The sequence below is a fragment of the Diplotaxodon limnothrissa genome, linkage group LG19 (assembly GCF_057381915.1).
Source record: "Diplotaxodon limnothrissa isolate DT_005_m linkage group LG19, D_limnothrissa_male_GT1.1, whole genome shotgun sequence".
Lineage (NCBI taxonomy): Eukaryota > Metazoa > Chordata > Actinopteri > Cichliformes > Cichlidae > Diplotaxodon > Diplotaxodon limnothrissa.
This window is the reverse complement of record NC_140614.1, coordinates 27,720,012-27,792,100: the sequence shown is the minus strand read 5'-3', so window position 1 is coordinate 27,792,100 and position 72,089 is coordinate 27,720,012. Positions and strand designations below refer to the sequence as shown.

Here is a 72,089-nt window from a genome sequence, read left to right as displayed (position 1 = left end):
TAAACAAAGTGTATCACTCTTTCAAGAACACCCAAGGCTCCCAAGAATGTGCTTTTCTTCCATTTTAAATGAACCTCAAATATACTTGGTGGGTTTTTTGTAAATAGCAAAGTTTAGTAGCAAAATAGTTTTGTTCAGGTACAGTACAAAATAATTTTATATGATGTTATATGACAAAGCATGTAAAAAGTGAATTCAAACTTACAGTGAGGGTTATATTTTTATTGTAAATTGGGAGGCCAACGCATGCTGCATCAGTCTTGCACAGAGCTTTAAAAATCATCCAATTTTGATTAAGGCAATACATGCAACTGGAATGCCAGCATATAAGAATGCTCTTACAATTTTAGTCCTTAAAGAGCTTGGTGGAAATGTGAGTCTTTAATTTAGCCCATATGTGGATTTTCTCTTTATTTTCTCCAAAGTAATATTGTTTACTCTGTGATGCCGTCTTGGACCCTACACCCGGTCTGGAGCACCTCTAGCCAATACTGTAACACTAACGGGGCGGACCGTCTAATGAATTACTTGGAAACGCGCCTGTGCTTGCAGCGGGTAAATTCGCTCTCAGTGCAGCCATGCAGCCAGTATCAACTAAACCTTCTTAAAACGCAGGTTTGAATGCAACTTGTTGACGTTTCTCTAATCTTCCCGGTGGAGAATCGTTCGCATCAGATCCAGGAAGTCCCCGTGTCTTCCACCGGGAGGGTTAATAATTACTGGAGACACCCCACAACGATCTGCATCCTTGCGCATACAACGAAGGTTCGCCGGTACAGCAGTTTTCACACTTTTCAGACATAGTGGGGATTTAACTCTGGTAATAAAAAAAGAGAGCAGCTTTGCCAGTGACTGTGAAGAAGTCGTTGAAAGTGTGAGAAAGTGTCAAATATCAGATTTGAACGCTGACCACACGACCGCCTTAACTGTGTTTATACCCACACGAAGGATCTGCCTTTCAGATAAGAGTTGAAGGACCCTCAGCGCGCACAGCAGCAACATCTACAGAAGCAGATGCACTTTTAGTATAACCAGTCTGAGTTCCGACTGTTTGTACTGGACGTGCGTAAATAAAGGACGCCTCCAAAGACATTCCGGGATAGCTTTTATTCTTTTCTCCAAAAACGAAAGACTGAATATCAACAGACGAAGAACATCCACGGTACGTTTTGTTGTCTTTCTTTCTTTCTTTCTTTCTTTCTTTCTTTCTTTCTTTCTTTCTTTCTTTCTTAACCTCTGGGTAGACCGGTGACTGTTTGTTACCAATACGCATGGATCTGAGTGCGCAGAGCCGATGATTCAAAGACATCTAGTAAAGTTTATGTTTCTAAGTACAAAAAGAACTAACACAAAGACACAAGTAAAAGGGGGTACGCAATAAAAATTAAACCGCTCAGCGGAGAATTCTAAAATAATATATACAAAAGATACGACGAAGTGTGATAAGGTCACTGGCGCAGTTTACGTCCCTTTAGGATTATTTTAAGCGACACGGTAGGAAATGAAGAAATTTAAAGTAGGCTACAATAAGGCAACAATATGCTATAGACTAAATATAGAAGTCCCTTTGAGAAACCAATGCGATCTTAACATGAGCGATAAGACGTAAGAGATGTGAGATGAGAAAAGAACAAAAAACAAAACGCACATGTAGAAAACCTGCATGAACCTGCATGAACCTGCATGAAGCTCCAGTGTGCCAAAAACGGATTCACAGGGCGAGTAAGCCTGATCTTGTCGGTCTCAGCTGAAGGTTGTTGCAGCGTTTAAAGGCAAAAAACACAGTTTTGTTCAGGGAAATCAAGAAAACCCCAAAGACCTTTTAGCTCCCTAATAAATATCATTGATGTTGCAGAGTTATTCTTTTTAAACAATGGTAGCATTTATTTGCTGGACCTGACTTCATTTATTTATTTATGTAGAACGCTCTTTAAAGCTTCTTAAGTACGAGGCTCAAACCTACAGATCTCATGTATTACAGAGCATACGCTGCAGTGGGGGGACACATTTGAAAACATGTTGTACTTTGGTATCTGTAGAAGGTTTGAGCACGACATTTAAATTAATTTCCGCCTCAACAACTGTTAAGGTGGATTAGTGAGCAGCAAAGTCAATTAGTCAATTTGAAGTTGGAAAAATAGACCTGTGTGCTCTGTTGCAGTCCCCCCCCTTTATTAGAACACTGATGTGAGAGATGATAAACAAAATGAAAGAGATTCACCACCACAGCGTTCTGATGAAATGTGTCTTTCAGCACAGAATGTAGCCCCATTTCACCACAGAGAGACACTCTCACACATGTGGAGTTTCCACTCTCACGTTCACCCTCACACCATTTTCTCCCCCATCCCCTCACAGTCAAGCAGAAATGTGACACACACACACACACCAGGAGACACACACAGACTCATCGGTGCACATACACCTTAACTATCAGGGTGTGACTGAAGATGAAGAACTGAATCCACCATCTATTTATAACCAGGCATTGCTTAATAACACTGAATAGAAAAACAGAAAAAATTGAAGATTATTATATTTTTAAATGAGTAGCTTTACCGTATTGTGATAAAAGATTTTTCTCCTATTATTTCAGGCAGGAGACGAGCACAGACGGGCACAGACAACTCATTTGCAGTTTTTTAGGCATTATATAAAATTCTGGTTTATCAGTTCATGTTGCACGAGTGCAGATGTTTAATCTCCTCTTAAATTTAGAGAATATAGAAATTCAAGAATCACTGGCTGCTTTATGCCTCACTTGTTGGAGTCACATTAATTTTTCACCTATAAAATATTGAGCTATAATATATTGTGAGGTATGAGGACTTAAGTGAACGTTGTTTGTTTTGTGTGTCAGTTTCAGGTTGAATATTTATTGTGGGAAGTAAATATGCCCCCTTTTTTTAGCTTATAGTGGCATTTTGATGAATATTGTCTTTTCATGTATAACACAGGATAGAAGAGCGGGATGGGCATCTGCTTTGGCTTTAAACTTTAGCAAAACATCTCATATGCAGCCATCCGTGTTACTGTATAATTATGTGTTAGCTTAAAAATCATCCATGCACATTTTTATCAAGCTCTTGGAGCATCACTAGCTAAAGCTAGAGCTGATGAAACCAGTACATGTCATTTGATATGGCCACTGGATACAAATGAGAACTCTGTCTTTGTCTACCTCTGAGATCACGAGGTGAATGGTCCACCACTTTCAGTGTTAACTTTATATTTGCTGTGAAAGAATGTAAAGGTGTAGTAATGGTAACTAAGAGAGACAAGCCTTATTAAATGTTTAACTGTAAAATCTAGGATTATATAATGAAATGAAAGTCAGTAGAGAGGAACCCAGTGAGACGCCAACAGCTTATTTCTCTCAGCTTCTTCTTTCTGGCACAGGGATTACCAAAAGATATGGACAGCAAAGCACAGTAATGAAGTAAATGACTGAGTCTTCCAGTGCATGTGAGTAACCACCTGAAGGTAACTACTTCAGCTGCTTCCCAGAGCTGAACATTTGAGAACTATAGAGCTATGGTTCACACTTTTAGTATGTAATATAATGCAAACTTTATTGTCCCAACATGTACTTTTCCAAGACACAAAAACACTGGAAGCATAGTGTCATCCTTACATAGTTTGTTCTGCAGTCCACTGTACTGTGCAGCACAAGTGCTGGCTGACTAGCAGGATTACAGCTAAGCAGATGGTGCAGCAAGCAGTGTCTGTGAAGAAGAGTTCACCATTTGGCTCTAAAGCACTCCATCCTGAGAACATATTTTTGCTAAAACTCCTGCAAATGTCAGGGGAAGCTATGTTCATTTGATTATTGCTTCTCTACCAAAGAACTGTCAGTGCCAATGTAATGACTGCTACTGACTGTCTGTGCTATCACTCATCCATCTCATCTCAGGATGAGCCCTCATGCCTTAGTCATTAAGTAGCTCAACTTCTGACATAAAGGAGAGCTAACTACTGGCAGATAGAATGTATTTCCCAAGCACTGTGAGACACGATCAGTCAGTCTGATAGCAGGTCTCAGTGGAGCATAACTTACAGACCAATGCATTAATGCTCTAAGCATAATGAATTTGTCACTGTGTGAGTCCATCGACTGTATATAAAAGGAGAGCGGAGTACCTTACTGCGAATGTAGCAACTTGTCAATCACAAGGCTGCACAGTGCTTTATTGTCTTTGATTATCAAAAGCCGACAATAGCAGAAATAAAAACTATAGTAACACAATGATAAAGCTTTAATTGTATAGCACTTTTCAAAAAATAGTTACAAAGGTGTTTTACAGAACACATTAACTGACTCAGGGCTGTGGGGTGACACTATGACACCTGTCATAGTGTGAGAGACTGGATACGTACTACACGTGTCACCAATTTGTTACATGGTTAACACAGAGATAGACAACCTTTCATAATCACATTTACACCTACAGCCAATCTAACCCCACATGCATTGGGGTTAGATTACCCAGAGAGAGCCCACTCAGACAGTGGGAGAACATGTAAGCACTACACTGGGCAGCTGTGGCTACAATGTAGCTTGCCATCACCAGTGTGTGAATGTGTGTGTGAATGGGTGAATGACTGAATGTAGTGTAAAGCACTTTGGGGTCCTTAGGGACTGAGTAAAGCGCTATACAAATGCAGGCCATTTTACACAGAAGGCCCCGGACTGGATTCAAACTGGTATGCAGTTTGGTACTGGGTGACTGTACTAACCACCACACCATCATGGTGCCTGTTAAAAAAAGAAAACAACAAGAAAAATAAATAATACAAGGCTGGATAAAATATGTGAGTAATATGACAGGTATAAGACTTGAGACAAACAAAACTTATGGGGAGAGATTTTAGTGAAGCATTAAATCTCGTAATAATAAAATTAAATTTCAGCTGTGATCGGTGGAAAGGCCATCACAGCAGTCTTGATGACAGAAACGGGCCCCCCCACACCCTCTAGCAGATTATTACATGAAGGAACCTTTTAAAAAACAAAAAACAAGCGCGTCCATGCTCACAGGTGTACACACGGGTGATCACACCCACAAACTACACCCTTTTTGGCTCCTACCTCAAAGCACACTGTGTTCTGTTGATCTTATGTGCTGCACAATAATGTTTAACATTTAGTATTTACTGTCATATTCCCATATATCATTGTGATGTTGTTTATTCTATTACTCTTGTTCTCTTCTGCTTGCTTTCTTTTTTCTTTCTCAGCAGGTGATCCAGGTGATTGATATATGCATTTTTTTTTCTCTGCCCGTTCTGTTGGTTTTTGTCTTTTGCCCTTCTCCCCCGTCCCTCTTCTCAGCTGTTTCTCTTTCCCTCTTTCTTTCTCCCCTTCTTTCCCCCAGTCAAGTCTGTCCCGTATTCAGTAAGTGAAAATAAAATAAACAATAAAAGGTGAATCAAATGGACCATTACGGCAAGGCTGGGATGGTCAGTTTGGTAAAGTAAATCCGTTGGGCATCTTTCTTTGCCTTTAGACAACAATTCTGATGGCAAAAGAGCCAAACGGGACAGGCCAAAAAAAAAAAAAAAAAAAAAAAAAAGATGACAGAAACGGGGAGTGCTGCTTGTCAAAGAGGGCTCCATTACATTAGGGTGGAAATGTTATTAAAAAACACACGCATGCACACACATGCACAAATATAGGCTATATTTAGCAGATATTTAATATCAGCTATATATTATTGCTGAATTACCAGCGAACCACTCAAAAGTGAAATATTACATATAATTAAACTACTAGTTTAATTATATTTTATTAGTAACACAAAACAGAGAACAGATCAGTTGGGAAAGCTGTAGGAACTGTCATCAGATACATAAATATGCAAAGTGAGTCAGCATGTTGTAAGCACAGTAATCTAAGTGTCATAGAGGTGTTATAGGAAACATTTTTATCTGATGGAAAAAATTACTCAGACAAACTGACTGATTTAGCAAAGCAGCTGATTGGTTTGAGAGATCACATTGTCTGATTGTTTTGCAGTAAATAAGACAACAATGTAAGGTGGTGAGTTAGCTGCTGCAGTATTTTAACTACAGACTATGTTTTTAAAAGCTGTGAAAAGTTTAAAGAAACAGACCCACAAGTCAAAATCAGGTGTTGATCTCTAAGAAGAAAAATGAGCAGACTTTGTTAGATAAAACGTGCCAGCTCACAGTCGCCATTCAAGCTAAAGAGTAGAATTGAATCATTTCATATTTGAGTTCTGTGATTTGCCAGGAAGGTATATAGTATTAATTCAATTCAATTTTATTTATATAGCGCCAAATCACAACAAAAGTCGCCTCAAGGCGCTTCATAGATACAGAGAAAAACCCAACAATCATATGACCCCCTATGAGCAAGCACTTTGGCGACAGTGGGAAGGAAAAACTCCCTTTTAACAGGAAGAAACCTCCGGCAGAACCAGACTCAGGGAGGGGCGGGGCCATCTGCTGCAACCGGTTGGGGTGAGAGAAGGAAGACAGGATAAAAGACATGCTGTGGAAGAGAGACAGAGGTTAATAACAGATATGATTCAATGCAGAGAGGTCTATTAACACATAGTGAGTGAGAAAGGTGACTGGAAAGGAAAAACTCAATGCATCATGGGAATCCCCGGCAGCCTACGTCTATTGCAGCATAACTAAGGGAGGATTCAGGGTCACCTGGTCCAGCCCTAACTGTATGCTTTAGCAAAGAGGAAAGTTTTAAGCCTAATCTTGAAAGTAGAGATAGTGTCTGTCTCCCGAATCCAAACTGGAAGCTGGTTCCACAGAAGAGGGGCCTGAAAACTGAAGGCTCTCCCTCCCATTCTACTTTTAAATACTCTAGGAACAACAAGTAGGCCTGCAGAGTGAGAGTGAAGTGCTCTAATAGGGTGATATGGTACTACAAGGTCATTAAGATGGGGCCTGATTATTTAAGACCTTATTAGAAACCTTGAATTGTAAGAACTCTTGGAAAAAAACAAGGTCCTAGGACTCTTATGCCATCATTAAAAGACCCTTACTCTTATAATACCTTTATTAATACTACTGCAGTAATAGTTTAAAAAAAAGCGAGGCTGAAGTGCAGAGCTAGTGTTGCATGTTATTGCATGAGCACCGAAACAGCTTCACATTCTTATACTGAGTTTAGTTAAACAAAAATGGCGGTCACACAATGAAGGTTACATACATTACACTTCTGTTCGTGCTTCCGCTCATTAAGTCCAGAAGAAGTGAACAAGTCACTGATCGCAGCGTGCAGCAAAAGGTTGAATGAACTGCACTCAGACAGTTTCAGGCTGAAATGGACTGCTGATGGCCTATAATGAAAACAGTTGTGAACACGCTGTCAGCAGTCCAGAAGACAGTGGTCCGTTGAGGATGTCATTTATGAAAATATGCAGTTTTCGATATTCGAATATATCAGGACCGCTCACCCAAATATTTTGTGAGAAAAAAAAAACGTTTTCATAGGACTCTATACAGTCCTGTCATAAGCTAAGTACATCTCATTAATCAGTAGCTTGCAGAACCACCTTTAGCACCAATAACTTTTTCTGTATGACTTTCTCAGTCTTTTGAAATTGCTTCAGTTCATTGAGGTTTGCAGTCATTCAATTATGCACACTCTCTTGAGATCCCATCACAGCATCGTAATTATCCTGAACTCTGAACTTTAACTCGAACATTGTAGCACCTTAATTGTTTTGTTTGTGCATGGCATTGTCCTGTTGTGTGACCCAGTTTTGGCTAAGCTTTAGCTGTTGGACAGATTTCCTCATATTTGACTCTAGAATATTTTGCTGTACAGATGAGTTCTTTTTTGATTTAGGCACTGCAAAGAATCTGGGTCCTGTGGCTGCAAAACAAGCCCAAATCATCACCCCTCCGCCGCCGTGCTTGAGAATCGTTATACGGTATAAGGTGTGTTTATTTTTTGCTAAACATGGTGCAGTATATTATGACCAAACATCTCCACTTTAGTCTAACCTGTCCATACTGCCATGTTCTTTTTAGAGAGGCGAGGCTTTCGTTTGGAAACAAGCCATGCTTTTTTAGTGTCTTTCCAATTGTGCCGTCATGACCTTTAACATTTAACATACTAACTGGGGCCTGTAGAGTCTCAAACGTAACATTTGTTTTGTTTTAGTTTCTCTGAGTATTACACAGTCTGACCTTTGGATAAATTTGCTTTGATATCCACTCCTGTGAAGATTGTGGCACAAACCTGAATGGTCCAAACTACCAAGCTGCAAAAAACTTGTGCCTTTAGAGAGGTGGTCACACTTGCTGATGATTAAAAAATACAGTGCATGTTACTAGCAGCACAATGCTACTACTTAACCTCTTAATTCCTAATTCCGAAGCACGAGTGGTGCACTTAGTGTTTCCAATTACTGCACAGAGAGCTGTGAAAACTTTCTTTTTCACATATTGGCTGACCTAACAGACACGTGTCCACATTTATTCAGATATTCTTCCTTACTACTTTGATTTATCAACTCCAGGATCCAATATGAGTCTTGTTTTGAGTTTACGTGCCGTGTTAGCTTTCTATTTCAGTTCCTCAAGTGTCAAAACATGAAAACAGCCAAATGGAAGTTAGAAGTAACAGTGCAGTTTGTTAAACTATGCTGAAAAAATCTATTTTCATTTCTACAGATAGAAGTTATTCTAAGTCAGTCTTCATTTCATGGTACGGGTCGCTTCTTTCATTAAATCCTCTTGTTAGTTTTCATGCTGCTGGGTTTTCGCTTTACACTGGAATTAAAGCAACCCAGAACATTAATGCTGTATCACTGGTAATCCTGCTGGATTTACAGGCGAGATTATTTGAAAGGGAACGCAATCAGTGTGAGATTTTTTTCACTCAGGAAATGACACGCCTCTGTCAGTCTGTCCTCTTTTTCTGTTTATCGTTTTCCACATCATTTCTCCAGCAGCGGAGACAACCCACCTCGTTGTTTCAGGCCTTGCAATGTTGTTCAAGTTTTTTTTTTTTTTTCATGATGATTTCTAACCTCAGTCACCCAAAGTTTATGTCTGTTTTCAGTCTGTTTTCCTGGCTCTCTTTCCAGGCCCTTGATTTCAAATATTTTCTGGTCTTGACTCTTTTGCTTTCGATATGCCATCTCTGTGTGAGCTACAGCTGTCTGGGTTTACTCACCAACTAACCGTTACCGCTCCTTTTTAGGCGCACTCCGAAACCATTGTTTTGCTGTCAAAAAGTTTATTTTTCTGCTATTTTTAAACACACCACAACTTGACCATTAAAAAAACTTTATGTACATTATAGGCATGTGTTGAGAGGCTTAAAAAACAATGAAGAGTAAACAAAATGACAAGCTATAGTGTAATAAGAATGAAAGGGATTGCAGCTTTTGGATGAATACGTCTGTAACAAAGCAGCATCACAAAGTCTGAATTCAGTAAATCAGTAGTCACATAAAGTAACACGAAAATAAATCTTTTTTTTTGACATTAGGTGTAATGTAAACATTGTTTCCCTTGCTAAGTACTGTACATTACTATTTGTATTCTCTGTCATGTTTCCCATAGTATTAGGTTATACTTTAGTATGCTTTTTTTGCCTCATCCATTTTTTGTCACTATAGGAAGACTAAACCTACTATAGGCTTTCATGTTGTCCTCTTCAGTATCAAACATCCGCTGTTGTCTCCTGGATGGATCGTTGATCCTAACCTCTGGTGAATCACTACCTCTTTACTTTTATGACTCATATACACAGTCTAACACAAAAGATAAAGATAAAAGCACTCCTGTTTGTCACCGTCAGGTGATATGAAATCCAGCTTTAGTACTTCCTCTTGCACTCTCTGTGTGTGTCTGTAACACACACACACACACACACACACACACACACACACACACACACACACTGCAAATTATACTGTTGTTACAATTATCTAGACAATTTTATTTATTTCATTTTTTTTTATGCCCAAGGTAACAGGCAAAGTGAATAACACTGATTATCTCTTCATCCTGGCACCTGTTAGTGGGTGGGATACATTAGGGAGCAAGTGAACATTTTATCCTTTTGACAAGGGCCAAATTATGATGGTTGGATGACTGGGTCAGAGCTTCTCCAAAACTATAGCTCTTGTGGTGTGTTCCTGGTCTGCATTAGTCAGTACTTATCAAAAGTGGTCCAAAAGAGGAATGGTGAGGAACCAGTGACAGGGTCATGGGTGGCCAAGGCTTACTGATCCAAGATACAAGCTTTTGTAGTTCAAATTGCCCAAAAAGTTACTGCTGGTTCTGATAGAACGATGTCAGAATGCACAGAGTATTGCAGTTTGTTGTGTATAAGGCTGCATTGCTGCAGACCAGTCAGGGTCCCATCTGTCCACTACCAAAACCACCAACAATGGACATGTGAGCATCAGAACTGGACCATGGAGCAATGGAAGAAGGTGGCCTGATCTCATGAAGCATGTTTTACAACATGTGGATGTGTGTGTGTGTGTGTGTGTGTGTGTGTGTGTGTGTGTGTGTGTGTGTGTGTGTGTGTGTGTGTGTGTAGCTTACCTGGGGAAGTCTTGGCACCAGGATGCACTGTGGGAGAAAGACAAGCGTGCAAAGGCATTGTGAAACTTTGGGCAATATTCCGCTGGGAAGCCTTGGATCCTGCCATCCATGTGGATGTTACTGTGACACGTGCAACCTTTCTAAGCATTGTTGCAGACCAAGTGCACCCTTTCATGGAAACATTATTCTCTGATAGCCTCTTTTAGCAGGATAATGAGGCCTGCCACAAAGCAAAAATGGTTCAAGAATGGTTTGAAGAGGACAATAATGTACTTGAGGTGTTGACTTGACCTCAAAATTCCCCAGATCTCATTCCAATTGAGCGTCTATGGGATGTGCTGAACAAGCAAGTCTGTGGACTATGGGGGCTCCACTCCCCAACTTACAAGACTTAAAGGATCTGTTCCTAACATCTTTCTGCCGAATACGACAGCATACCTTCGGGGGTTGAGTGGAGCCCATGGGTCAGGCCTGTTTTGGCAGCAAAAGGGGGACCAACACATTATTAGGCTGGTGATCCTAATATTATGCCTCATTGTTGTGGCCAGACTGCTTTGAGCTGATAGAAAGGCAACAGTAGCTCAAATAATAATTTTTACAAAGTATTTAGAAGATTACACTGTGTGGTCTGTGAGCTAAGGACAGGAAACTGAGACTATAATTTACTTGGGCTGACCAAAATTGGGAAATTGATTGAAGATTGGAAAAGTGTTGCCTGATCTGGCGAGTTTCAGCCTCTGCTGCATCATTCACAGGGTAGGATCAAACTTTGGTATAAACAACATGAAAGCATCGAGCCATCCTGCTTTATATCAGTGTTATGTCATTGATGTGCAATCGACAAACCAAGTGTGTGACACTACCATGGAAATATATACCACACTCTCTGAGGAATGTTTCTGACACCCTACTGAATCAGTGCCACAAATTCAGTTAGTTCTGAAAGCAAAAGGGGATCCACCCTGGTACTAGCAAGGCTGGAGTATACATTAAACTATAGTAAATTATTTATATTCACAGGACATTAGCTTGTCTTTATAGCCAGGCACAGGTACTACCAGTGCACTTCACAAAATTCGAATATACCAAAAGTTTTCTCAGTCTCAGTGTTCCTCCTACAGCATCCTATAACATTTGCATTCTGATAATCTCTGCACCGTGTTATTTTTTTGGGCCAGCTTTCAATGAAGGGCATCTAAGCTGTCCCAGATTTACACTCGTCCTGTTCCACTTTCAAAGGGTCACGTACATTGTATTACTGGTGCGAAGACTGTCTGCGTGTTGATAAAGTTTATTTTGTGCAGAAATGAGGAGAGTACAAAAGTCAGAATTTTCTTTTTTAAACCAGTTTTATGAAGCTGCTATGCAGCCTGTTAAAACTAACCATTTGGATGCCTTTAATTTATAGGAATGAATTTTCTACCATCTGTCACTTTCCTTCTCAGCTACTGTAATATGTCCTGAAGTAGACACAGAAAACTATCACCATACCGCGGGTTAACCTCCTCTTCTTTCCACACTTTCTAGTCATTTTCTGGCACCACAAATCAACATGAAGCTCCTTCAGTGTCCTCTAGTGCCAGTTCACTCCAAGGACTGTGTGGTCCTTGGAGTGAACTGTGTGGGTTATGTTTTTTTTAATCTCTCTCTCTCTCTCTCTCTCTCTCTCTCTCTCTCTCTCTCTCTCTCTCTCTCTCTCTCTCTAAACACACACACATATATATATATATATATATATATATATATATATATATATATATATATATCGTGTCCCACTGATCTATAACTCTGTTACTGTTCTGCACTAAGCTGCTAAAAGACAGTTTTTCCTTACACCTGTTGCAAAGAGGTGGCTCATATAGGAGATCACTGGATATGCATAAACAATTTTTGCCTGTGTGCTGACTATAATGATAGGAAACAGCATCCAAATGCATTGGCAGCACACGCTTGGCTAGAACACAGTTAAAGGGCAGTTCACCTACTCAGATCAAATGAACAATGATTATTGTTTGAAGCCAGGCACGTAGGTTTGAGGAGTGAAATCGAGGAACATAAAATGTATATTTCTTGTATTTAAATTAATCAGGGAAGTTGTTAATTCATGCATTTATTCATTTTTGACTTTCATTATTGTGCACAAGAAAACACTGACTGATGCTAAATTATGAAATCTTTAACAACAAGTGCATAGCTGTTATGTGTACACCTTCTAGGTCTGTGTGTTTTTGTGTTCGTGTCATTGTGCCAGGAACTTAATAAATTTAACTGAGATCAGAATGGCGTTGTCTGATCTATTCAGAGATGGGCAGTAACGCGTTACTTGTAACGCGTTACTGTAATCTGATTACTTTTTTCAAGTAACGAGTAAAGTAAGGGATTACTATTGCAAAAATGGTAATTAGATTACCGTTACTTTCCCGTAGGAACGCTGCGTTACTGCATTACTAAAACCGTGATTTTTTGCGAGAATGTCTCACGACAGTGACGTAAGCGAGTGCGACGTTCGTGACAACAGCTGTGTGCAGATCAACAGTGGATCACATATCGATTGTGGGAGAGAGTATGAGCGTGCAGCGTTTAAAGCGTGGAAGTACTGACCTTACTTTGAGTTTGATTCCATAAAAAGTGACAAAAACATTAGCGTCCATTGTGCGTGGGAAGAAAACTTCTTTTTACAGCGAAAAAAACCCTAAACTTCCGAGCAAGCACCGAGTAGCTACGACGTAATGGGAAACTCACAGAGAAACTCGCGGATTCTTCCATTGACCGCGGCACACCTGCACCAGGGTAAACCTCCGCCTACCGCACTCCTGCTTTACAGGTGAAAATAGAGCAACAGGACCGCTGAGTCTTTGACTTTATTTATTTTCTGCTGTGTTTTACTTGCATCTATTTGAAAGACTGAGTGTAAACACAAAAAATATTTTATTTTATGTGCTGGAATGTGTAGAAAATAGGTTTAAATGTTAAACTAATTTATTCAAGTCAGAGAATGTTGCTTATAGTTTAATTTTTACTTGATGCATAAAGTTAAAAGATTAAAACTAATAAAACAAGTTAAAAAAGAGACTTTTCCATCTGATTACATTTTGTATGATGGATTATGTAGAAAAAGTAGAATTGGGCTGAAAGATCTATCACTTTATCACCTATTCAGGTTGTAAATCGTGTTTTAAAAAAGTAACTAAGTAACTAAGTAATTAATTACTTTTGAAAATAAGTAATCAGTAAAGTAACTGGATTACTTTTTTGGGGAAGTAATCAGTAATTAGTTACTGATTACTTTTTTCAAGTAACTTGACCAACACTGGATCTATTAGTACTGAGTACTGATACAGTAATGTAGCAACACTCAGCGACTACTCATGGGTCAGATCGTCAACATTGTGACAGGATTTGTGGCTGGTGCAATCCCACTGTAAGATGATTTCTACCCTTGAGAAGGTTTCTTATTTAAGAAATGTTATACTGATTTAATGTGTATTTGTGATGCAAAAATCAAAGTTACTTTTGGTTTTACTCATGCCAGCAGCAGTAGCTTAGCCATGCTTACTGTTTTCAGGTCATAGTAGCTGGTGTGATTATATCAACATTTGTAATCAAATTAGGCAATCTCTCATCTGAATGGTCTGGGAATAACTGTGGTTGCTGGACAGTTTCCATGCATGTCCTGCAGCAATAAACTTTACCGCTGCATCTGTGAAACCAAATGTCCACCTACGCCAGAACTGATAGTAAATGGTCTTTAAGCTCTGGTCTCTCGTCTAATGTAGTACGAGCAAGTCCAGAGGATTCACAACAATAGAGTGGACAGCAAATCTTCTACCCACTGCACGATCCAACCTGTTCCTTAAACCCAAATAAAGGTCTCTTTCAACCCAGTATCACAGCAGACATGTAACAGACAAGCCAAATGAAAGTAATCATGGGAAAGCATCTAAACAGACATTACTAACACATTTGCGTGTAAATACATATTAGCCACCTATCTTAATAGATTCTTGCATTGATGGATCCTAGAATGGACTTCATACCCTTCTTTGTCACTAGCGACTTCTTGGCCTTAAATATATCATCTGCCCCTGCTGGTACATATACGTCTGCATGCCTGTCCTTTTCACGACTTGGAGAGGCAAAGCTTGAAATTGAAATGGTGGACCTGGTCTGTTACATGCTTTGCGGTGACATTGGGTTGACCATTTCCAGCTATGTGCTCGGACAAGTTCAGTTCAATTCAATTCAGTTTTATTTATATAGCAACAAATCACAACACTCACCTCAAGGTGTTTTATATTGTAAGGTAAAGACAAGTAGTAGAAAGAAACCCGAACAATCTGACCACCCTCTATGAGCAATCACTTGGTATCAGTAGGCAGGAAAAACTTCCTTTTGACTGGAAGAAACCTCAGGGTAAAGGAGGGACAATCATCTGCTGGGCTAAGAGAGGGAGGCAGGACGAAAGAGACACAAGTACAAATTTGGTCATTGTCTAGAGTTCATGTGCGATGCACCTCTACAGATACTGCAGATGCTGTCTCAGAATGTATCATTTTACACCATCACTGGGTTCCCAGATGTCTTTCTCTGTTGGCATAAATTGAGAAAGACATAACCCTCATAAGCCCACCACACATTCAGGCACATAGCACATCCATGCTCACCTACCATTTAGTGCATGCTTGAGTAAACACTAGACATTAGCTGACAGCAAAGGTAGCAATGGCTCTGCCTCTTGGTTAAATCAATTTGTCTATCTACACTGGGCCATACGTCATATGCAGGCCTGCTGCATTTGGAGGGTATTACCCTTTCACCCAGACCAACAACCAGCCTGCCTCACATGCTGCAGCATCTGCTTGGACTTAACTCAAGCCTGAAATTAATAAATTTCTGATTTGTGAATGGCATGTGGAGCAATGGCTCCAACTGGGCAGAGATGCGGTATTGTGGGTGCTTCAGTTCTGCTTTTTGTCACACCCACATGAGTAATTTTAACTTTTTTTTTTGCTTTTTATTATTGCAATCTTGAGATGTTGTTCCCACTAAGTTTTTTAAAGGATGATAAATGCACATTTCAGCTTAGCATCAGGCCTTACTGCATTAGACCTTCAATTTCAAAGCCAGATGTAGACATAATCGCTTTCACACAAACAGTATAGAGCTAATTTTAGGCAAGGTCTGGTCTTGATTGAAAATCTTCCCCTCTTATCCATTCATTATGAATCTCATTAAGTCATTGTGCTGTAAACCAGGCCCTTAGGAGATAAGCTTTGTCCTTCACTTGTCTGATGTGTAAACAGATAAGCTGTTTAATCATCTATCATACATGCTACTAGCACATGTGTTTGTGAGTGTGTAGGTGTGGGGGTGACATTCACTAGAAACATATTAGAGTATAGCAGCTTGCATCAGGGATAAGTGAATGAATAATTCAGCGTTGTCCACAACAGTCTTATTGCAGCCTCACTCTGTGGTGCATTCAGTATTACAACACTAGGAGTAAGCGTCATTACCAGACACTCTCCGCACGAATCAGTCACTTCTGTGCTGATGCAATGAAGCACTGGGATGACTCCAAAGTAGTCATGCTGTGTGAGCTGTGTGATGTTTCACTCAGCACCTCTGACACATGTGCACATCGTGTTTTTTTTGGTGATATTTTATGTGTACTATGAATAACAATATCTTGAGCTACTCTCATACACAAGGATGACAGCGCTGTGTTTGTATGCACATCTGGGAATGAATCTCCACTCCTGTCTCTGTGTTAACCATGGTCACTGTTGTTGTTCTTCTTCACCGTGTTACTGTTTACGCTGCTGTGTGGACACTGAGTGATGATGATAGGCAGAATGCATATGCAGTAAAGCCAGAAGGAGCCATCCTAACGACTCAGTATGACGGTTTTAACAGTGGCTGCTTAGTTGTGGATCATGCATGAATCAGACCTAAAAAACAAAACAAAAATTTGATGTAACCCACTTGGATTTATAGCCAAGGCTTTTGTAAAAATTATTATTTTAGTTTTCTAATTATTAAGCAGCTGGCTTGTGCTTGTAGCAACGCTCACCCTGGGGTTAAAAAACGAAAGGCAAAAATGTTCAAAACCAGCAAGTACTTACCTTCACAGTACCTTTTAATAAGGATTATTTTAAATGAAGCTGCAGTGAAGATTAGCAGGTCTTGGTTACCATTCCTTGTGTGTCTGACTCAGTTTTAGTAATAAGCTTGTATGTACAGTGAGTACTCTGTGCCCTTTTCTTGGCTGTTTAAGTGTACACGTCTTTGATGGAGGAAAGCCAGTAGTCGACTGACCTCTCAGCTATTCGAATGTCATGGTCCAGGTTTGGAGCAAAACAAAGCAAGCACGAAGAATTTGTATTGTATGATGTGAGGGAACTTTAAATAAATTATCTCAGTTTACACTAGCTGCCTTGGAGTGAAAGGAGGATCCCACAGGAGGAGATGAATGAAGTAACTACAGGCAAGGAGACTGATGACTACCCGGGCCCTGAAACGGGCTAAAGGGTTTGATCAATGAATGGATGAATTAAAACTCTTATACTTGCTAAGCAGTCCATAGGACACTTATAATGACAAAAAATGAACCACAGACCAATGAATATCAAAGCTGTCTCCACGTTTAATAGCGGTCACAGCAGAAAAATATAGAAGGTTAAGTCACTATAAGGAAGGGATGAGATGTCTTTGTCTTTAATTTAAAAAAGAAAAACAGTGGCAACTAATGTGGTTAGTACATGGTTATTAACAGTTGTTAACATGTTCACACATCTTTTCCACGTACTCTGACTAGTATTATTTTTATTTTTTAAAACAAAACTTTTAATACATTAATATATCTATGGTTTTGTACAGTAAATATACAGTAGAAAACAATTCATTTATTAAACTTACTCTTGCTAAGAAGGCATCACGGCTATGTCGCCTCACATCAACGCTAAGAGAATATCCATGATGTTGAATCAACTTTCATTTTGGAACTGTTACCGAACTATACTACGATTAGATGCTGAGACAAGGCTGCCAGCTGATGGTTATTTGCCATCAAAATAGTAGTCCTCATCCCCAACCAATCACTACAGATGGATCCCCCTCCCTGAGCTTGCTTCAGAGTTTTCTTCCTGTTTAATGGGAGTTTTTCCTTTCCACTGTTGCCAAGTGTTTGCTGTAGGGGATTGTGTGATTGTTGGGGTTTTTCTTTCTAATATTGTCTTTATCATACAATACACAGCACCTTGATTGTTGTTTCTTGTGTTGTTTAGATGTTTTAGGTTGTTTGAACTTTTTTTATTTTTTCATAGGGGTCTAACCAGCTACAGTAGTAAATCCGCAAGTACGCCATTCCACATAGCTAACTGTGACACATTTACTGTTGTGCTGCGGCATTCGTTGAAATGTTGTTAAAGAGACACCATCAGTTACAGGAAAGAGAAACTGATTAGTAATGTATTTTCCTATTTTCCCATCAGAGGTAGAAAGACACAACACAGGAACTTCAGATTAGAGTCAGCTGACCTTTATTGTCTCAGTGTTTGGATATGATTCACTTTGAGTCATGCTGCCTGTGGAGCTCTGTGGAAGTCAGCGCTGGTTGTTAGATACACCATTCTAGTCTTGTTTGGAACACCTTAATAAATATTAGATGCACTGCCAATAAATTTGGTCATTCGTGGTCCTCAGATGATGGTTGTTTTTAGCTAAATGTCTCAATAACAACTGGTTTGATTGTCCTGAAATTCGTGTTCATCTAATTTAATGAGTGAACAGTTTTTGTTTTACCTGATGGTTCTTAAGAAAACAGCACATATGAGAGCAAACACTGCAAAAACAAACCTTTATAAATTGTACTGAGGATGAATTATAAAAATGGTCATGGCCGCTTGAGAGTTTGCAAATGAATGCATCAAGACTGGTGAGACTGGCACCGAGACACCAAGAATGTTTCCTTTGCTACTTAATATGCCAATTTATTGTCACAGCCCAAGCACAATAATCCCTCTCAAGAGCCCAGCTGCCAATCAACACTTCACTTAATGGAGGTGATTTGTGGAGTTGTATCAGGAACAAACATACACTTGGAAATCGGTCTTAACAGCAATAATGTGCAAGCTGAAGGATGTGTTAAATGTGAAAAGGCAAACATTTGTAATTAGCGTGGCAAACGCAGTTGTTTGTTTTCCAGCCACCACATTCCTTAACGCTTCGAAATCACTTCAAAGCTGGTTGATGTGTGAAAAATGAAATCAACAAAATCCCTAAAAATAATTAACAACTTTGTAGACTTTGTTCTGCTAGTAACTCCTCTCCCTAATCATTTCATGTTTAAACGAATAAAACCCACTTCCCACACAAAACTCAGCTGAGATTTTACAATGTGGCTTTTTCACAGTACCTGACAAGAATAAAGATTTACATGACAATTTGCCACATACGCTATAAGTGGTAAGTAAATCATGCTGTTGCTCTTCAATAATAAATGAAAGCAAACGTGATACATGGATGGAAAGCTGGAGGGTTGTGATTAGCAGACATTTGAAGTTTTCGTTCCTTCTGGGACATAACGCCACTTTTCCACATTTCAGTTCCTATCTCTTTTGTTGTATTTGAAATTGAGTCAGCTTCCATCGTGTGATAATGTTCTGTTACTGTTGCCTGGAAGAAATATTTCCCTTTGTACCGCTACACTCCAATTTCCCATCTCCCTTCAGAGTAATGTGAATAAAAAAGTAAATACTTTAAAAAGTATTGACTTTTGAAGAAACTTTTTTCATTTTTTCCATGAAATATTCATTTGTGCTGCAATTATTGGAGAGAGAATATCGTTTTTATGTAGTTGTTGACAATTTAGTCTTACAACTACACAACAGGAGTGTGGGTGTTAATCCATGGATCAAGTCACGATACTCCTTTCAGAAATCACAGTTGAGTTTGCAGTTTATTCACATGCGGTGATTCCAGGTGGTTTGTCTGTGTATGTCTCTGTTCATATAAATAATATGGTGCACAGGATGATGCACTGCAAAATACAACATTTCTAATCATTTTTCTCTCATTTGTCTCACCTAGGAAGAAAATGCCTCGGAAGAAGCTGGATGAAAATCTGACAAAACCTCGCAATCTTTACGGACTCTACAAGTGAACATCTGTCTGACAGGCGATGCTGTGAGAAGAGAGATATGGATGTTGAAGAATTACCCATGAGCTACATTTATAAGTTTTTCCTTGGTTTGATGCTGATCCTGTAACTGTAGTGCTTTGGCTTCCCAACATCATTAGAAATAGGGAGCAAAGCCAAGTTACAGTCAGAACCTGACTAAGCTTTCTTGTGGACTTCAGAAAAGATAAGGGAGAGAGAGAGAGAGCAAGCAAACCTTTGTATCTGTTGTCATCATCTTCCTATGCACAGTTCCCTGGTTTGCTTTATTGAAAAGGAGGAGCCCATTAAAGCATTTGATAGATAGGAAAAGCTTGGTCTGAAGGTGTGGTTGCTGGCTGGCTGCTAGTTGGAGATGAGATAAGAGCGTGGGGAAACGAGAGAGACAAGACGTGCCTTTCTGACGGGAGATGAATACAAATTAGGATTTTGCCCTCCTGCAGCTACACCAGTTAAGCGAATCAATACTGAAGTGGAGAAATGGTCAAATTCGTCTCTGATTCATGCCAACTAATCATCAGTATCATTAGTTCTAAACCAAAACTGTGGAATGAGTTGTTTGCTAACGGTTAATATGAAATAATTCTTTTGAATAAAAGGGTTGATGAATTAAGGAGAGATCCGTTTACAAATGCGGTTTCAAAAAAGTTAGAAAAAAGAACATTAAAAGACGGACTTCTGGTCAAAACCATCAGTGCCACACCATCATGGCCTTTTTCAGTGTTACACCTGAACTGATCCGTGTACAGTTGTAGATTATAGATATGAGACTGGATTCAAAGCAGGTTTAACAGAGTGGAGGCGCGATGGAGCTGGACAACAGCTCACTGGACTACTTCATTAGAAACTTCACAGAGATTCCTAACACCACTACAGCACCACCCTGGAGCGAGGCCACACTCCTCGGTTTCCAGGTCTCTCTGTCTGCTCTGTTAGCCATTGTCACCTTGGCTACTGTCCTTTCAAATGCCTTTGTCATCGCCACCATCTTTCTGACCAGGAAGCTCCACACACCTGCCAACTTCCTAATTGGCTCCCTCGCCGTCACAGACCTGTTGGTTTCCATTTTAGTCATGCCAATTAGCATTGTGTACACTGTCAGCAAGACCTGGTCGCTGGGGCAGATTGTTTGTGACATCTGGCTGTCATCTGATATCACATTCTGCACCGCCTCCATCTTGCACCTGTGTGTAATTGCGCTGGATCGCTATTGGGCTATCACGCACGCGCTGGAGTACTCAAAGCGCCGCACCATGCGCCGTGCAGGGATCATGGTTGGGGTGGTGTGGGTGATATCTATATCGATTTCCATGCCTCCACTTTTCTGGCGGCAGGCCAAAGCCCATGAGGAGCTTACAGAGTGTATGGTGAATACAGATCAGATCTCTTACACCCTATACTCCACCTTCGGCGCCTTCTACGTTCCCACAGTGCTTCTCATCATCCTCTACGGTCGGATTTACGTTGCAGCCCGCTCTCGCATTTTTAAGACACCGTCGTCGTCTGGGAAGCGTTTCACCACAGCGCAGCTAATCCAGACCTCTGCAGGGTCCTCTCTCTGTTCTCTTAATTCCTCCTCCCACCACGAAGCACACCTACACTCTGGCAATGCGGGAGGTGTGGGAGGAGGAGGGGGAGGGTCACCTCTGTTCATGAACAGCGTGAAAGTCAAGCTGGCAGACAACGTGCTGGAGAGGAAACGTCTGTGTGCAGCACGGGAGAGGAAAGCAACCAAGACACTGGGCATCATCCTGGGCGCGTTCATTGTCTGTTGGCTTCCCTTCTTTGTTGGCACGCTTGTCATGGCGATATGCAAAGAGTGCTGGTTTGATCCAGTGCTGTTTGACATCTTTACATGGCTGGGATACCTGAACTCCCTCATCAACCCTGTCATCTACACCGTCTTCAACGACGAATTCAAGCAGGCTTTCCAAAAGCTCATCAAATTCAGACGGTGCTCCTGAAAAAAAGACAAGCGTGGATTAAAACTGGCATATCCAGTGAAAAAAAATGGAGCGAAAAAGGCAAAACAAAAACAATAGATAATAGTCAGAGTGGAACTACTGTGCAAAAAATGTACCATGTTGATAAATGTGATTTTTTAAAAATACATTAAATATCTGTGCATAGACCTTTAGATACCTACAGTATTTCAATTATAAAGACTTGTGCATGCATCCTACAAAAGACCCCCCCACCCCCACCTTTCCAGACATTGCGATGTGCCAGAATTCCCACACCTAAGACGAACTAAAAAAGAAGTTTGGGAAATCTATTTAATATGAGAGAGACATCATTGTTATTTCTTGGAGCAAGAAAAGCTTCTACACAGATAAGGACCAGAGTGACTGTTTGGAAGGAGCAAACTCTGAGCGACTGAATTCAATCGAGCCAAAAAAGAAAAGCCATGAAATGTATGTTGTCTTCATCTCTGTGTCACACTGTACGCTGCTTCTCCTATGTACTGTAAAGTTTCTGTGGAACAGTAAAGTACTTAGAAAGACTCCAACTTCTAAAGGCTCAGAAAAGCTTTGTCCATGTATGCAAGTGTGCATTAAATGTGTGTGCTGGTGGTGGGAGCTCTGTGCACGCGCATGTGAGTAAAGGTAGACGTGTTTGAAGAAGAAGTGAGGATTTTGAAAAGGAAACTGCATTTCAAGTCCAAATATTAATTCAGGTTTTTGTGATGGATTACACGTGCTTCATTTCCACCAAGGCATAATAGCTATAGTAGTCGTGCATGTATTTCCCCATTCATGTTTTAGAAACAAACAAATGAAAAACAGATCTGACATGTGATTTGACCATGACGAAACAGTAAAAAGATAAAATAAAAAGATGACTAAAAAAAACAACTTTTTATGCACACTCAAAAGAAATTCTGCCCAAAATAATGACTTGAACTAATTTGGTTATAACTTTGCTACGAGTACAATGTAAAACGTTACATTTAATGGAATCTGGTTAAATGAAATTTACTAAATTGGTATACATTCAGTTTATACCAAAAACGTTTTCCTTAACAAATAAGCAGCATCAGCATCATTGCTTCATGTTAACTGAGTGAATAAAATTAAAAAGTGTAAAAAATTCAACAATGAGGGATTTCCTTGTTGATAGATGTGAAATTATGTGACTCTACAGTTTTATATTCTGTTTATTTTGTAATTTATTGATGAACACAAATACAGGCCTGATTTCCATGACTGATTTGCAAACTTTTAGAGAATCCCTGAGCTCCCTACCATGAGGAACAGCACAAGGTGGACAGACTGCTGGCTATACACGTACATATTTGTGGTAGCTTCACTTTATCTCTAGATCAGTCTGACAATGATTGGATGAATCGCCCAGCGTAATGGACAGTCTTTGAAGATATTATGCTGAACCACCAGCTCAGACCCTTAAAATGAATATATTATTTATGTGCAATTTATTTGTTTACATTTCCTAAGTGTGCTTTTTGATACTTCAGCTCATTGTGCAGCAGAGTAAGGCTCTCTTACTGCGAAATGTATTTTTAATGAAATGCTTCTTTTTTTGTTGAGCTCAGCAAAGGCATCTCGATAATGGTGTACATTTTCCTCATTTTCTGTTATTTACATACTGTTACATGCTTGGACGTTCATATATTTTTGACATGGATGAAGTTAAAAAAACATGAAAACAAAGAAAGGCAACCATATGTATTAGGTTTGAACCAGAATTGAGAAAAAATCTGATTTAAAAACTATTAACAATGTTTGGTTGTCAAAATGTTTCTTTTACTTTTTGCTGTTTGGCATTTTGGCATAGATTTCCATATGTGGTAATTACAGGTTGGGTTAGAGGAGGCAAGGCTTATAGGCTCCAGTTTCTCTTTAAAGATGTCAGATGAAGAGCAGCCAATCAGAATATCAGTCAGTCGGTCTTTAGCCTTGTGTCACTGGAGGCAAATATGTTGATTGTTGTTTGAAAAGCTTCAGTATCAGACTGAAGTTGTGAACACCAGAAACAAACAGCTGATTCTTTGCAAATCAAGTAAATAAATATTAACATATATATAAATACATATTAGCTGTTTGTTTGTAGTTTTACACGTCCCACATGTTTCAGTATGTTCATCAGATAGCATCTATCATCTACCATTTAATGCTGGGCAGTTAGTACAGATGAGATTTGTTAGACATGAAAAATAGATGCATACTGCTATGGGAGCATTGAAATAGTAAAAGGAGGGTCAAACAATAAATGAATCAAGCTCATAACTTTATAATGTTCTGTAAAACTGACAATAACTCCAAAGCCAGGTGGTAATTGTATGTAACTTTATTACTGCATACATGCAGAAACGCGATCTAGTGTAAAAATGAGCAATCATTTTAGTCATTTTAATAGTTATTTATTTTATTTTTATTTTGCCCCAGTCATCAAAGCAGAAAAGGTTTTAGGTCAGAATTGCTGCTTCAATGCACACTGACGGCTAATAAGGGCAGAAGTCAGATTTTCCCTTTAACATTCTAGCTAGACTTTAAATAAGTAATCGTTTTGAAAGCTAATGGCCTTCACAGTGTCAAATTAATTAGACAGTGAATATACAAAGATCTCTGAAAAGAGGTCACATTTGCCTGAATTTGTCTGTGGATCATGTAATTCAGGATACAGAATTAAACATGCCACAATTAGTAAGATGGCTATGGCCTTTGGGATTTCTGAGGTCATAGATAAATGTTGAGCAGAAATCAAAACAAATCACAGAAAACTGAATTTCTGTACAAAGATAAGTTAAGATGCAAAAGAAGTGCTCAGACAGCTGAGATGCTCAGACAAATACCACATAATCTTGGGTTCAAATTAGGCTGCACGTGCCTCTTTTAACTGAGTTCTCTAAAATTATCTCCAAACATTTATATGGATGAAGAAAATGAGAAAGCCAAAAGTAGTCCTGTCACTCTGGATGAGCTTGGACAGGAGATGGCTTCGGATAACGAAAGGCTGTCTTAAGCAGTGAAACCAAAATGTCAGGATGCACTTAACCGTATGAGATGGGAACTGCCACTTCCCAACCTGAGCAAGGCTGAAAGGGAGCACAGAGGAAAACAGCTGCAAGAGGGTAAGTGGATTTAAAGCAAGTGACAGTCCTACAAGCTCACAAAATGAAAGTGTCCAACAGACTGTTGAACTGTTAACCAAGTCAAGCCAAAGTGTAATAAAGTACCACTTGGTATATAACATACACATTATATTACTTAGAAAAAAATCAAGTTAGAAGTATTTTGGCAGATTTTCTATAAAAATGTCCTGTAGATTTGTTTAAATGGCGAACTTACGTACATAAACTCAAATTGGATGTTTTCATAATGTCATGACAAAAATATTTGCACATTCTCTCAGCACCTTCCTCATGAAATGTTCAGATCAGCACAGTGTAAAAGCTAAAGTTGGCTGTTTGCTGATCTGGAGCATTCGGTTATGTGTTAAAACAGTGCCACAATCTTCCCAGGAGTGGACATCCTGCAAATTCACCCCAAAGTCAGACTGTGGAAATTGCAAGAAGCCTAAGAGCTGCATCGCAGACTCTCCAGCCTCATTTAGGATGTTAAAATGTTAAAGTTCATGACAGTACAATTAGAAGCAGACTGAGTGAGTCTGGCTTGTTTAGACAGATTGCCAGGAGAAAGCCTTTTCTCTCCAAAAGAACATTGCAGAAAGTTTCATCTGAACAAACCAAGAGATTTCTGCAACAGACAAACTCAACGTGAAGATGTCTGGTCATGATGTTCAGCACCACATTTTGCAGCACAAACGCCTTACACCAACAGATAGTGATGGAGGTGTGATGATTTGTGATGTTTTTTTCAGCCATAAAACCCGGGCACCTTGCAGTCTATGAGTCGAATATGAACTCCTCCATATTCAGAGTACTGTAGAGTCAAATGTGAGGCAATGATGATAATGACCCAAGACAAGCAGCAAATCTACAACAGAATGTGTGAACGAAAAGAATTCAGGTCCCAGTCAAAGTGCAGACCTCAACCTTATTAAAATATTGTGGAAAGACTTTATACTGTAGAGAAGAGCGAGCCAAGAGTCCTCCAGAATGATGTGAGAGACTAATAAAGTCAAACGGACACTGATTACTTCAAGTTATTGCTGCTAAAGGTGATTCTACTAGCTACTGAAGCATGGGATGTATTTACTGTCTCAAAGCACTGCTTTTTATTTGTAGGCGATGTAGTCATGAACCAAAGTCCTGAAATATAAAAAATACTGAGCCAAATGTGCCTGAAGACCACAACACATGAACTTGAAAGTAACAGCTGTTCAAAAGTCTTTGCAGGTCTTTACACACACACACACACACACACACACACACACACACACACACACACACACACACACACACACACACACACACACACACATCTGTGAACCTTGACTCATAGCCTTATAAAAAGTGATAAACTAAGTCGACTGAGATTAGAGTCACTTGTGTATACTCGTGCTTTTCGTGTAGAAATAACTACAAATAAATAAGTAATGTGAATGGATTGTTTCAGAGATGATCTTGTTCTATTCCTTCTCTCTTGTACGTGCACAGAGACATACCTACAGATTTTTTTATTTATTTTTTTTACCTGAGCTGAGAATTCATGTTTAATGTATGAAGACAGAACAGCAGGAGTGTATAAAAATATTTCTTTAAAACATGTATGAGTTTCAGACACATTTCTGCAGAACTCTGCTATGTGGCACAGGTAAGTTATTCTTGATTATTTCAAGTGGATTGCATTGTCAAGTATTGGCATCAGCACTGTAAGTTATCTGGTGGCAGTTATGCCAGACACCCAGTTTACCATACAACACCAAATGAGACTTTCAAATTCATATAAAGAGTACACAAAGAGTTAAAATCAGGGAGTAGGGGAAAAGAACGATTTGCTGAAGAAACTGCACAGACTGAAGGTTAACCAAGCACAAAAATGGGCACAGAGGGAACACCGGTGTACGGCAGATGGGCCAAAAACATGATAAATAGCTGAAGGGGCTAAATTCAAAAATGCGAAAATCAGTACAAAAAGTGAACAAAAACCCTCTCCCTCTCTTATCTTTGAGCTGTACAATTGTACAAGATCCGTTTTTTTACAATAAGATACTGTTGGTTTTCTGGATACAACAAAATGCCATGGTTATGGTATGACATCCAAAACTCAACCATGTACTGTATAGGTTGAACAAACATTTCTTGAACAAACTACCATTCGTTAAAATGCTAGTTTGTTTTTTAAATTTAATTGGATTGCCTTGTAAAGCCAGTCGTTGTCTTAATGTTCCAGCATCCCGTCTCACTGAAAGCTGGTACATAAATAGAGTATAAACAAAACACAGACTGATACTTAGCATAGTGCAGACCACCATAAGGATAAACTATTAATCTTGTATTAAGCTTGTCTTAGTTGTGCGCTTCAATTGTTTTTCTCCCTGTGGAGATAGGCACACTGCACAAAAGCATGACCAGCCTTAAAATGAGGAAATTACTGAATGCCACAAACACTCTTAAATCTCTCGTGATAAAAAGAACAATTGTACTGAGGGCCTAACTTCTTTTGAGATTAACAACAAACGATGCTATTAACACCACTTATAAAACATATAAACATAGCATCCTCGGGGTGCTGTTACACAACGGCAACATTCTGAGTGTTTCTGTGTGTGTATTCAGCTTAGAGGCTTCATCTATCAAATTCTATTTGTGATACTACCTGATATTTTCTACGCCCAGAAAGCCAGGATTTGCAATCAGTGGAGACCACTTATCCTTTGATGTGGATTCTACAAACGCTACAAATCTTTGAGTAAATTTTCAGTAAGCACACCTTCATAGAGCTTTTTGAAGATCTTTTACTTCTTTGTACTGCTTTCCAAAGATCTGTGATACAGCGATTCATTCTCCGGTCCTGAAGGGTTTTCAGAGTTACAAAAAGTCTCATGATGATGATAACTCTTTAAAGCAGGATTAGAGTATAAAGAACTGCAGTGTAACAGTGCAAGACACACACACAGCTATAACAAATTACAGTACTGTGCAAAAGTCTTAAGCTTCAAAAAAGCCAGGCATTTTTGTCATTTAAGTCGTGTTGAGTAGTTCTCCAGGCTTTTTCTTTGGACTTTGGTTGCTTTTTTACTCATTTTCAGTTCAGTCCCCACACCTAACCATTTTCAGAAAAATATTTGTTGTCTGTTAAGCTGCTTAACACCAACCTAAGAAAAGGTACAAAACAAAAGGCAGATGCACACTGGGAAAAACTAAATGCTAAACACAATAGACAAAGAACAAAACCTTTAACATGGAAAAACCTGGAGGCATGAAAGCATGGAAACATGATGAGAACTCAACAGACAACCTGACCAGGAAGGAATGAAAATACACAGACTAAATGCACACAGGAGATGATGAGGGGAAGTGGAAACATGGGGAAACAGCTGATTAGAATCAACAGAATGATGCCACAAGGGAAGTGAACCTAAACACAATGAACATGGGACACCAGACCTCTTCAAAATAAAACAGGAAACATAATGAGATGCACACATGACACACATGAAGGGCAAGGGAGACTTAAACACAGGCGTGAAGACACAAGGGGAATCTAATAAACAATGAACTATAACAGGGCAACATAGGCAAAATAGAAATGAACTTAGATAAGCTAATGAGTTTAAACATAAACCATAAATATCAAAATATATTAAAACTCAAAATGCTGGGTCAAATGTAATAAAGTGACCTCACAGAAAAAATGAGCTTCAGTGAAGAATATTGTCCCTAATGTCAGCAATTACACATGCAGTTGTGTAATGGCATTTTTGTCACGGTCCCCGTGCCTCACCGGCTGATTCCATGTTAGGCAACATGTGTTTTGATCTTGTGTTCTCTCTCTCTCTCTCTCTCTCTCCCTCTTTCACCGGCCACATCGGTGCTCACTGTGGGCTCCGCCCCTGGCCCACACACCTGTGCTCATCATCACACCTGGCGCTGGTTACTACAATCAAAGGGCTTTTTAAGATGGCAGACCTACACTACTCATTGCTGGAACTTTGAGTCACCCGCATTAGTGCTTCAGCAATCTGCCTAAGTCTGTGAGTTTCCCTATGATCTAGTGCTAATTGGATTTTCTGTGTGTGTGCGAAGATTCCCCCCCAGACCCGTCCCTGTACCCCCGAGTGAGCGAGAGGAGCGACTGGAGTGGGAAAAGAGTGGGATTGTTGGCTGAAAGAGCAGAGTGTGGTTTTGGACCCTTCCCCCCTGGAGCCCCGGACCCCTTCCCCGAGCACCTTGTATATATATATATATAGGGGAGGCCGGGGATAGTTGTAACGTGGGTCAGTTGTAACACTTCCAATTTCTCCAATCAGGGCTAAGTTTCAAATGATGTGATTAATCCTGTGCATGCCCAACTCAGTTGTGCTATCACATGTGAAAAATCAGCACATTTTGTCAAACACAAACAATTTAACACGAAAAAAAAGTAATTTGTATGCCAAAAAGTAAGTTTTTCTACTTTATTTCAATTTCTAATAGCATTATCTGCTTTGCAGTTAAACTCATCAAACTTAAATTATGTTATTTGTATGTCTATGGGGATATATTCTGTGTAGGTCTTTAGTGCTAATGTTTTAGCCGTTGGCTGTAATGTTAGCTAGTTCATGGCTATAGGAGTCTGGGTCAGTTGTAACAGCAACAGTCTGGGTTAGTTGTAACAATAATGCAGATGTTACAACTTACCACACTATTACTTTAACTTATATTAAACAAGTTGGGGCAACGACATCAGCAGAGAGAGGTTCACTGGTCGCTTTTGTATATGCGGTTAATGCCATTGGCAACACAATTCCTCCACTGTTTGTGTTCCCACACATACACATTCCCACACTGTGTCAGAGATGGACCAGTAGGAAGTATTGGTAGTGGAAATAAATCAGGATGGGTGCAAGAAACAGATTTCCTCATCTTTCTGAAGCACTTTGCAAACCACACCAAGGTAAGCCATGATAAAAAGTAATGGAATTGCGATGCTGGTGAACAACTACATTTTTTCAGCTTCATTGTTATGTTCAAAATTGGTGCAAGAGTTGTAGGTTATAATGCCCACTGAGCCAATGAGGCCAAACTCAAGGAAGACCAACCAAAATTAATGAAATATTCAGTTGCAGAAAATTCCATAATTTGTCTTTTTTGGGGGGTTGGTATATGTTCAAAAGTTAGATTTCTGCATTCTGTCACACACACACATAACTACATAAATGGCTCTAAGTGCATTCATGTGTTGAATAAACAAAGATTACATGTTAATGTTTTGTTAGTACCCTTATTTCATTGTGTTACATTTTACCCCAGGATATGTTACAACTAACCCAGACTATGGGGTTAATTGTAACATTTCACTCTTCGTGTTTGAGACCATACCATGCAATGGGTAATTGTGCTGCAGAGAAAATAGCTGCACTATTTAATAGCAGAGACATGTAAATACTTTGCATTACATTTTGAATCCACTACCTTAAAAGAGCTCCAATTTACAGACAGAAATGTCAAAAATGTTACAACTATCCCCGGTCTCCCCTATATATATAATCACCCGGTGACATCAGTTTCTGCAAAAGTCTCCTGGTCTGCGCCTGAGTCCGTTTACAAAACCGTGTCAATTTTTAAGTGTTGGCAATTCACAGACTTGAAGAAAAATTATTTCTGTTGCTATCTCAATGATAAAAAATTCCCTTTGTGATTTTCAGAACGGAGATGTCCAAAATCTACCTACCTTTAAGTTGTAGTGGATACGCTAATGTGGATCTTGCAGGTTTACATTGTCATGCAACAATTAACCTTTGATATTCTCTCCTCTGGATGATTCTGAGATGCAGGACAGGAAAAGGTCATGATATTAAAGGTGACTAAAGGTCACTGTAACATTTTGGTCACTGGGGTTTTAGCAATTAAAAAACACATGGCAGGTAAAGCCTTTCATGAAGGAATTGGACAGTCACCAAGGAAGTACACATTAACCTTATAAACCCCCTTTTTAAATCTACCCACCTGTTTACGCAGTGACGGCAATGCCAGACAGTAATGTCAGCTACCATAACAACAGCAAAGGACACCAATACTGAATACAGGTCACAGATACAAACACACAGTGAAGGATTGATGCACTTAAGGAAATACAAAAAATTCTCCAGTGACAGTGTGTAGGCTTGTGCTCCCAACAATGTTAATCACAATGAGGAGTTCCTGGCAGAGAAAATGCTGGGTTTTAAGGTGAGAGGAGTAGAGAGAGAAAGTGGAAGGGCGAAGGGAAGTCAGGAATACCACACATATATACAGGCACACACAAACACAACACAAGGGTTGTCTGTTCAAGATTATCTACCTAGATTAGAGCAGATGAACCACGGGTGAACCTAAACAACACGAAGCATGGAAATCATATTTATTTATAAGTCTGCAAACATGCTCATTTTTAAACATTTATCTGAACAAAGATTGACAAAGTGATTTATTTTCTGCTCATAGATGAAACTGTATACACACACAATTAACAAATAGCTTCACTGGGTCTCCTTATAAATACAAAGAAAGATTTTGCGACAACCAAAAGCAATAATCTTCATAATAGCATGTATTATTCAGAGCCAGAATCTCTGATATTCATATGAAAAAAGCTTCACCTATAGAAATTCATATTAATAAAAACTGATATTAATGATCACTCCAAAAATATATGGCTTTTGGCATTATTATAGAAAAATAGCCTCTATTATGTCTGTCTTTGCTAATAGCTGCTATAGTTTCAGCTCTCATTTAATTATAATAGGACATAATGCCTGCAACTGCAGTGCTGAGTGGACGACCCAACCACAGTGATCCTCCTACGCTGGACAGTGACAGCTCCAATAAATACTTCATTGCTGCTGCTGCTCCTCCGGAAAACTCATCCTGGAATAAAAATGTCCTCTTTTTCAGACCTCAGGCAGCAGCAGTTGGAAATTCATTATTCCCTTAGGCCAGGGGTGCTCAATACGTCGATCGCGATCGACCAGTCGATCGCAAAGGTAGTATTGGTAGATCGCATGGCATTAAAAAAATAGATGCCAGCCTATCATCCATCCCGTCACTTGATTGATACAGGGAAGCCAGTCAGATGACAGCAGATTTTTTCTGACGCTTAGGTCGCTGCGCATGCGCAAACAGCAGCGCGAAGTGTAGTAAAACTGACAAGCTAGTCAGCGAGTTAACTCCAATTTTTAGCTCTCGGTTTTTTCTCTTAAACCTGGCCGTCAGCAGCTACTGTCCGGACTATGCATCCCTGGCTGATTCAATTCAGTGCAAGTCATCAGAGTAAACTCAGGTAATGACAAAAAATTTACATAGTTAATTGTGTTGTGAAATATTGGATATTGCGGTTATGCATGTATATACATTGTAGATATAAAGAATCCTCAATATATTTATAAATAAGTATATGTTTTGGATTTTTGTAGTGGGTAGATCATTTTGACTTGGTCATTTTATAAGTAGCTCACATGCGGAAAAAGTGTGAGCACCCCTGCCTTAGGCTTTCTTTTCAGAAGAAGATATCCTAGAAGATATCATATTTACATTCTTTTCTTTGCTACTTACCATGTCATGCAGATATATTTGAAGCATGCTACATAATTGTAGCATACTGACAGCCAAGATTTCCATTCCTATAAACACCTGCGACTAGTAAAAATGAGTAATTCAAATAACTGAGGTAGAAATAATGAATTTATTGGATGTTATTATTCCAGAAAATCTTCTTGTCTTCCAATTTTAAAGCATGCACACAAGACATCTCAGGAAGAAATATTCTGAACAGTCCTGACCATTTGCAGCCAAATTGCGCGCGCGCGCACACACACACACACACACACACACTTATCAGATCATTGCGCTACCTAAAGGGCACACAAATCCTCCAAGAACTGCCTCTCTGCCTAACTTCGACAGAAAAAAAAAATCCTCCTAATTTCCAGTCTTTGTACAGTGCTGCTATGCAACCATGGAGCGAGATAAAATGGTAAGTAATTTCCATACTCGCTGTATTGCCTGAAAAATAACTGAGGGACTAATTAGTGCAGAATGACAAAAGAAAACTCTTTTTTTTCTCTGCATATTTTGAAATACTCCATTAAAGGCTAATTAAGTGAATCCATACCTTGCAAGAATCACATTTTACATTTCTGAATCTGTGCTCAGGGCTTAGGTGAAAAACTCCCACAAAACAATTTCACTGCAGTGATAAAAGGTTTTAAGCATGAATTAACAAAACCCTCATTAGCGATCCACAACACCCACACACAGTTATGCAATTACCCATTCAAAGAGCTGTTTATTTGCAGACAGATGATTGATGTAAAAAGGCTTCCTATTATTCTCCTGTTATTGGTGAATTTTGTTAACCTCAAAATAACCAATATACAGCATTATCTCTTCTGTCGGTCAGAGTCTTAAAGTCAAATTTAAATTTCTACTTCTACAAAGTTATTCTGAACTTCACATTCTGGGTGATAGAGTCTCTCTAGATATGAAGATGCATTTCTCTTTCTAACGGTCAAGCACATTTATAGGTCAGGTTGGATGGTATCTGACTTGAGGCATGAGCACAGCCTTTTATCAACCAGGAAAAGCTGGCCTTTCTGTCAACCTCTGTCTTGGTCTTCAGCTGCCTGTATTCCCCAGATTATAGCCTGGGCAGCTGGCTCATTTTCTGACCTGAGTAACTCCCGAGCAGAGAGGACGGGGCAGAGGCTGAGAGAGAATGCAGAGGATAGTGTGAGGAGGAGATAGGATGAAGAAATGTGAATAGGATAGAGGAAAACGGGAAAGCAAAGTCGCTCTGAGAGAGTCAGCGGTGCAGAAGAGAGGAGTCAGAGGAGCCACTGACTCACTGAATGAGACAGTGGTATTTCTGTCACGGTCTGGCTGGGGCAGACCGTATGTGTTGCAGAGGAGGACTCAAACGCAGACCAAAACGTAGTGTGGATAAACAAAACAAGCCGTTTATTGAGGCTAGCAATGAGGGTAAAAATAATCGGGCATCGGTGAAAACTAAACAATAACCTAAACTGGGTGAACTAATAACAAAACATGAAAAAGCTTAACCATAGTGAACTGACATGGGTACCTGGGGATGAGACATGGATGAGCAGACGACCTGACAATGGCATGCAGAAAACAAAGGGCTTAAATACATACATGAGGTGATCAGGGGAGGTGGAGACACATGGGGGAAACAGCTGACAGACATAAACCTAATGACAGGACCAGGGCCCTGTTTCAGGAAGCCGGTTTAGTGGAAAAACTGAGTAAGTATACCCTGAGTTAACGAAAACTCTGGGTTTTCGGTTTCACAAAGCGAGTTCAGATGAAGCCTGAGTGAGTCACTATGACGACACACTCCGTGAAGCTAACCTGCCCCCTAGCAGGTTTACTACAACTAACCCTGACTGTCTCCGCCCCTTTGTCGGAAACCTGACAGTAGGAAGTGTCGGACATGGCGTGCCACTTCCTTGAAGAGCCAGTAGATCGTGAAGCCCAAATTCTCCGCAGAGCTCTCCGCCGGGAGAGAGTGATCAGAGCGCGTTTGGACATTTTATCATTTCCTGATGATTTTCTGTGCGAACGTTACCGTTTCTCAGCACAATCTATAATTTATTTGGATAACATCCTCAGGCCATATATTACGCATGTGACACATCGCGGACATGCTCTCAGTTCATTGCATATTATTTGTATTGCACTTCGGTTTCTTGCAAACGGGAGCTTTCTGTATAATATTGGTGACGCTGAGCACGTTTCCAAGGCTACCGTCTGTCGGGCAGTCAGGAATGTTACAGTTGCACTGAAACGTCTCCTGCACTCGTTTGTGGTGTTCCCCGGTCACAGACCCACAAGATTTATCAAAGAGGGATGCCACAAAATTGCAGGTATCAGGATGACCAAAACTTAATGTATGATGTGGTGATACTTGGACTACTACTTAAATTGCACATTTATTTTCAGGGTTCCCAGGCGTGATTGGCTGTACAGATGGCACTCACATTCCAATCATTGCTCCTTCAGTAAATGAAGGAGACTATGTGAACAGGAAGTCTTTCCACAGCATTAATGTACAGGTACATAGTTCCCTGTAGCATGTCAAACTAACAAATTATTTCATTATAGTAATGGATGCTAATTTGTGTTCTCTGCACTGTGAAGATCATATGTGATGCTGCCAACATTATCACAAATGTGGAAGCCAAGTGGCCAGGCTCTGTTCATGACTCACAAATTTTTTGTGAATGTACACTGAGCACAAAATTTGGACATGGTGAGTTGAGAATACTTTAAAATATATAAAGACCAATTGCTTCAGGGACATTTGAACTGAAGTGTATCCTTCTGTCTTAGGAGAGTTCACTGGCTACTTGCTTGGTGATAGGGGGTATCCATGTTTACCCTATTTGCTTATCCCTTACCCTGACCCTGAACCGGGCCCACAGCAGCGATATAATCTGGCTAATTGCAGGACAAGAGCCAGAATTGAAATGACTATCGGAATGCTTAAGGCCCGGTTCCAGTGCCTGCAAAGACTCAGGGTCACCCCAGAAAGGGCATGTGACATTATTGTGGCATGTGTGATTCTTCACAACATTGCCACAATTAGAGGAGAACACTGTCCTTCTGAACCAAACATCAGCAGTGATCCAAACCATGAACATCCTGACCCTCCCACGGACATACAAGATGGAAGAGCAGTCAGAGACACCATATGTCACAATCATTTCTTTTGACCCATCACCTCAACATGTTGAAAGAAGAATAAACAGATTTTTTGTTCAACTGGCTTTATTGGTCGCCTGTGTTTCCTGTACACAAAGTATTAAAAGATGTAAACCTCATAAAGTGTCTCTGTTGCTTCCTCCTCTGTAACAGCTGTCAATGTTTCTTCATTATTTTCCTGTAGTAAAGAAATAGACAACATTGCTGTTCTACTGTAAACTCATATAATCTGTGGAGTATTACTCACAACTGCATGTTGGTCTGGCTCAACAGGAGGCTGCACCAGATGCAGTACACCACCACCATCAACTGATAGAATATGAGGTTTATACAGGTCACTTATAACTTACAAGGGACCAAATGGCAATTAACAAACATACCAAGCACCTTACACTTCATTGTCATTATGCTCTCAAAGACAACCAAGGCTGAGGGAAGGCAAAATCAGTCGGAAAATAACTTCACTACAAAATAATCCATTATGGTAAAGAGTTTATCAAATGAATGAGTAGCACTGCAAAGGTGACTGTGAAGAAAGGATGTATGCACATCATGTATTATTTTGAATTTACCCCTTATGTAGGCACTTGTGTCTTGCGGGGTTATTGCCTCAGAGGATGTCCCCGCAGAGATGCCTTCAGCCACAGGGCGCCCACTGTTTTGGCTGAGGGCCAACTGCTCAGCCTCTGTGAGTGGTGGTGGTGGAGGACCCCCACCTGTTTTTCGGGCCTCCGCTTTTTTCTGTTGGCTATAACGGGCCACATTTGAGCATACAGAGTAAGCAAATATGTACTTGTAATGTGCTCAGATAATTTCAATAAGTGCTTACAGAAAGAAAATTAATGTAGCCTCTAACTGCAATTGATTTACATGGGACAAACAGACCAAGCACTATGGCTCATAATACAATTACACCTTACCTGTTTGGACTATATTTTTATATTTCATTTTTACTTGCTGCCAGGCACGTTTGGGGCCTGTTGGGTTGCACCTGCGCTCACATCACATCACAAAATAAAATGTATAAAATAACAAATAAAATAACATATGATAAAATAACGTGTTAAATGGGTGGAAATCCCTCGATCAATGTTTAAATTAACACTCACGCATTGACTCTGTCGGCTATGTTTTGCCATGCATGCTTTTGCAGCTGTGGCTGTGTTACTTTTTTCCGCGGAATTTGCATGTTATCGGCATATGCTGCCATCAGAATTTCGGCCTCAAGCGCTGTGAAATACATTGACCGCGCCTTCTTTCCCTCCGTCTCCATGGTGACTCGCTTAATCTGTGCTCCGCTTATCAGGGCTTTATGTATCCTCGTCCGCGCGCTTCACTTGGGGTTAAAGCAACTCCGCGTTGACTGAACTAATTGTTATCAGCCTTTCTGAAACCGAATATTCCGAGTTGGACAGTTCGGGGTTACTCAACCGTGAGTGTCGTTTTTCACTCTGAGTTTTCCAAACCGGCTTCCTGAAACAGGGCCCAGGAGAGGAAAGCTAAATACAATAAACAAAGAACACATGACATTGTCAGAATAAAACAGGAAATACTAAAACTAAAACATGACAACACAACTTAACAGACCTAATATGTGATGAATAAATACAAAACCCCAAAACATAGAAAACCCAGGAACAATAACTGCCTAAACTAAAGGCAGATAGGAAATAACACAAACTAAATCACATAACAAAATGAGACAAATACAAACATGAACTCAGAGCGCTGGGTCAGAGACCCAGCCTGTGACAATTTCATTTCAGAAGCATGCTTTTCACTTGAGCTTTATCTCTAATGAAATATGGGGTATGAAAGCAAGATAGAAACTCCAGAGAATTGAGGCTTTCTTAAAAGCCACTATCATGAACCACACGTTTCCCCACTCATTTGTCAAGGTACCATTAAATCTAAAAGTCAAGTAATGAAATGAGACAATTATGAATGCTAAAGTCCATCCAAGCTGGAATAATATTTTACAAGGTGTTTAGGATCACAAAACATTCAAAGGCAACATTCAAGGGGAAATATGCAAGGCATCCTGTCTTGTCTTTTATCCTGTTTTGTTTCTATGGTAACACAACCTTCAACAAGTCCACGTTTCCCACCAACACAGCAGCCACAGATAAACCATCACAAGCTCTCTCTAAGGAAATTACTCAAAGCAGACTTGCACTACTTGACTGGAGCATATTTGATTTGCTGCTGTTCTCTTAAAGTCTGCTGTGTGCATTTTTCAAAGAATCAGGGTTAGGCTAAATGTTAGCTGTCTCTTTTAATTTGCACACTCATGCGTTGCTCTCAGTACTAGTGTGTACTGAAACCATGAAAGCATCGGTTTATTTCAAATTAAACACCCGAAGGAAAGTGGAACAATGCCCGAAACTTCAAATCTTGTCATTGTTTACATTTCTGATGATGGAATTTAAAGAGATATGACTAATAGTCCCTGGAGAAGAGCAATATGAATGTTTTTAAGGACGTTTAGAATACGGTGCTTCACCCAAATTAAACATTTGATAGCAAAAGTGGGGACATTTCATAAAGTCAATTGTGGCTCCACAACCCAAAATCAGCGTGAAAAGGAAGGGATCATAATTTCAGCCAGCAGGAGGGAGAAACTTAGCTAATGCTAGCTACCTAGTTGCAGTGGGGCAAAAAAGTATTTAGTCAGCCACCGATTGTGCAATTCCCCCACCTAAAATGATGACAGAGGTCAGTAATTTGCACCAGAGGTACACTTCAACTGTGAGAGACAGAATGTGAAAAAAAAAATCCATGAATCCACATGGTAGGATTTGTAAAGAATTTATTCGTAAATCAGGGTGGAAAATAAGTATTTGGTCAATAACAAAAATACAACTCAATACTTTGTAACATAACCTTTGTTGGCAATAACAGAGGTCAAACGTTTACTATAGGTCTTTACCAGGTTTGCACACACAGTAGCTGGTATTTTGGCCCATTCCTCCATGCAGATCTTCTCGAGAGCAGTGATGTTTTGGGGCTGTCGCCGAGCAACACGGACTTTCAACTCCCGCCACAGATTTTCTATGGGGTTGAGGTCTGGAGACTGGCTAGGCCACTCCAGGACTTTCAAATGCTTCTTACGGAGCCACTCCTTTGTTGCCCGGGCGGTGTGTTTTGGATCATTGTCATGTTGGAAGACCCAGCCTCGTTTCATCTTCAAAGTTCTCACTGATGGAAGGAGGTTTTGGCTCAAAATCTCACGATACATGGCCCCATTCATTCTGTCCTTAACACGGATCAGTCGTCCTGTCCCCTTGGCAGAAAAACAGCCCCATAGCATGATGTTTCCACCCCCATGCTTCACAGTAGGTATGGTGTTCTTGGGATGCAATTCAGTATTCTTCTTCCTCCAAACACGACGAGTTGAGTTTATACCAAAAAGTTCTACTTTGGTTTCATCTGACCACATGACATTCTCCCAATCCTCTGCTGTATCATCCATGTGCTCTCTGGCAAACTTCAGACGGGCCTGGACATGCACTGGCTTCAGCAGCGGAACACGTCTGGCACTGCGGGATTTGATTCCCTGCCGTTGTAGTGTGTTACTGATGGTGACCTTTGTTACTTTGGTCCCAGCTCTCTGCAGGTCATTCACCAGGTTCCCCCGTGTGGTTCTGGGATCTTTCCTCACCGTTCTCATGATCACTTTGACCCCACGGGATGAGATCTTGCGTGGAGCCCCAGATCGAGGGAGATTATCAGTGGTCTTGTATGTCTTCCATTTTCTGATGATTGCTCCCACAGTTGATTTTTTCACACCAAGCTGCTTGCCTATTGTAGATTCACTCTTCCCAGTCTGGTGCAGGTCTACAATACTTTTCCTGGTGTCCTTCGAAAGCTCTTTGGTCTTGGGCATGGCGGAGTTTGGAGTCTGACTGTTTGAGGCTGTGGACAGGTGTCTTTATACAGATGATGAGTTCAAACAGGTGCCATTCATACAGGTAACGAGTGGGGGACAGAAAAGCTTCTTACAGAAGACGTTACAGGTCTGTGAGAGCCAGAGATTTTCCTTGTTTGAGGTGACCAAATACTTATTTTCCACCCTGATTTACGAATAAATTCTTTACAAATCCTACCATGTGAATTCATGGATTTTTCCTCCACATTCTGTCTCTCACAGTTGAAGTGTACCTCTGGTGCAAATTACTGACCTCTGTCATCATTTTAGGTGGGGGAACTTGCACAATTGGTGGCTAACTAAATACTTTTTTGCCCCACTGTAAGAGCGGAAGATTATTTTTTTCAGGTACTAACATGATGTATTGTGACACTGAATGGTTTTTATGCATAGTAACTTATGGAATTGGGCAAAGACGTGAACATATGTCATGAAGATGTAAACATTTATTTATTGAGCTGCCCCTGGAATCCCTGGACCCCTTTTCTCCCTCTCACTGTACATATGTAAATATTCCACCTGTTGCTGTAAATAAACCCTGTTCTGTCTGCACAGTTCTGACTCCTGCCCTTGAGTCCACCCTAGTCATCATGACACATAGTGTGTGAAAGTCTGTATTGGTCCAGATCTCCTCTGGCATTAACATCAGCTGCAAAACTGTGCAAGCTTCACGGCATGTTTCCACAGCCAACCTGCTCCTGTATGTGTAATGTGTATGTGACACAGTACTTTCGTCCATATAAGTAAACAAGTAATGTCACATACACGTAAGAAAACACTGAACTGTCTCAAGAGTGCCAAACAATCAACTGACTGTTGTGAAAAGAAGACAGAAAAACTTTTATGTTAAGTCTTAGCAGTTGAATCTGATTAAAATGTTCCTCCTGTCTTTACTCTGAGCCATCGCCTTTTTGCTCTTTCTTTCTATTTCTCATTTTATGGCACTGACAGCTGCAGCTGTTACAGCCTTTTTGATCAGTTTTTCTTTTCCAATTTTTTTTGGTTTTAACAGATAAAGGGAGCCAGAGGCAAAAAATAAAAGAAAGGACTGATCTGCATAATGAAAGAGAATTCAACTTTATTCGTGATGTCCACCATGGGGTTGAAGAACTGGCAATTTTCATCCCAGTGGAGAGCAGCGCACTCTTCTTTCGCTGAAGCAGTCGGAGAAATGACTCGGGACAGCAGGAACGTAAACTGAACAAAACGTATCTCTTTCATTACAAACAAAGATTGACAGTGTCAGTGTCTGTGTGAACGTAACACTGAGATGACAGCTGTGGCTTCAAACTGACCGCCCCTTTTAGAAGAGATAGCAAGTCACAAACAGTATTACTGTATGTGATTTTAGCAATTCAGATGGTGATGCTTTTGGAAATGTAGATACTTGTCTTTCCATTAAACTGACAAGGAGATTCTGCAGTAAAGTAGGAAACCTTGTTGCACTGTGCACCACATGCTGCCAGATATCAGTCTTTGCTTGTGTAACATGCAGGTTTGCTCAGTAAACTATGAAAAATCTAACTAGAATAACTGGTAATAAAAAAAAGAAAGAAAGAAAGAAAAGTGCCTCTGGTCTTGTGTGACAGTATTTTGCTGCAATAGCCACATTGCATTTAATCATTAGTTATTTTTAAACTCTGTCTGCCTCCCCTCAACCCTAGCTGGTTACATCAGATGGCTGCTCCCTACCTGAGTTTACTTCTTTCTGAGGTTTCTTCCTGTTAAAATGTATTTTTCATTCCCGCTGTCACCGAATTCACAGTCAAGGGGGTCATGGGAATATTGGGATTTCTATTATTGTAGGGTCTTGCAATATAATGTGCCTTGAGGTGACTTTTTTGGTGACTTGGTGCTATGTAAATAAAATGGAATTTAATCTTTCTTCTTTTGTTTTAAGTACATACAGTATAATGTAGTAAGAGAATGGATGGATGGAATCAGCTGCATTCTTCCCTTCCCTTCCCTTGCATCAATAGTATCAAAAATATGAATATGGTCGTGCAGTCCTCCCGTCGAGAGGTAACGTAGCTGGAATATATTTGACACTGACTACATACAACTACTGCTGCTAAGTAGCATAGACTATGGCTAAATAAACCCAAAATTTCTACACTATATATACACTAGCCAGTGTGCTAACCTTTACACATTTAATAGACTGATTGTGTACATCCATAGCTACAGTACAATGGCTTCTACTATCATGACATGAATGGCCATAGAGGGCTTTAGCTAGAAGGGATGATCATAGGCCCAAGTGTAGGACATAAAGCGATATGAAAATCATTCTGCTTTTGTCTTGTGTAGGATAGTGCATGTGTTTAACCTGAATCAAGTCCATTTAGACTGTTTTTGTTTTTATCCTTCATGTATGTGATGATGTTTTAAATGTTTTATAACCAGATATATTTCTTAATTCTTGCAATCTCTGTCATGCATTTGTTTGCAGCTCCAAAGTTCATCCATATCTTTTCCTCCGAAAGAGGATTCAAAATGTTTCTGGCAACCATTATTAGTGTCAGTATCTTTATTAATTAAAGCTGCATGTCGATTTCATATTGATTGTTTGATTTGGAATCTACTTTGGTGTTTGTAAAAGGAATGACAGACCCGACCACATATTTCACTGGTTTACACACTTTTTATTCCTGGTTGCTGCTCTTTGGGCCAATACTCAGCTGCAGCTTTTCAGCTGCCAGCCACACATCAACAACAACAAAACTCCTCCAGTCCTGACACGTTTAATATGGGAGGCATGATGAGCCGATCGAGGTCAGGTGTGTCCGCCTCCTCTGCAGCCGCGCCAGAAACCACGCCATGCCACGGTGGTGTAAAGGGACAAAAAAAAAGCCCCCAAACCTATGTATGTTACTTTCCTGCAATTAAACTCATTTCTGGAGAAAATGTTTTGCATTGTCTTCACTGAAAATGTCCATTTTGCTTCCACAAATTACAAACATTAATATTTAAATTTGTTTAAATTTGAGATTCCTTCCTTTTTAATGTCTTGACAATGTTGTTGTTGTTTCTGTTTATATGGCACATGCTATCATCATTACTTAAAGGTCCAGTCTGTAATTTTTCATCATATTATCAAAATCACCTCCTGACTTTTGATTTTTGTATCAATGTGAGCGTCAGTATTATTATTATCACGTTGTTTGTTTATTAAAGCTAAATTTTTTAGATATAAAATCAACCAAAATATGTTATGTGAACTTTTCAGGCTGGCTGATAAAACCTGTAGTGTATAAAATCTCTGTAAAAGACAGATATCAGGCAGAAACACAAACGCAAAGGGTAAAGTCCAGGGAAAAGCTATCTGGAGAGCTCTCCAAAACCCACGGGAAAGGAAAAAAGGTCAACGCTGGCGCAGCATGAGCCATAGCCTGCAGAATATGAGTTGAGACCAAGTGGAGATGGCACGAAACAACAAAGTGACTGCGGAGAATAGCTACAGGTGAAAAGAGTTAAAGGTCACCTTGAAGAAACCAGAAAGTTGAATCCCGGAGGACGATGCTGAAGAAGCAGGTGGTACATGTTGTTTTTTCAAAATCATCAAGCCAGTCATCTGCTGAAGCAAACTGAAGGCAGCGGGGTGCTACCACTATTCATGGTGTGAGAGCGCTGCATCATGTTAACATAAGTATGCCCCGATGCAATACTCTGGTTTATACATTATCGTTTTGCCATAACTACTGTCTTTCCTTTTAAGCTTTTTAGTAAAGGATCAACTAAAGACTTTTTAGTAAAACCTTCAGTTGATCCAAAATGCCGCAGTACAAATACTAACGGGGATTAGAAAGAGAGAGCATGTTTCACCCATATTAGTTTTTCTTGACTGACTTCCAGTTAAATTAAAAATTCAATTTGAAACCCTTCTCCTCTCATGCTAAATCTCAAATAATTAGGGCACCCCATATATTAAAGACAGCTTATTATCCCAACACCTCTCTGACTGCAGGTTTGCTTGTGGTTCTTAGAGTTTACAAAAGCAGAATGGGACGTTTCAGGCCCATCTTCCGGTGGAACCAGCTCCCAGTTTGGATTTAGGAGACAGACTCACTAATTTTAAGATTATACATAAAACTTTCCTTTTTGATAGAACTTATAGTTAGGGCTGGATGAGGGTATAAAAGTGAACCATGAAGTTGTAACCACTTTGCATTTAAGCATTAGTTATTATTAAACTCTGTTTATAATACGAGTTAACTGGATAGCTTTTTACAACATTAAGAAGAGAATTCAGGTTTTGGTTTGAGGCACTCAACCTGCTGTGAAAGGGGAAATTGTGAGCTGGTGGTTGCACTTACAGGATCACAAAACTAATTCTGATTCATTCCAAATGAAATGAATTACCCACTTAATCAACCTGCTGAACAATCACAGTTCCCTTTCATGGTGAAAGCAAGTAAATAGACCAGCATATGAGTCCCAGCTTGTGTGACATAATCAATACACATTTGTGTGTTATCAATGGAGATCGTGCACCTGTGATAAAGCACAATGATTACAGTCAACCAAGCCATTTCTACCTACCGATTCGCTTTTGTCCTTTCAAGCAATCTTCTTCTATTATCACAAGCGGCCCATTTCTCTCTCCTGTCATTCTGTTCCCTCTCCTGGAAAAATAAACAAGCTTTTTGTTGATCAGCCCCCTAATTAGCCTCTTTTTCCAGGACAGTTTTCTTACAAAAAACCTGGTGTTATGGTAACTCTCACTTCACTGACTGTGCTACATAGCTCTCCGTATAATAGGTTCAGTGACTGTAGCAAATAATTAAATAATTTACATTAGGGCGATCTCACAAAGAGCTGTCTAATGAAGAGTCTGGAAAAGGGAGAAGAGAAGAGTGTGGCTAAGTTTTAAGTTGATAAACAGGAAGAGATTACTGGGAAGTTTAAAATGGAGAAAAAAAATCACCCTTTAAACTCCCGATAATTTGTCATTACAAGACTAAAACTACTCCACTTATTATCTTTCTTTGGGAGGAGAGGACAGATTATGCTTTCTCATGCACATTCATCCACCCAGGCACAAAAAGCAGACCCTTTTTCCCCTTATGTTGTTGCATTGCTGTTGGTGAGACAGGAAATGAAGGGAGCCGTATCATCGTGTAATAAAACTGTGATGATGAAGAAGCTCTGACCATGGACAGAGAGGGAGGGAGATGGAAATGCAATGATTCAGAGAACAGAACACTCTCACAACCTAATCAATACACGCCAGCGTGCCGCATCAACAACCAGAATAGAAAACAATCCTACTCTGTTTGTAGCCCACACATGCATTTATTACTCATGTCAATCTGCACTCTCTTCTCCAATCAGTCAGGATAAAACGCTGCGCTCACTGTATTTGCCCAAAAAAAAAAAGAGGCAGGTGTCAAGAGAGGTGAACTGTATCCTCGCTCTGGTTTAAGTAGGAGTTTATAAGGTTTTCAGAGACGGGGAATGAAAATAATAAAACAAGAAGCCTAATCTCCCAGAGGTTGGCTTAATTAATTTTTACTACAAGTTTACACTTAGTAATTGGTGTTTGGGTTGTCAGGGTTACATAAATATTGCTGAATTTTCTACACACAACAGAACACTCACGGATGAAAGAGTCTGTCCTCGGTTCAAATTTTATATTGATCTTCTTATTAACACCTGCTTTGGGGCAAATACATTTGACCAGGAATGAACGTTACACAACGTTCAAAAGGATGCACCACTGCCACCCTATGGACAAAAACGCCTATTACAACAACGTAGCAAGTTAAATGGGGATAAAAACAAGGGGATAATCAGCCAAGGACAGCTAGTTAATGAAACAGTTATATGCAAAAAGAATTAGTTAATTCCATTCATACAATGACTGAAGATAGCTCAGGTAAGGAGGAGGGGAAGTTGTATCAAACATGATTAGATAGACACAGTTTCATTCACGATATTTTCTGTTGGCTGAAAAACTTGAATTTCGTGTTTTTATATATTTATAGATGTGACGATTTGTCTTTGAGACCCTTTTAAAGCTAAAGTTTAAAAAATACTTGAAATTTGCAACGAGGCTGTGAAATTTCATAATAATTGTAAAAGTTATTTATTTTTTACATTTTGTTATTACTCAGTTGACTTATTGATTCGGAAGCTCAGTTACAATAAAGCATAGTGTTCAAACGTTGCATTCATGATTTAATTGTAAAAAAAAAAAAAGGAAAAATACAAGATTTAAAAAAAAAAAAAAACTAAACTAAACTAAAGTACTATTTAGCCAAATTCAATCGGTATTTTCTTTCATTTAAATGTGTCACACCTTAAGTCCTGAGGATTTGTAGGAATGATGTTGCATTGTGGGCATAAATTGAAGAAACAAGTGCGCTTAATTATTATTTTTTATTTGTTATATGCTGTTTTCCAAAGCAAGAGATTGATTGTACTGACTGGATCCTACAGCAACTTTAGCCAAATGACTTAAAGAGCACACGGAGAGAGAGAGCTACCTCCGGTTTTCCATGTACAGCCCTGCCCTCTTGTGGCGGTGGTCCACTTTTACAAGCGACACCGGAGACACATCATTCGTTTAGGGCTGGAAAGTGCAGCTATGACCAGAGTAAGTTGGGTGTTGACAGCGGACATAGACCGTATTTGTTTCAGTTGTTAACTACATCTCTACAAAGGGTGAGTAGTGCTGTGCAGCCGTCGTAGAAATAGGATGACTGCTTGCGGCTCCGACTTAGTCACATGGTGTTTGAATGGTCAGTCGTGGAAGCCTCATTATTAGTGTATACGAGCAGACGTGTTTTAACCAGGAGCCTGCTGTCAGTGTGTGGCCACACTTTCACTGCTGACACTGGGGATTCCCATGTCAGCATGCCTCACAAGAGCAAAAAAGAAAAGGTAAAGTGGACTTGGATAGGAATGCTGAATATTTGTATTCATGTATCTGTTTCTTTCTTTCTTTCTTTTTATTAATTCCCATGCTCACTCTTTAGGACTCCTCCAAATCTGGAAGATCCAAGAAATCTGGGAGTAAAAATGGGCCTGCAGGCGACCAGGACGTAAGTTTTTTTAAACTTCTCACTGTCCAGCGAGGATCTAAAGTTAAGGTTACTGAGCATTTGTTACTACATGGATCTAATGTCTGTAGGCCAAAACTTTTATTTTCTCTGATACTTTTACTTATTGTTTATTTATGCAATTCTTTGTACTAATTGTGTTCAAATGCTTTACCAGCATTAATAAGTGACAAAGAGGAGGTTTTCTGTTGATTTATGAGTTTTCAGACGTCATGCATATCATATGCATCATGAGCACATATTATAACGCTATCTTGACTACAACTGCTTTTACTGCTTTCTGTGAGCGTTGCATTTGTGTTCTTCAAGTATAATGGCTTTTTGTCCTCGTGAAATTCAGGCAAACCTACTCATGTGACCTGTGGCATGATCTTATGACTTTATTTTCTTTGGAAAATGCTTGCATTCAATCCCTATTTTTACCCCCACTGTGCCCTGTTTGACTTCTGCATGTAATACCAGCCATCGTCGTGGCTATTTTTGTCCTTGTCATTTGTACATCGGTGATGTTGAGTGGAGTTCGGAAAAGATCTGATTGATTGACTCCTGGACCTGCTGTGTGTTCCCATTGACAGCTGTATCCTTTCCATCTATGTTCAATTATTCTATCCACTGAGGTCCATCACAATCTCTGTCAGCAGATGCAGTACAGCACACCGCCGGCTGTGATCAGGTTGCTTAATTGAGAATCGCCCGATCTGATTCAGAAAGGAACTTGAGCCTTAACTGCAACACCCTCGCCCCTTCTACTCCCTCTCCCCCTCCCCCTCCCTTGGACTCTGCAGTGACACTTGAGAAAAATAATTCCTGTGCCATTTCCTTCGGGGCAGGAACTACCTTTCCCTACCTTGCTCTACTAACAAGAGCCCTTCCACTGTGACTCTTATTTCTGCAGGGCTCCAATAAGAAAGTGCCTCCTGCAACTCAGCTGATGAGGGTAAAGCAGCCAGGGTCACAATCGGCCGTCAAGAGGGAGAAGAGGTTCAGCACTTCCTTTTTCCCCCTCAGTGCTAACAGAGAACTACACAAGCTACCCGAGCTAGCCGGTATGCCTCCTTCAGTATACAGTATCCCAAAAAGGAGCTGTCTTTCTTTTCTTCCTGTCTTCTACAAATGCAGCTCAACTACAGTTCGCTTATATGCAGAGATAAGCTACACTTCTTCTGGAAAACACAAGCTGACCTTTATCTTAGATTGCACGTTTGGCCATTATGGATGAAGGGAATCATATTAACAATTCATAGCCTTGGTGGATCCTCATAACCATCTTTTTAACCTTGAGGTCTCACTACATAATTTATATCTAAGCAGACTGCCCATCAGCTTTATCTGTAATGCAAATGATGTGCAATCAGATGTATCTGCAATCGTACCTGGAAGAAACAGATATTACCCACCATGGAGGGCTCATGTAAGATAACACTGAACGAATGGACTGAAAGAATCTTTGAATCTGGGCCACTGGATAACAATAAAAAAAAGAAAGCTCCAAATCAAACATTTAACGTAAGCTTGAGCATGGCCCGTAATGTTAATCGTGTCAGATAAACAATGTTGCATAAGCTAATGTTATAACACAGCCCGGCCAAGCCATGTGGATAACTGCGATGGGAGACTTGTACTTGTTTCAGTGTCAGTTTAGTATTAATATTAAACAAACCAGCAAACAGACACCTGTAATTATAGCAAGCATGTTCCACTGTCAGTTTGCCAATTTACAGCATTGACTGATTCAGTTGGTACATAGTGCACGGATGCTGACTCTGAATTAGGTTGAGGTTTGAACATTTGCATCAATCTTTCATGGCTTCTTTCTTTACACCCCACATTACAGACAGGATTTGGCCTAAGTGGTTTCCTGTAAACTATACCCAGCTATGCTTTGTTCTCATACCTGGATGAGGTGGGTGACACTACAAAGGAACAATAGAGGCGTGCAGCACAGACAGGGGTGGAGTGAGACACGCACACGGTTGGCAGAGTGTGGCAGTTTATCTAATGATAATTTGAAAAGTAATAATTAGCTTTGTGTTTCTGTTACTGAATGTTCTCTTGAACCCTGCAGTGAGGTGATCTGATGGCTGCAAATCAATAAAGCTGTCTGATGACTGTGAAAATTACATAAGTCATATTGATGGCACTGAATACACATTGGACATGTATTGGGAGTTTTTTAATAATAATAATAATAAAAATAATAATAATAATAGAAGAAGAAGAATACATTTAATGGGATTATACAATTAAAACAGCAAACCTGAAATATACCATGACAGAGCATAGCTTAGCAGTTAGTTAAAAGTAGTATTTAAAGTTGTATCATAAATAAATTAAATAAAACAAACAGAATATGGCTAAGGCTAATATGGCTATGGTTTCAATCAAAGTGAATAAACTTGTTTAAAAAGTTTGAAGAGCAGTCTTAAATTATATCAATGAGTCCAGCGCATGAATGTGAGGAGGTAGAGAGTTCCACATGTAGCTTAAAGAAATGGCCCGAACACCCACGTTTCTGAGATTTAATGAGAGTTCTTGCAAATAAACCTGCTCATGAAAACCAGATCAGTGACATCTGCAGGGCAGAGACTAAAGAACTTTAAATGTTAACGTGAATATTAATGGAAATGCTAAAAGATATATGTACATGTTACACCTTGACTTACCGGTACATGAACTTGATTGGGATTATTATTGTTCACATTTTCATTGCAGATTTTTTAAACCAAGTTATTAATCAATGAATGAAAAAAAATAAGTGAGTACCACCCACACACTTTATTAATTACTGACTTACTCTGAGCAGGAGCTCACTGTGAAGGTCTTTCATTAGGACAATGTGCAGGAGCTTAGCCGAGGTTAGGTTGATATTCTTCACTGTTATTGGAAAGTATTTAAATGTTTTCTTCTATATTACTATATTATAAGATATGCCCCAAGATTACACTGAATCCCAATAAATTCACACAGTAATCAAATACATAAAAATAGACAGCTACAAACTACAGACAAAACTACTTTAGTCCTGTATGTATTTTGTTTGTGTGTGTATGCTTTTGAGAGTAATGAAAAATGAAACATGTTACAAGTCTACAAAGGTCATGCATGTGTTAGAGCTGCTGCATATATGAAAGTTTTTGTCTGTTTCTTTCTTACATGGAGTGCAACCGTGGGTTCACATGGTCTCATTTGGTGAGATGGACAAAATCTTGTCAGTAGGACAACGTTGCATGTTTAATGAAGGCGAGTAAACAGCAAGTTGCTCCAGGTGTTAGTAAAACATTTAGTAGTAGCTTTGTGTTTCAGAAGCCTCTTGCACAGATGGCCCAGTCTGTGCTGCCACCTTTTGACTGAAAATGAAAGAGCTGTTATTTTGGGAGCTGTAATGTTGAGATTTTTCATTGAATTCTAGCATAATCTCAAGTCTTACTGCCCTATGGCTGACTGTACATTGAGAATAAGACAAGTAGCATTATTCAAATAGATTTCTTTTTCAACAAACGAATTACTTTTTGTATGACTTCACTGGACTTGTGACTCTAAAAAGGTGTAAATAGTATATCTGTTGAGTAAAAGACAATTTTTGTATGTGTGTCACCAAGTGCAACAATATGGCTTACTGTTGTGTTTTTAACACTTTTGTACAACAGTGGAGGAAGTAGGGGGGAGGCATAATGTATAATTGACCCATCAGACATGTTAATAGGATAAATTGTGCTGTGGGTTTTGAGTGGGAGTTTTAACAGTGAACTAATACGCTAGATCTCAGAAACCAGAAGTATTTCCCATAGAGTAACAGTGGTATTTGAAGCTTTTGAGTATGTCCAATTTGCAAGAAGTAAGTGGCAGCTTTCAGTAAATACTGGTTCCCGTTGTCATGGCTGTGGAATGTAATGGCACCTCTTGGAGAGGCTTTGGCCCCTGAGAGAGAGAACAACAAGAATAAAAACTGCAATACACTTGGCCTGCCTCGCCTCTGCCTTTGCTTTAATTGCTTAATATGTTCCTCTGTGTCACTGGGTGCTTCTTTTCAATGAGTTTTAATTCACACTGTAATGAGGTGCAGAGAACCCAAAGCAAACTTACTGTTGTACCTGCTAATGCAGAAATTACTTGCCAAGAGAAATTTTTACCTATTAAAATAATGAAGACATTTATTTTTCAGTTATAAGTGAAGCAATATACAGTGTTGTGCAAAACTCTTGAGGCATATATTTTGCTAGAAAAATGAGAAAAAGGTGTCGCGATTGATTGAAATATGTGCAAACATACATGGAATTTCAGTACATAAGGCAAATACAGAGTTTGTACAATTCTATTAAACTTGAAAGTGAATATTTGGTGTGACCACCTTTATTCTTCAATGCAGCCTGAACTCTCTTAGGCAGCTTTCTTTTCATTTCTTAAAGTAGTCTTCAGGAATTGTTCTGCAGGCTTCTTGAAGGACTTTCAAAGCTCTTCTTTGAATGTTGGCTGCCTTTTGTTCGGTTCTCTGCCAAGATGATCCCACACTGCTTCATTAATGTTAAGGTTCAGGCTCTGAGGAGGACAGTTCATGACTGATAATGTACCATTGTGTGCTTTTACTGCACTGAGAGTGTGTTTGTCAGATTAAGAAATTAGACTGTTGCCACTCAGACGCTTCCAACATCACTGGCTGGCATGCAGCCCCAAACCATGACAGAGCCTGAATGCATACTAACAATAATTTGAACCAAAAATGTCAAATTTCATCACTGTTGCCACTCATTTTGAGTCCAGTTCTTGTGTAATTTGGTGTACCTCTGCCTTTTCTCCTTGTTCTTTTCCTTAAGAATGGCTTATTGACAGCCTCCCTTCCACTAAGACCATTCCTGATCAAGCTTTAGGGAACAGTAAATGGATCAACTAAAGAACCAGATGCATTTATCCCATCTTGTGTCAGGCCTTTGCTTCATCTACTGTAGACAGTTTTTAAGCCATTTTGCTTCTGTGATCCATTTATTCAGTTTCCTCAAAATTTTTAAGGACACATTGCACAGCCTTGCGAGATATGCCAAAGATAAGATAAGATAACCTTTATTAGTCCCACACGTGGGAAATTTGTTTTGTCACAGCAGGAAGTGGACAGTGCAAAAGTTATGAAGCAAAAATTAGAATACAATAAGAATAAATACAGTACACAACTGTACAGAATAGAATAAAATAAAATACTATACACAGTAGAATAAAATAGAATAAAATATACAATAAGATAAAAATAGAATACAAATGCTATATACAACTGAGTAAAAATACAACGATGCCAGAGAAGATTATTGCACTTAGTGTTATTGCACATGTGTGGATGTGTGTGTTTGATCAGTTAAAGTCTTTATTGTGGAGTCTGACAGCAGTGGGGAGGAAATACCTGCGAAATCTCTCTGTCCCACACCGTGGGTGCCGCAGTCTCCCACTGAAGGAGCTGCTCAGTGCTGTCACAGTCTGCTGCATGGGGTGGGAGATGTTGTCCAACAGTGATGACAGCTTAGCCGCCATTCTCCTGTCACTCACCACCTCCACTGGGTCCAGAGGGCATCCTAGAACAGAGCTGGCCCTTCGGATCAGCCTGTTCAGTCTCTTCTTGTCCCCGGCAGAGATGACCAGAGACCACACCGTAAAAGATAGCTAAGGCCACCACAGAGTCATAGAAGGTCTTCAGGAGTGGACCCTCCACTCCAAATGACCTGAGTCTCCGCAGCAAGTACAGCCTGCTCTGCCCTTTCCTGTAGAGGGCGTCTGAGTTATGAGTCCAGTCCAGTCTGTTGTTCAGATGAACACCAAGGTACCTGTAGCTGTCCACAGCCTCGATGTCCATACCTTGGATATTCAGTGGTTGCAGTGGAGGATGTTTGTGCCTGCGGAAGTCTACCACCAGCTCCTTGGTTTTACTGGCGTTGATCTGGAGGTAGTTCAGCTGGCACCAGTCCACAAAGTCTTGGGTCAGTCCTCTGTACTCTTTGTCGTCCCCATCAGTGATGAGGCCAACTATTGCAGAGTCATCAGAGAACTTCTGCAGGAAGCTCTGGGTGGAGTTGTGGGAAAAGTCTGCAGTGTAGATGGTGAAGAGGAACGGAGCCAGAACCGTTCCCTTTGGGGCCTCCGTACTGCAGACGACCCTGTCCGACACACAGCCCTGAGTTCTCACATACTGTGGTCGGGTCAGTGAGGTAGTCCAGGATCCAGGTAGTGAGGTGATGGGCCACTCCAGAGTTCTCCAGCTTGTCCTTCAGAACCGAGGGAAGAATAGCGTTGAAGGCACTGGAGAAATCAAAGAACATGATTCTCACAGTGCTTCCAGCGGTCTCCAGGTGAGCGAGGGAACGATGTAGGAGGTGAATGACGGCATCATCCGCTCCAATGCCAGGCTGGTAGGCAAACTGAAGTGGGTCCAGTGATGAGCTTGTTAGGCGCCGAAGCTGAGCCAGGACCAACCGCTCCAGGGTCTTCATCAGGTGGGATGTCAGAGCCACCGGCCTGTAGCTGTTGAGGTCCTTGGGGCGTGAAGTCTTTGGCACTGGTACAACACAGGGTGTTTTGCTAAGTTGTCTGTTATGTGTGGGGACAACTCTTTTTCATCCCTTGTGTTAGGGGCTTTTTTTATGCTTGAATGATTCATAGGTCAGTGCTAAGTGGCTTAGTGAAAAAACATGACCATTCCTTTGAAAATGGTCCTTTGAAAAAACTTTGAAAGACCTTCAAAATGCCCGAAGAACTATTTTTCAAGACCACTGTAAAAGTAACAAAGTCTCTCTCATTGGAAGCAAAATATACGTGTCTTTTAAATAAAACATTTTTGTGCAACAAATGTCCTTTAGAGTAAATCCATTTTCTTCTATGTTTGCTTAATTGTGATTTGTACATTATTTGAACGTGTCCAACATTCATTAAGTGGCATCAGGATGGGACGAACACTGACTAATAAGAGATTCAGGATAGCTGGAACATACTGTACATCTTGGCCTTTTTGTTGGACTCTTCATTAAATTCCAATTAATTGTCTGACTATGTCCATTGTTGCAACACAGCACGGTCCCTTTGTTTTTAAATGACTGTGAAAATGGCTTTGTGAAGCCCTTTCTGTTATGAAAAGCCTAGTCTGTCTTGTGGTGTGAATGTGGTTTCACTGTGTCCTCTGATAAATCACATGAAAAGCAGGACAGCCTCTTCATTATGTAAAGATGAAATGCAGATTAATCATTCAGTGTCTGCAAGAATTACTTGTGCTGAAGTAAACATTCCCAAAGTAATTATTCACAAACAAAAACATTTGTCACGTTATTAACAGTAACTGAAGAAATAAGCATAGCCGACTACTACATTTTACAGATTAATGTAGAACATGGCATACTCAGATATGTAGTATTTATCTCATATTTCTAATTAACTTTAACATTTGTCTGATCAGGTAAATTGTGAGACAGGAAACCACTGCTGTTTGGAGTTTCTATTCTGTGTCTCTATGCATTTAATTTTCTGTGTTCTCGCTTTCATTTCCTGCTTACAGCTAATTGTACTAAGAATGCCGGCATCACTCACAACATAATGCTGTATGTCCTGCCATTGCTCAGAACAGTGTGGGATTCGTAAGGCACTTTCACAAAGTATGTCAGGCACCAACTAAATTTTATTGTAGCTTCATCTTATTTATATTTATTTGATTTCACATTGTTTTACATGCTATAAATGGGTCTTTCATCTTGTGTGCAGTGCCTCCACTGGCTCTCTGTGGCTCTTCTTGCTGGAGACCACTGTTGTTTCAACCCTGAGCCGTCCAGGTCTCAGTTCTCATGTGGTTTCCGCTTGTCTGTGTTGCTCATTGAATCCAGAGCCCCATCTGACCCTCTTCTCCAGCTCCCTTTGATAAAGAACCAAGGAGAAATGACAGGAGGAAACAATGAAAGACTTTGAAGATTGAGCCAGGGCCTCTCTCTCTCTCTCTCTCTCTCTCTCTCTCTCAGAGTAAGTTATTTCCAGCTGCTTATCCTAAGTCAGATTATGCCAAACCCGCTGCTAATGGCTGAACTGTAGAAAAGATTCAAGTTAATCTGATCTAAGATCTGTAGCAGGGCCTGCTTTGCAGAGCGTCACAGGAGAGCAGTGAGTGGAAAGGAGGAGCAAAACCAAAAAATAAAAAAAATAAAAAATCCGACGTATGACCCACCTCCTATGCAAGCTCTCATCCAATCATCTCCCTTCTCACGAAGCAGTCCTCGTCTCGATTGAGCCAGAGCAACATGGACTCAGCCAATCAGCTGGCTCCTTCGCTGTTTACGTCACTACCTAGCCAGTTCCCTCCAGCGGCACAGAGCTTCATTTTCTGATCTGCTTTTGTGCTAAAATGGAGGCTGGCCTCTCGCCCTGAGTGGAATCGCCTTCCTGGTTGAGGTTTAGATGTTGACATGCAATAAATCTGGAGACAGGATGGTTGTGGATGCACCCAATTCCAATGGGCCGTTTCAGCCGGTGGCTCTTGTGCACTTCAGAGGTATGTAAGGACAAATTATTCTTCCTGTATTGTCCTATGGAAATTAAGAAGAGCGAGAGAGAGATGTGTGTTGCTGCGCTCCTGTTCCCCTTCACTGGCCTGGCTAGTTAGCCGTTTAGTGTACGCTTATTGCGTCTTAGTTTTAGAAAGCGAGCGGTTTTATCGGAGAAGCAGTCGTTGCTTTTTAATGTTTCGGTGGTTAGCCGTGAGATCCGGGAGCTACATAAAAAAAAATCTGGTTTTAGTAGCTAGCTGCCCATCCCCCCGCCAAGCTAGTGATGTCAAAGGAAGTGAGGTCATAGCCTAGGGAAGGGTCTCTTCTTTAGTTTTTCTTGTGTTTGGATGTAATTGTGTATTTCTGGGTTTGTTGTGCAGCTGGTAATCGCTGTCCGTAAGGCAGAGATAAGTGGAAGTCAGCTATTGTATGATGGCTTCACCTTCTCGGTGACTCTTAACTGGCCTAGTGTATTCTGTCATCTTATAGTGAGTGGGCTATAGGCAGCCACTGCTCTGCAGCAGGCTGCAACCCCTTTCTCCAGCTCCCCCACCCCTTTCCCTTGTTACCGGCTTGCCAGTGGCATGCTTAAAGGCAACCTTTTGCTCAAAACAAGAAATTCAAAACAGAAGGCATCTCACGGGTGCACGTCTTGTAAGCAAAACACTGTGACCCAGCCATTTTTGTCAGAGCATAGCAGCAATATTTTAGGATTACAACATCGGACTCTGCCTCTTAATGCCTGTACAATGTATTCAGTCATGTCTGAAAGGGCCAGCCTGTTACCACTGTACTCCGGGTGCAGCCCAGCGTTAGATGAAGCCTTAGGCAATTATTGATTACTCTCTATTGAGCCAAAGAGGCAAATGCCTTGAATGACAACAGTGTTGTGGTACAATCGGGCTTTCTTTCTCATTCTGTTTCTTCTCTTTGTGAGTCCATCGTTCCAGCCGTGTTCAGATCAAACATCTCTTATCCCAGCATTTGCAAATTTAATCCCGATCCAGCTGAAACTGATTGCCATTCACGCTTGGCATATGAATGAATCAGGCTAATTGCTGTGTTTCAATTCAGTTCTTCCTCTTGCGTTTTTTTGTGAGATACTTATTCTGTTACTAAACAAAAAACGTATTTACACTTGTATAGGTGTGTAAATGCATATGGTGACTCATCTCGGGGATAGACTTGAAGACTTGCATCTATGTTTGCCTAGTCTTAGAAGATTAACTGAGCCTTCCACGCACTACACTACAAGTATTGTTAGCAGAGCAAATGCATTCACACTATACTTTGACACAGTTAGCTGAACAATGGTAAATTAGGCACTCCACCAGTACTTTGACAGAAATGTGGGTTTATGTGCTTAGTTTGTGAAAAATAAGCCCAAAGTAAACAAATGAAATGTGTGATGATACATTTTGTCTCTCAAATATTCTGAAAACATGAACATGGTGCTCGATCCAAAGCTATGTTTATATGTGAAACTTTATTTGCCTCCTTGTCTGTTTCGTCAGACATTATTTAAACAGCAAGCGCTGAGACGCACTCCTCGCCATTATTAGTCACAGTGGAAGCTCGAGCTATAAATGTGTCTCAAGGGTGTCAATGATGCATATCTTTTAACTGTTACCAAACAATAAAAGGGACCTTCATCCGGGTGCTGCACTTGACAGCATCTATATCATGGATGTATTTTTAGGTGTTGCCTACAACCCATTCAAATTTGTTGAAATGGTAGAAAGTGGCCAAACTGGCTCCTCCTACACTGTCACACCTATGACACAGTTTCTTTCTGTGGTGCTATAAATAGTAATTGGTCAGTGTTTACATTGATCATATCGTACCGTCAATAAGGCAGGTTGCCAAACCCGTCCCGGCTTCAGACTAGCAGCTGTTCATTTGACCCATTTACAGAGGAAACCGTATTGACTATGGCTCCAATGTGACTCCCACTTATTTATTATCTTGGATTGAATTGAGGGGTATTAAGATAAATCTTTCTCTGTTCTCCACAAAACATGATGCTTGGGCTTGTGTGTTCATGCACATGCTTCTTCCCACCTAAGGCTTCTATGAGTTATATTAATAGAAGTCACACTATGGTTAACATCATTTTTGAGACCACAACACTGGGCCTTTTTATGTGTTACACAACAACGTGGTTTGTACATTAGGAGTGCACAGAAACTTTACAGTATAGACAGACAGACAGGCTTATGTAATCCGGTTGTTCAGTGATGACGCGACGAATCCTACTTCCGGGTCTAAAGTAGTCTGCGTTTAATATGGCTTTTGTGTTGTTAACATGTTTAATGTTATGTATTTTCTTCTATTTGATCTCAAAAAGCTCCTAAAACAGTCAGTGATCCCTGTTGACCTCCCTCGGCTTTTATTACCGCTAATCATTTATTTAAGCTCAGTTTTTAAAACCTTAGGATGTAACTACAGCCCAGACCATGCAGCAGTATATGAATGACTAACTTCGTATTGTGGATGGATTATCTCAGTTGTTCTCCTGGCTGAAGTTTGGTCCTTTTACAGCATCCTGCCATGCGATTACATTTGTTCCTGACCACCGAGAAAACTCACGTTAACTTTTATCGAGTGGAAAAAAAGTTAGCTTGTTTATATTATGCTAACATAGCTATGTCGCTAGCGGTCACGTAGCAAATCATTATATACCAGCTAGCCCAACTTCAGTAACCCTACAAACGTCACTGCTGTTTAGTTTTCTGTCTTCATTTATGCTGGAAGTGATAGCAGAGCTGTACGTTTTAATTTGTATCCAAAACCCTGCAGTCAGGACATGCTATATTGTATTTAGATAGAAGCTAGCGAGCTAACTCCCTGCTAACTTCTAACTCCGTTAAATGTCATAAATTCCGTTTTCATGGATGCCTGGATGTTAAACTCAATTGTTACACCTGGTAGAGCAGACACTGATCATTTTATTAAAGATGAAAGACTTTAGACAGTTTTTCAACTCTCAGTAATGCCATAGTGATCGTTTGATATATGGACCTGCAGCGGAGTTTAGACCCAGACACGGCTAGTGACGTCAGACTGAACAACCGGATAGGAGTGCCACAAGCCTGGCAACTCATCCCTGGACAGCTTTGTGTCCTGCAGGTCCAATTACCAAATATGTTACAACACAGTTCTTATAGGCTATAGATAGAAATGGTTCACTTAAGGACTTTGGTGCTTAAAAAGATAATAAATGTTAATTTAAGCCTTCTTACAGTTCCACTTGTCTCAGATTGGGAGTTTAAAATGCTGCTCCTCAAGTTTAGTCTACAGGCTTTTTTCTAAAAAAAAAAACAAAAAAAAAACGCTGTGTCAACTTTGGGAAATGGTTTTCACCTGCTTTTGACGGGATAATGAAAAAAGATGTATATCTTGGATGAAGCTCTCATTCCTTGTTATTTCCATTGACAGCCCCGTCGACTGCCAAATCTTTATGGAAGTGGCTGATAATGGCTGTGCACACACTTGCCCTCTCCTCTGGAATTCCCAATCTGTTACTGTCATCAAGATAAATTGGCCAACTTGAAACTGACACTGCAGAAGTGTGTGTGTGTGTGTATTTGTGTGTCCGAGCCAAGTCTCCATTATGTCTGAATAGAAGATCTCTCTTCTTACCTAGAATCTGCCTGTTTGCAAGAATGTGACACACACAGGCTTTGTGTGCACGCGTGCATGTGCACCATCCTCTATAGTGTGCTGTTGACTTAGTCGCTCTTTGTGTAGGTTCAGTAAAAGTAGGGCAAAGCTGAATATGTTTAGCTGTTTCCTCCTAAGTGTCTATCGAGTCGCAATGATTGCCTGCTTGTTTGTTTATTTGCTAATTAATTGAATTGTAATTAAAAACGAGATGGAAAAACATAATGAGACCAGATGGAATTAATTAATCTCAGAATAATATGATTATATGTTGATTTCAAGTAACCAGTTTGCAGTGCTCAGTTTAGTGTTATCAGCTGGTAGCTGGTTGGTGCATATGCACACCTTTTTCTCATTTTAGTCCTCTGCTAAATTCATAAATCATAATTTGCCTCACAACCTAATTTGCTTATCTCAGTAATAGTAAGCTCTAAGCCCACAAGTTGCAGTACACTCATGGAAGACAAATGGGATTCCCCCCTCCCCCCCTCCCGTTGCTGTGCATATATATGATGTACCTCTAGTCACCCATAGCATCATCAGCCTCCCCCAGTGCAGGCTGCATCCAAGTCTTAAGTGCCAGCCCTCAGTCAAGGCTTCACCTTCACTGATTAGTTCTTTTTAGGCTTGTCAGCATATATGGTGTATTTTGGGGGCATGGGGGTATTTTAAGGTGCATTTATTTGTTTGTTGAAAAAGTTGGACACTTAACTCATTCACTGCCATTGACGTCTATAGCCGTCAATTGCAGTGAATGAGTCAATGGGTTTAACTCATTCACTGCCAATGGCTGGCAGTGAATGAGTTAAATAATGTTAAGTCACATTTATGAATCCCTGACTTCTTGTTCAAGTTCACTTCAACAACAACATTTAACTATCATGGTTCTGAAAAAAAAAAGAAAAAAAAGAGCTCCAGAAACAACCACACAAGAAGGGAAGGAATACGACAACACCACATAGAAAAGACAGATCAGGGATCTTGGGTTTGAACAGAGGACTGTGTTACTGCAAGTTGCTCATCGTGTATATTAAATTAGACTGCATTAAACTTCATACTCAAAAAAATACTATTTGTGATGCCACATGGGGTTACAAAAAAAGACTAAATTAAGAGGCAAAAGTTTTTTTTAAAAAGGACTTATGAGAGACAGACCACATTTTAGGCAAATAATTATTTTTTTGCTGTTATTTAACATTTATTTATTAGTGTTGCACATGGGCATTATGAAATCTGAGTTGTTGTTTTTTCTTTTGGTACAAAACACATTAAACTAAATGTAAAAGCTTTCTGAATATGAAGGCTGTAAGTTCTTCTCAAGCTGTTGCATCATGCCAGACTAGTTTGCTGCCTAGCTTCAACAGTAATAAACGGTCACTTTATTATTAGCCATAGCCACTAGTCGCTGCCTTAATGATAGAGGCAGCTCATGTGAGTAATAGCTAATAGTTAAATGGTTAATTTTAATGTATCCACCACCCCGATAATGTTTAGTACTTAAGTGTTGTTGAAATGGAAGCTTTACTGACCTCTCAAATTATTTTAGAGCCCAGGCTGTCGGTCTTTAAGATGCTTCACCCAGTTATGCTAATATTCAGTGTTCAGCTGCTAGTGGGGGCGGAGCTTTGTGCCTCCCTGACTGCAGCATTGCTGTATGTCAGCTGGAGGAAGCAAAGATGCCACTATTGGCATCAGTAAGGTTGCAAGTGAATATCTAATACCACTGTAAGTTTTAGTAACTAGGTATGTTTATTTTATTTATTTATTTATGTATTGCTACTGTAGATGCCTACAATATTTAAAAAAATACAGTTCTGTTTTCAGAATTTTGGTCTGCATTTATGGTTTTTGGATAAGCAGCTGGTTTCTGTTGGCATTGGGGTTTTGTGAAGACTTTTCTTCAGTTCTGACTTTCAAAGGTAACATTAAACATCATAAAAGAGGAAAAGAAATGGGCTACATCAAAGTTGTGTCAAGTAACTACATAATTATGGTGTCACTATGTGTTATTACTGCACCCCATGAGCAGGTAGCACTGAAAATGGTTATTTCCTCCTTGGGTTTTCATGTGTGAAGTGTGCACTTTGGCAAAGGTTGTTTGTTTGTAAGCCTGTGCTCTTGAGCTCAGCTGGAATCAAAGCAAAACAGAGAGTCCTCAAACCACCATGGACAAATGTAATGACTAGCTAAGGTTCCTTTAGACATCTCTCAGTGTGTGTGAAATGGTTAGTGTGACCGTTCACCTAGTTCCCAAATCCTTCTCCCTCTATCCTCCATCCTGTCTTTTCTGCTCTGCTCTGTTAGCCTAACCATCTTAGTCTTTCTCTCAGCGCCCTCAGTTTTCGTGACTCATTTGCTACTCTTCACTTTGTTGCCATTTTACATGTTGCAGTTTTAGCTGTCATCCTTGACAGATAAACCGCCTCCCTTCCTTTCTCTTGTGACCCCCTCACTCACCCTCATACGTCTCCTTTCTTCTATATTCTCAACCACTTTATTTCATCACCACTTTTCAGCCTTCAACACTCGTTCAGTTGTCCCAAGACTCTTCTCCCTCTGCCTTTTCTTCACCCACCTAATTTTTTCCTCCCCTCTCCATGTTTCTTTAGATGTGGCCCCTGCGGAACAGGAGAAGCTCTTCATCCAGAAGCTGCGACAGTGCTGCGTTCTTTTTGACTTCCTGTCTGACCCACTGAGTGACCTGAAATGGAAGGAAGTGAAGCGGGCGGCTCTAAGCGAAATGGTGGAGTACATTACCCACAACAGGAACGTCATCACAGAGCCCATCTACCCGGAGGTGGTTCACATGGTCAGTAGAGCTGAAGGGAGTTAGGTTTATCCCTAATGCTAAAGATGAGGCAGAAACTTGGGCTAAAAATATTGATACTCTGCTAATGTTTCCAATAAGATTTCAGTGGAGTGTTTGTGTAGTACATCATGTTTTGTTTTTTTGGGGTTTTTTTTTTTTTGCATTCATCCGGGTTTTAAATGTTTTTTACGGAGGCTTCTTCCAGTATTTGTTTTTCCAGATAGGAAACTGAAAGGTTTTTTCTTTTGTTTTGTTTTTTTACTGATGACTTAGTAAAAAACGAGCAATGTGAGGTTTTTTAACACTATAAAATATATATAAAGAAAGCATCCTAAGTTGAAGGCGTAAATTTGAGTTTTTGCTTTCTTCTAGTATTAACTTTGCATTACTGATGTGTAAGCCTTTTCTAAACAAGAAAATCTCTTCTCATCACTTGTATGAGTTTTTTTTTTTTTTTTCTTCTAAAAGAATGAAGTAGGTTAAAGCCACTGGGAATGAGAGAGAAAAGGCACATGAAAGCTCTTACATTAAAAGGGGTCTTTTCCAGCAGAGGACTTTCTCTTGGCACACAGAGGGATGCATTTTATATTTTCAGGAGCTACAGCGGTTTGTTTAGGAAGTAATGAAAGAATGGCCTTCTCATTTTTTGTGGCAGCAACTTAACCTTTAAAAAGAATCAAAGTAAAACAAGATTGTTATGACAGGAGGAATTGTGCTAACTAGAGATGCACTAATTGATCAGTAAGTAAGTGAGCACCACACATATTCGATTCCATGCGGATCCACCACATCCTGAGATTTGCCTGCCCAGAAATGTTATTGCACGTCACGCCACCGCAGACAACAACTGTTGTCATTTTGCTTGATAGCATTATGCCAAACACGTAATCTACATGTTTGTTTACGCAATCCACTTCCTCCTGAAAGCAAAATGTAACATGTAAAGACCTGCATTGTACGTGGTTACATTATAGGGTTAATGTATTCACCAGTAATCGGCCATTATTTGTAACCTTTTCCTTATTTCTACAGGCGTGTCAATCTGTATATTTATTCAGCGGGTTGGTGGTCTAATGTCTATTTGACTTGTACCCAATTTCAGTTAAATTAACCGTTTATTAGTTCATATTGTGCAATGTGACAGGTCCCGGGTTCAACTTCCGGAGGAGCCCCCAAATATGTTATGGCCTATCTAGGGGTGGCCAGACCACAAAATAAAGCTGTTTCATCCTAGGCTCATCCCAACCAGCAGACCTTTTATCACTTGCCCAGTGCTGTTCGCCTGTCCACCTAGGGATGGACTGCCTTTTTGTTTGATTATAGTTTTGTCATGGTTTTTCTTAGTTGGGGAGGCAAGTTGCTATCATTTGGTTTAATAACGAGTCAACATATTGTAAATAAACCATTATCAAACTTTACCACAATTGGTAAAGTTTGATAATGATTTATTAAACATCATTATCAGATTTCTGATAATGATGTTGCTGCTTGTGGTCTGACGAGGATGGATCACCCTTATGTTGTGGTCTGGCCACCCCTAGACGGGCCATAACACTGCTCATTAAGTCCTCATTGTTTGATGTACATGAAAGAGCTGAACATAACATGGAAACACCATTGTCAGCCAGCTCATTTGTCTGAATGAAGGCCCTGTTGAGTTGTCGGTGTTTTATGATAAATATGAATTTAAATTAAATTGTTTATGATGGAAACAATATAATTGTGAATTATTGTATCCAGTTGCGTTCATCTGTTCACGTCAACAATAAAGCATTTAACTCGGTTAAATGGAGCATAAAAACAAAACAGAATATTTGAGTTTTACGCTCACTTGTTGTTTGAGAGAATAAAGCTCAGTTGTTTCATGAGTTTTATAACTTTGTTCCCATTTTGAAAAGATTACCTGTAATGTTCAGAAATGCATATAGAGGTTACATAAAATGCAGTGCCCTCTTTTTATTTGTGGCTTTTGTTCTTGTTTTTTTTTTTTTTTTTTTTTTCCCTCGTCTTTTTTCTCTTTTTCATCTTAAAATGAAGAAAGTGCCCTTGGTTATTGGTTGAAGTGCAGTGCAGCACAGCACAGTGCAGACAGTCTATCTACCTTGTAGCCTGTCTTTTCTAACAAGGCACTCAGTGTTTTAGTAGGCCACCTGCACTGTCCCATGATCTGCTTTGTGGGGAAGAAGCCCACAGGGGAGTCAGTTGACACTGAGAGACCAGAAACACAAGATACTTGGATTATTGTGGGCTAAACCCTTGGGGCCCAATTACAAGGACAAAGCTACCATTACCTAGAAGGAAAACATATTTTATGGTCAATCAGTCTTTTTTTCTTTTTTATTTATTTGAAATATCTTTTATAACTATGTTTAGTTTAACGGTGGGCAATATTTTATGTCAAAAATATCTCTTTATTATCCTAAAGTTGTAGTTCATATCGTTCCCTAACAAAACGACAAATGGAAGTCTGCTTAAATTGCATGCAGTCATTTATAGTAAACATAAACATTTACAGTAAGCTATCGTTTTCCTTTTTACTTGTTTCAGTTTGCTGTGAATATGTTTCGAACGTTGCCTCCATCATCCAACCCAACTGGAGCAGAGTTTGATCCTGAAGAGGATGAGCCAACACTTGAAGCTGCATGGCCTCACCTCCAGGTTGACATTTTATTCATTCAGTTTTCTACACACAAGTCGAAAAACGTTTATTTCTAACCTAGAAGACACTCAGAGATTGATTATAATGTGCTTGCATATATTCTGCTTTTGTCTGTTGCAGCTCGTCTATGAATTTTTCCTTAGGTTTTTAGAATCGCCGGACTTCCAGCCAAACATAGCGAAGAAATACATCGACCAGAAGTTTGTTATGCAGGTAAAAAAGAGGGCCTAATATTTTTTTCACGGAACTCTGAAAATCTATCATGTGGTTAAAAATAAATCATGAGAATGGTAGTAACCAAAAAGTTTGTAAAGCAAAATAAATAATAATAATAATAATAATAATATTAACATTTCACTTTCCATCTCTCAAAGCTCCTAGAACTATTTGACAGTGAGGATCCCAGAGAGAGAGACTTTCTCAAGACCACCCTCCACAGGATCTATGGAAAGTTCCTGGGGCTGAGAGCATACATCAGAAAACAGATCAATAACATTTTTTATAGGTGAGTTCATTTTGGATAAGCTAATTGCTCCTTTATCAAGAGTTTGTTTATTGCTACTGAACAAGTCTGAACTTGTTCTTACAGGTTTATCTATGAGACAGAGCACCATAACGGTATAGCTGAACTACTGGAAATACTTGGAAGGTATGGCGCTGGTGTGCGAGCTTTGGCTTTCATAATAAGCACAAGGTGTCCTTGTGCTTATTATGAAATCTGAGTTGTTGTTTTTTATTTTAGTACAAAACACATTAAACTAAATGTAAAAGCTTTCTGAATATGAAGGCTGTAAGTTCTTCTCAAGCTGTTGCATCATGCCAGACAGTGTTTTAGATGTTCTAATGATTCTTTAATGGGTTTTTCTTTTTTTCCCTCTTTGACAGCATAATCAATGGATTTGCCTTACCACTAAAAGAAGAGCACAAGATTTTCCTGTTGAAGGTTTTATTGCCTCTGCACAAAGTCAAATCACTCAGTGTCTACCATCCACAGGTAAGCCATACAAGCTTTTTTAATATTTTTAATTAAAACTTTTTAAAAAAATATTTACGTATACATATTTTCTTGTCCTTATATGATTTGTGTAGAGACTCCTCTTTTCATGAGAGCAGCAGGTCATTCAGTCACTACATGTCTCAGCCAGTCGACTCGTGTCCCCTTTCCTTTTAATTTGCTTGTGCATTGGTTCAGATACTTTGACTGTCCAATGAATGTATTTGTTTGTGAATTGCAGCTGGCCTACTGCGTGGTGCAGTTTTTGGAGAAGGACAGCACTCTAACTGAGCCGGTATGTCTAATAAAAACATGCTAGGGTAGTTCTCATTTAGCTTTATGCTGTTTGTCGAAACTTTGTAATTTATGCGCCTGTTTGATTTTTACACTGTGATGCCTTGTTTTTATTTCAGTGTATTTTCCTTATTTTTAAGCTCAAATCTGCTTTCTGTTTATTCTTCCTGATTGGTTATTTAGGTGGTAATGGCTCTACTAAAGTACTGGCCGAAGACTCACAGCCCCAAGGAAGTGATGTTCCTCAATGAGCTGGAGGAGATCTTGGATGTTATTGAGCCCTCTGAGTTTGTTAAGGTGCAAGAGCCTCTCTTCAGACAGCTGGCCAAATGTGTTTCAAGCCCCCACTTCCAGGTACCGGATGGATAATCACAATTTTCATAACCCTGCAAAGAAGTGCTTAAGTTGTAGTGGCTGTGACTCCTAAAAAAACACTGTATATGTTCTCTTTAGGTGGCCGAGAGAGCTCTCTACTACTGGAACAACGAGTACATCATGAGCCTGATCAGCGACAACGCAGCAAAGATTCTGCCAATTATGTTCCCCGCTTTGTACCGCAACTCAAAAACCCACTGGAACAAGTAAGCTGCATCTCGTGTGGAGATGGTTCTGTGTGTACTTTTGATTACACATAACATCAATCTGACACGATGCCTGGCACAGTAGTTCACATATTTCCCTCAGTTACTTTTCATCTGCTGAACTTTCATATCTCAACTCTATTCACATCACTCTAGACTCAAATTAAAACTGGCTTAAAGGGCGCGTAATCCCTATATATGTTTGCACTCATTCTGTCAATATGCTTCATTTAATGCCACCTGTTTAAAATGTATGTTTTAAATTTTAAGTCTGTCTGTAGTAATAATTTTAGGTTTGATCCTCCAGGGCAAAAGTGACCTTTACACAAATGCTGCTGCTCTTATTTGACTCTCAATACCTATTCCTTGTGTTCATAGGACCATCCACGGCCTCATCTACAACGCTCTGAAGCTTTTCATGGAGATGAATCAAAAGCTCTTTGATGATTGCACACAGCAGTACAGGGCTGAGAAAAACAAGTAAGCATCAAAGTCTCATCTTCCTTCAGTCTTTTAAAGCGATGCTGAAGTGGGGCATAATTACAGTAAGCCTTAATGCTGCAGATGAATTGTTGTGTTGGATTTCACATTAATCAGAGGATTGGAACCGTTTAGTGACAGGAGGGTTGGTGCTTTGTTAAACAGGGAAAAGGCAAAGTCAAAAGAACGCGAAGAGGCTTGGCTCAAGATTGAGAACCTCGCCAAATCAAATCCACAGGTGAGCAGTATGTGAAGTTATTTAAGCACAATCCCTTCTTAACTGTTTGTGAGTCTGTTTGTGTGTCAAACTATATGATATGCACTCCTGACCCTAACTGTTTGGACAGATAGTCTCTGTGCTGAAGTGCTGCCGGTAAATTGGTAAATAAATAATAATAAATTCAAGGACCAGATTCAGTCTCATAATATGCAACTGAAGTCAAAATGCATAATATGGCTTAAAAACAAATGCTACATATGTTTTCCTCATAAAGAACTAAGGCCAGGTTGTCCTTTTAAACCCCTAGCATTTTTTGTAAAAATAATGGTTTTGATTGAGTGAATGGACTGTTTTAAAACAGTCAAATACAATGTTCTTTCTGTGCTAGTGCATACACACTCCAATTAAGCCAATTCATTGGAATTTATTTTACCATCTGTGATGTCATTACCGAAACACAGAGCCTAAAGGAAAAACTGAAAATGTGTAAAACTGTCCAAATACTTGGGTCCAGGTGTGTTTTCTGCGTGTCCTGTGTGTAAAATTGTGTTGCTGAATTGTAGTTTCCTTTCTGTTCTTTCCTGTTGAGGTTTTGTTTAGTGGTATTTGTTTAAAACCCAGCTTAGAGATTCATTTTTCCCTCCCTAGTAATACCACTAGTAACAGTGGAAAGATCTTTGAGGAACAGTGTGTAGTTGTGGTGAATGGTTGAATTGGGAATTTCTATCCTTCTACGAGAGATCTAAAAACTATGGGAGTCATTTTAATTTGGCTAGAAATGTGGTGTTAGGAATCCAAAATAATTTCTTTAAAACTAAAATCAGCATGAAATACGATGGTGTTTCGTTGTTAGGCGTCATTAAAGGAATATTTCAGCATTCAAGTGTAAAAATTGATATCACTTTTATACCTTTAGACTAAACTGGGAACTAAAACTAGCATCTGATTACATTAGCTTAGCATAAGACTGGCTAGCGGTTTCATGCTAAGGTAGTTGCTACAAGCACCTGCTAGCTGTAGCTTATTTACAACATAGCCATGAGAGCTGGTATTAATATGAATGAGTATATTTCCCAGATACACTCAGCAAAAACGTAACATTTCCACCCCAAAGAGCACGACTTGGCTTCATTGTGCTTCAGGTACAATCAAATATTTAGTTTAGTATCTTTTTTTTTTTTAATTTTCTAAATCTGATACAATATTTTTCATATTTCCTTAGTAAAAACTCAAATTTCTAAAATCATTACTTAATGTTTTCAATCATTTTGATTCCGACACACTCTTATTCCTTTTCTAAATCATTCACTGACTTTTGGATTAATTCTTCTTTGCATGCAACTGAAAGTCTTTTCTCCATTCTTTTTGTTTCTTTTTTTCATCATAGTTCTCTATCTATGTTCATTCCTCTGACCTCAATAGTCCTGTAGCAATGGAGACGGATGTCCCTTTGATAGAAGATGTTCAGAGGTTAAAAAAGACAGTTGAGGAGGGCGCAACTCAGGTAAACCTGACTTTCTCTCTGTCTCTTTTTCCCCTTAAAATTACCAAATACTTTAAACACAACTAGCTACAGATAGCAGTTTTATTCATTATTACTATTGCAACTCCAATTCAATAAAAGTTGGGAAACTGTAAAATGCAGATAAACCCATTTTTTATTTGCGGTAGAGCACAAAAAATATTAAGTATTTACACTCAAGAAATATAATGTTAAGAAAATTTTTATTTTTTTTATTTGATGGTAGACATCATTCATCTCAGACAGTTGGGAGAGGGCCATGTTTAACACTCTGTAGCCCCTCCCTTTTTTTTTTTTTTTTTTTTTTTTTAAACTGTAAATGTGAGGCGACCCCGTTAATGGACTTTCAGGAGAGGAATGTTGTCCCATTATTGTGCCTTATAGGATTCCAGCTACTGTCCTGGGTCTTTTTTGTCTTTTCCTTTTTTTGTGTGTTTGTTTGTCTTTTTGTTTCATGGTGCACCAAATGTTTTCAGTTGGTGAAACGTTTAGGCTGCAGGCAGGCCAGTTCAGCTTCTACTATGAGCTGCGGTTGTATTCGAATGCAGTATGTGGTTTAACATTGTCTTGCTGAAATATGCAAGGCCTTTACTGAAAGACATATTCTGAATCTGACCACTTGTTACTCTTTTAACATTGAGATTGCCTTTTCACATGTGCAAGCTGTTCTCTAAAAAGAATGTCACATTTCGATCTGTCTGACCATAGAGCAGTTTTCTGGTTTTGGTCCAGAGAAGACCATAGTATTTCTTGATCATGTTCACATATGGCTTCTTCTTTGCATGATAAAGCTTTAATCTGCATTTGCGGCTGGCACGGAGAACTGTGTTCACAGACGGTGAATTGTAGAAGTGTCCCTGAGCTCATGCACTGATTTTCATGGCAGGGTCATGTTTGTTTTTAACGAAGTGCTGCTTGAGGGGTCAAAAGATCCCAGGCATCCAGTGTTGATCTTCAGACATGTCCCTCGCACACAGAGAGTTCTCCAGATTCTGTGAATCTTTTGGTGGTATACACTATAAATGATGAGATCTCCAAGGTCTTCACAATTTTACAACGAGGACAATTATCCTGAGATTGTTCACAATTTGTAGATGCAGTTTTTTTGCAGATGTGCCCATCTTTATTTCTAAAAACAAAACAAAAAAAACAACCCTCTCTGTTAGAGGCTTTTTTTTTTTTTTTTTTTTTAATGCTCAGTCATGTTACTGATCTGTTTCCAATTAACCCAATTAGCTGCTAAATGTTCCTTCAGCTGTTTCTTTTGAAGTACCACTAAGTTTCTAGCCTTTTGTTGCCCTCTCCCAACTTTTTGAGGTGTTGCTGCCATCAAATTAAAAACAAGTCACTTTTTTTTTTTTTTCTTAGCATTATCCTTTTTTTTCCATTTGATATGTTTTCTATAGTCTACTGTGAGTGAAATGTGAGATCAGCAACATTACATTGTTTTTATTTACATTTTCCCCAGCGTCCCAACATTTTGGAATTGGGGTATCATTGTTGTTATTATTAGCTACAATAGACTACTGGAAAGTGTGTGTGTGTGTGTGTGTGTGTGTGTGTGTGTGTGTGTGTTGTGATGGTAGTTTAGAGTTCAGTATTATGCAAATGACTAAAAACTGTGTAAAGTATATTGCATTAAATCTTAACTCAGCTATTGTGTAGTTTGTAACTTGGATCATGATATCTGTCGCTGTCCTGAAGATTATTTAATAATCCTGAAAATAAAAATGAGCCCAACTTTTCGGCTATTGTTCTTTTCTGTTATTCGAACAGTTGCAGCATGAGCAGCGGAAAGAGCGACCCATGATGCGACGCAAATCGGAGTTGCCTCAGGATATCTACACCACAAAAGCCTTGGAGTCCCACCGCAGAGCTGAAGACATGTTGACCACCCACGATGGACTCTAGGTCCCACAATCTGCTGGCTCTTGGTTCAACTAACCCTCCTACACTCTACAGCCATGGACATCTTTTATGCCCGGGTGCCAGAGTTACACTGGTGATCCAAGCTGGGCTTTCCATCCCTCCTGTCAGTCCCCTCCCCCAGAATACTTAGTTTTCCTTATTCCTGCTGCTCCAGCACAGAAAACCTGTATCCACCTCCCTCCAATTTCTGCTTTCTCAGGTTTTTTTTTTTTTTTTTTTTTTTCCTTTATTTGAAGAGGAGTAGTAGTATATGTGTGTGACTTTTAGACTCGTATTTTCTCATCATTTTCCTCATTTGTTCACCTTCCATTCTCCTCTCACGTCACGGTGCGCTCACTGTAAATGTGGAACCTGAGAGTACAGACAGCACAACACAGGTTCTTCATTCCTTCTTACAAATGTGTTCACAATGGATGGATACAAAAAATTAGGAACTGCCTGACTAAACGTCTGAGGATCGTCTCTTAGTCTTTTCTTTGTTTTCTTTCAAAGGGAACAAAAACAGACCCGATTGGTTCAGATAGAAGATGCAACTTTCTGTTACCTGTTGTATGTTTTCTTTATTTTTGCTGTAACACGCATCTTGTCAGTGCCAAGACTGTTGTGTTCTGTTCGATTCATGTTTGTATCTGTGACTTTAACAGGGACACCTGACGTTGTTTCCAGTCACTGGTGTTTTGGGGTTTGTTTGTTTTTTTTTTATTTGTTGTTGTTGTTTTGGTTTCTTTTTCCACTTAAGACCAAACTGAGGCCTGTCCTTAGCCTTGCAATCTCCCGAAAAGATGGATAGTAAAGACTTAGTTGTCCTGTGGACATCTTGACACTTTTCATTTATTGTTTTGTGCCATATGCCGTTCTTTTGTATGCTTGCTAATTGACATTCATTGGCAATATTTAAAAAAACAAAACAAAAGCAAAACAAAAAAACAGACCATGGTGAAGCCTACAGTTCAAACAATGGTACTGCATGAAAATTGTGTATTTGCTGCCTATATTGTTGGAATTGGTTGTAGCAAGGTGTTGTAAGCTCTCAGTCACATGTAACAGGTGCCTGCTGACTAGAAATGCAGAGCATGGTGCATTCACGTGATGATGTAAGATAGGGTATGAATATATTTATATAAAATAAATGGGGAAAATGTAAAGGGGAATGCAATAGAGGGTGAGTTTTTCCTGTGTTGAATAGAGAATTTACACCTGCAACTCAACTTGTTGGTTTTTAGCATTACTCAGAACATTTGCTCATTATGTTTATTGAATAAGTTGGTTTAATATCCTCCAAGAATTAAATATGGAATTGGTTTATTATCGAACAGAAGTTATTCCGATTTTTTTGTTTGTTTGTTTTGATTTTTCAAGCCCTACCACAAGAGTTACCAAATGTAAAGACGTAGCATGTTTGTTTTGCTACCAGTCCTACTTTCCCTTTTCTAGTTTGTAGGTTTTATAATTTGTGTCCTTCTCAGCGAGGAAGATTTTAAAAGTTCAGGAAATATTTTCCAGTCAGTACCATTGTTTAAACCAAGGTCTGCTAGAGGTCTTCATATTCGATGTGTTGTATTTCTTTGTATTGTCTCTGGAGGTTAATAGTGTGGATGTCAAGTTCTGGATTTTTTTTTTTTTTCTTTCTTTTTTCCGGCCGTTCGGATTGCTCCGCGCTGAAACACGCCGGCGTGAAACGGCCGCAAAAATACCAGATGCTGAAAATAAACTGACATTGTGACTTGGCTTGTTAACTGTATTAATACTGTATTTGCTTGAATGCAAAAAGATGTAAATTAAAACTACCATGTTAAACATGTACCTTTTACCCTGGAGGAATGCCATTCACCAAACTGATTTCTGTTTATGAAACAGTCCTGCTTGCTGGGAGAGATGTTTTAATGAATT

General features: G+C 39.6%; 2 protein-coding genes across 2 annotated transcripts; both read left to right on the top strand.

Annotated features, from left to right (window-relative positions):
• The first annotated feature begins 20,538 nt into the window (after nucleotides 1–20,538).
• htr1d (5-hydroxytryptamine (serotonin) receptor 1D, G protein-coupled) lies at nucleotides 20,539–21,696 on the top strand. The gene has a single exon (XM_085342630.1). It carries the CDS (start codon nucleotides 20,539–20,541, stop codon nucleotides 21,694–21,696), a length of 1,158 nt encoding a protein of 385 aa, XP_085198756.1.
• A 33,200-nt stretch (nucleotides 21,697–54,896) lies between these two features.
• On the top strand, nucleotides 54,897–70,394 carry ppp2r5ca (protein phosphatase 2, regulatory subunit B', gamma a). The gene is made up of 14 exons (XM_085343482.1): nucleotides 54,897–55,053; nucleotides 61,321–61,520; nucleotides 64,068–64,178; nucleotides 64,300–64,392; nucleotides 64,554–64,684; nucleotides 64,769–64,828; nucleotides 65,065–65,173; nucleotides 65,415–65,468; nucleotides 65,651–65,821; nucleotides 65,921–66,048; nucleotides 66,427–66,528; nucleotides 66,694–66,766; nucleotides 68,136–68,252; nucleotides 70,047–70,394. Exons 1-14 carry the CDS (start codon nucleotides 54,960–54,962, stop codon nucleotides 70,179–70,181), a joined length of 1,578 nt encoding a protein of 525 aa, XP_085199608.1. The 5' UTR covers nucleotides 54,897–54,959; the 3' UTR covers nucleotides 70,182–70,394.
• The last annotated feature ends 1,695 nt before the right edge of the window (nucleotides 70,395–72,089 follow it).

Coding starts and splice junctions, on each gene's coding strand:
- htr1d (XM_085342630.1), top strand. CDS start 20,539: ATGGAGCTGGACAACAGCTCACTGGACTACTTCATTAGAAACTTCACA.
- ppp2r5ca (XM_085343482.1), top strand. CDS start 54,960: ATGTTGACATGCAATAAATCTGGAGACAGGATGGTTGTGGATGCACCC. Junction 65,469..65,650: donor ACAGCACTCTAACTGAGCCG/GTATGTCTAATA, acceptor TTGGTTATTTAG/GTGGTAATGGCTCTACTAAA. Junction 66,049..66,426: donor TCAAAAACCCACTGGAACAA/GTAAGCTGCATC, acceptor TTGTGTTCATAG/GACCATCCACGGCCTCATCT.